The 72,089-nt window shown below is 34.5% G+C and overlaps 1 protein-coding gene, 1 long non-coding RNA gene and 1 other non-coding gene across 3 annotated transcripts; all 3 read right to left on the bottom strand.

Annotated features, from left to right (window-relative positions):
- Window positions 1-22,295: 22,295 nt before the first annotated feature.
- On the bottom strand, window positions 22,296-22,367 carry TRNAK-UUU (transfer RNA lysine (anticodon UUU)). The gene has a single exon. It is a non-coding gene; the product is annotated as a tRNA-Lys (tRNA).
- A 1,228-nt stretch (window positions 22,368-23,595) lies between these two features.
- Window positions 23,596-38,076, bottom strand: LOC145608414 (putative ATP-dependent DNA helicase CHR12). Its single transcript, XM_081664028.1, has 12 exons — window positions 37,796-38,076; window positions 37,210-37,366; window positions 36,139-36,203; window positions 35,618-35,806; window positions 35,079-35,228; window positions 34,541-34,924; window positions 32,863-33,122; window positions 32,541-32,759; window positions 31,313-31,520; window positions 31,077-31,230; window positions 25,403-26,005; window positions 23,596-24,902 (listed from the first exon to the last, which is right to left on the bottom strand). Exons 1-12 carry the CDS (start codon window positions 38,036-38,038, stop codon window positions 24,151-24,153), a joined length of 3,384 nt encoding a protein of 1,127 aa, XP_081520154.1. The 5' UTR covers window positions 38,039-38,076; the 3' UTR covers window positions 23,596-24,150.
- A 6,008-nt stretch (window positions 38,077-44,084) lies between these two features.
- Window positions 44,085-45,795, bottom strand: LOC145609345 (uncharacterized). The gene is made up of 3 exons (XR_014106011.1): window positions 45,523-45,795; window positions 45,232-45,348; window positions 44,085-44,603 (listed from the first exon to the last, which is right to left on the bottom strand). It is a non-coding gene; the product is annotated as an uncharacterized LOC145609345 (long non-coding RNA).
- Between the last annotated feature and the right edge of the window lie 26,294 nt (window positions 45,796-72,089).

The following is a 72,089-nucleotide window of genomic DNA, read 5'->3' as shown; positions in this document are numbered from 1 at the left end:
GAAAGCTTCCTTACTAACTCTCCCCTTTTACCTGACCCTATGTCACGGCCCAGCTAGCCCCACCCCATGCGAGCCTGCTAGCTGCTGCCAGCTCAGCCCAGCACGCCCACGCACAAGAGTGCGGGCTGCTGCTGCCGAGTGGCGCTGCTAGCTAGCCACGCACTAGTGCGGGCTGCTAGCATCAGCGCACGCCAGCACGCCTCGCTTGCTTGCGGGCTGCTGGCTGTGCCTTGCTAGCACGCCTCGCACATGGTGCGGGCTACTAGCTCGGCTAATCCCCTAGCACTCGGGATTACAATGCTTGGGTTATTTTAGTCATTGTTGATTTATTACTAATTTGCCGTCTCGTCTTTTATTATTTTTGACTCGACTTCTGACACTCGATTTCGACGCTCTAAGCTCGAATTTCCGACGTCTAAATATTTAACACTCGGGCGATGAATTAATTTCTTCCGAATTAATTCGTCGAGTCGGTTCGTATATTTGCTTGGGTGTGACCCGAAGGGTTCAGTCAAGATTAAGCAGTAATATTAATTATATTAATATTACTGATCGAAAGCGGCCTCCACCCAGGCATTCCGATCACTTGACCTCACTGAATATATTAGCTTTCTAATAATTCTAAACCCGCTATCAGAATAATACACTTGTTTGAAGGACACCATTCCTTTCAGGGTGTTACTAGCCCCTCTCACAAAACTGTAATGGTAAGGACTGCCTTGTAGAAGACCATACAGAGGAGATGTAGGTGTTGCAATCATTACAATTAAGAAAATCATATATACATAGAAGCTCCGTATAAGACTCGGAGTAGAAATATGCATTTCCCTGTCAATAATTAATAGAAAACACTTACTGATGAGTAAATTACAAACATTAATAACTTGAAATTTTTAGATAAATAAATAAATAACAAACATAAAGTGGTTACATTACCTTAATCAAGTTTTATACTAGGGATGTGGCATATTTTGAGCCAGTCTTCCCCGTGGCAACTATCCTTGATTTTAAGGCTTGGGGTATATATTGTAAGTGTATTGAGGGAGGTGAGGTGTTGTATTGCTTCTGGCAGTGATTTCAGTTATTTGCAATAATCTATTTCAAGTTATTGAAGTATCTGATTATGAGCTCCTATATCCACCATGAAGCTCTGCCAGCTCATCACAGTTAGTTATAATTAACTTTTCTTCTGAAATCTTCTTTTAAAACAAACTCCTTTCCTCATAGCATGCTTTTGTCATGTAATAGTATATAAGATGTAATAGGCTTTATTTTTCCAAGTTGTAATTCATTTTCGGAATTTTCTCCCAAGTAATCAAAACAATCTCTCTCTTTTTTCTCTACTGTTTTCTGAGTTTTGGCAAATATCAACATGGTATCAGAGCAGACGATCGATTGTTTCTTCGCTGCATTTTTTATTTGATTTCTCCATTTTCAGGCATTGATTCTTCTTCTTCTTCTTTGTTTCAATTTTGTTTTTGATTATGCATTGTTGCTTGCTTTGGATTTCTATAATTGAAATTGATTTCTTCAATTATGGCTGCAAATCCTGGAAGTTCTCGAAATTCTCATTCTCTAAATTTAAATCCTGCTAGTATATATTTCTTACATCCTTCTGAAAATCCTTCGAATCCTCTTATTTATGTTAAACTCAATGGTGATGTTTATAATGAATGGCAAAGAGTTATGATAATTGCTTTTGCTGTTAAGAATAAGCTCGGTTTCATTGATGGAACCTTACCTAGGCCTTCTGATTTGCTTGAATCTCAAGCTTAGGATAGGTGTAATGCAATGATTCTTGCTTATATTTTGAATTCTCTTGATTATGATTTTCCTCAAAGTGTTTTTTTATTTCAACACAGCTAGAGAGATCTGGAAAGATCTTGAGGATCGATATTCACATAGTTCGGGTGCTCAATTATATTCACTTCAATAGACCTTGAGTGATTTGTCACAAGGTTCTAGTAGTGTAGCTGAGTTTTTCCCTGAGATTAAGGCTATTTGGGATCAGATTTCTGGTATCAATCTGTAGACACCCATTTGTGTCTCCCCAAAACCAAACCCAGTGATGAATACCTGTCACGTCAAACCATAATCGAATGAGGTGAAAGTGTGAAAAGTCAAGTGTTGCGGTTAGTTTTTATTAAAATCCTTCTTTCTGTTTTCGAAAACCCACTCTATTTTATGAAAACGTCCAATTCAGTTTATTTTGGTCCATGATAAGGGTCCAATAATGGTGTAGTTGGATGGGTCTTAAAAAAACCTTTCCAACGATATATTATAAGCCCAATTCCGATGAATAATGAGGAAGTTATGGCCAAAATACTAAACTGGACCCAAACCGGATTTTACCTACAACCCAATGATCATGAGGAGGGTCCAAAGGTTTAATCCTATTCCTAAACTAATTAGGATTGATTAGAATCTTCTATAAGTTTCTAAAATATCTTAATTATCCTTTTTTGAAAAGATAAGATTATGGAATTTGATTTGAATAAAACTTTCCTTCTTTAAAACTTTCCTAATTCTATTCAGATTTAAAGATGTTCAAAGACAGTCAGATATTATTTTCGTGCCTCATATTTTTTATCCAAATTTTATATGGCTGGATAGATCTTGAAATTATCTTTCCAATGATATATTATAATAATAAATCCGAGCTATAACGAAAAAGATATTAAAGATATACGAAACTCTATCCAAAACTGACACCATCCCACTATTTCCTTATCAAATTCTATGATTTTCCGGACTTTTTCCTTATAAATAGTGTCCCGAATCTCTGTTTTTCATTCATCAACTTTTATCATCTCTCATCATCAACTTTTATCAACTCTCATCTATTCTCCCAATCAATTCTCTCTATTCTCTCTCTTGAGCAATATAGCTTATTTTTTCTCTCTATTTCTAAACTACCTTTTTACAAAACACAATATTCCGCATTCACAAGACTTAGAGTCACTTAGCCAAGTTCGAAGTTGCCTTCGCCCTAGACGTGCAAGGTTTAATATTTTCTGAGGGTTTGGTCCAAAACTAGTCAAAACTTTATTTAATTTGATTTCAATTTAATTCTTTAATTATTCTTTATTATTTTCATTGAAGTTTACTAACTTGTGTATTTTGTTATTAGAAAGAGATACGAGGCTTCAAAGTATGTAATCTTATTACTCTCTTTCAATGTAGAAAGCATGTTTATTATTGATTAATTCCTAGTATCATGTTAGGATGTTATTTAATGCTTTCTAGTATCATGTTTAGGTTGCCTCTTATTATTTCTAATATTATGTTATCATGTTAGTACCATGTTAGGTTTAAAGCTTTGATCTTTATCGTTTAGTGACATGCTAGGATTTGTTATTAACCTTGTTAGTATCATGCCTAGGATCTTGCTATTATTTTCAAGCTTTATTATGCCTTATCATGCTATTATCATTATTGTTATTGCTTGATCACACCTTTTATGCTTGTTAAAGGGAATTTGTACTTGAAATCACGCTTAATAACATTATTATTAATTTGGTTTAGGCTAATGTGATTTTAATTCAAGTGATCGCCAATAATAGTTTTATTTGTGCATTAATATTCAACCAACGTAGATAAACAGGTTAGGTTTAATATAATGTTTGTATGTTATTCGAAAAGCGCGCATGAATACGAGCAGAACAAAGTAGAGGCCTATTTTATAGGGCGGGTCCTTTCTTTTGTAGATTGGATTCGTACCCTCATCCCCGGACCCTATTTGGTTCAAGACCTTATGGAGTAGTTGATGGTCCTTTTGGATTGTCTTTTGGGTTTACAAGTTCCTAAAACTTGTTGGCGACTCTTTTTGCTCTTTGTCTTTCCCTTTGGAACGCCACCGTACTTAAGTGTATGATCACAGTGGGGTTCAAGTTTGGGATCATAATGCTTGAAATATTCCCTACACAATCCAGTTCCTATCTGTTCATGTAACAATTACACCTACAATTTAACTCAGAAATTTCTGAAACAACAACAAGACGAGAGACTTATTTAGCTATTAATGAAGCTGAATGGCAAATAAACAAATGTCAGGACAAATATCTTGATGATGCATCCATTATCTAATGTTTCTCTAGCTTACATACTACTAATTCAGGAAGAGAAGCAAAGGCAAGTCAGTTTGTTATCAGACACTCAGAATTCTGCTAACATGGATTTTGCTGTGGATAACAAAAAACCTGATTCTTATTATAGCAATAACTCAACCTCTTTTAGACCTCAGGACTCTAACACATGGAATAGGTTTCCTCGGAGTTCTCAATCTGGTGTTCAAAGCTCTAGTTTTGGTAGAGGTGGTCCTATTAGAAAGTATTCTTTATTAATCTATGATTATTGCAAAATTCCTGGTCACACAGTAGAAAAATGCTTCAAAATTCATTGCTATCCATCCAACAATGCTAATTACAAAGGCAAAGGGGAGGAAGATTGCTACTATTGTTTACAGTGATAAGCATGATGATGATTCTGAGAAGCATATTGAGACAACTCATATTTATTCTAAGGAGTATAGTAGGATGATGCAAAAGGAGAAAGGGAGAGAAGGAGTAGAAGAAGAGAGAAGGAGAAGGGGAAGGAGGCCGCGCTTACCTCTGCCACAGCTCACCGGCCTCCTCCAGCCGTTGACTTGCGTCAGCCACCAGGTAAAGGTTTTTTTTTCAATTTTTTGTTTTTGTGTCACCCTAATCCTCAATTTCTGCCTCAGACCACCACCACCGGCCACCCAATTTCCCCTCCAGTTGTCCTTGTTGCGTTGGCCACCAGGTAATGGTTGTTATTTCTTTTTTTTTTTAATTTAGTTTTAATTAATTACCCATAAACCCTAGATTTTGTAATTTGAATTTTTTTTCATTCAAATCAATTGTAGGAATTTTAGATTTAGGTTTGTTTGATCCTCAAAAAATAGTTCAAATTGAAAGTTTAGTGGCTATTATTTTCAATGCACTTATAGTTTTATATATATGTTAGTAGTTAGTAGCAAAAATGGTACAAAATAATTTATTTTTGGTGTGTTTATTGCCACACAAGTGTGTTGATGGATTTGCTTCTTTGATGGTGTAGCAATTCCTAACAACAACCACATGGGCAAACATTCTATGAGGTGAAGAAGATTGTTAAGGGATTAGAGCTTCCTCATAAGAAGATTCATGCATGTCCGAAAAGGTTGTATGTTGTTTTGGAAGGAGGATGCAGAGTTGTCTAGTGCAAGGTCTATGGTAGCGATTGATATTAGATGACTTTTAAAGGGAGCTTAGTGCCTTTAAATGTCCTAATATATTTCCCGATCACACTGCACCAAGATTGCAAAGGATGTTTGCAACTAAAAACATTTCCGAGGAAATGACTTGGCACTTGAAGAATCCTCAAGTCCAGGGCACCATGGCACACCCTAATGACAGTGAAGCATGGAAACACCTAGATAATTCCTTTCCCGAGTTTGCCTCTAAACCTCAGAATGTTCGTCTTGGGATGTGTACAGACAGGTTCGCTCCCCATGGCAACTTTGGGGGTCAATATTCTTGTTGGTCGGTCATTTTGACCCCTTATAACTTGCCTCCATTTATGTGTATGAAAAGACAAATCATGTTCCTTTCCTTGCTCGTTCCCGGTCTCAAAAACCCGAAGGGGAATTTAGATGTGTATATGCAACCACTTGTTGAAGAGTTGAAACAATTATGGGAAGTGGGTGCAAATACTTAAGATATTTCAAGGAAAAAAAATTTCAATCTTCGAGCTGCCATTTTATGCATTTGCTGTTTGAGGGAAAGTTATGTGATCATGTTCAATATCAATGGATGTATCCATTCAAAAGGTAACATTATCTTATTTCAAAGTGCATCATTTTAAACATTATCAACTCATTTCTCTATATATTTATACTCATAATTAGTTTATACTTTTATAATTACAACCTTAGGTTCCTCAATCATATAAAAAGGAAGATCGGTAACAAGGCTCGGGGTTGAAGGTTCAATATGCAATGCCTATATTGCCGAAGAGATTGCAAACTTTTGTTCACATTACTTTCAAGAAACCATTGACACCAAAACAAGAGATCTAATAGTCAAAATGTCAATGCCGATGTTGACCCTATCTTAAATGAAGATGAAGTCCCTGAACTATTCTCGGTTGATAGCGGTCGGGGTGCCAAATGAGGGGAAAACTCGTTTTTTAGATGAAAATGAACTAGAGTATGAAAGGTGAATATGAAAGGTAACACCGTTATTAACTCAAGGGAAAACTCGAGTGTTATCAAACAACGGTATTTTAGGTGAATATGAAAGGTAACACCGTTATTAACTCAATAATTTACAAACATATGATTGACTTGAGTAACACCTAATAGTTGATCTCCACTTAATAGGAGGTTTGAGGACCACATTCTTAGTACTTGACCTTCTTTGCGTAGAGAAGAAGTAATGGAAAAATTCGAAGTTGATTTTCCGGATTGGTTTCATGAAAAGATGATTGATCCAATTCTGAACTACAATTATTACGATAAGTAGATTTTTCCACCATATTTTAGTAACACTTTGTTATGTTCAATCATCATACATTGATAGGTGGTTGAAAAAAAACAAGATCCGATGTCTTAAAAGCTTTGGCATTGCGTCCCCGCTCATACTTTTTTTCTGATATGAAATGACGCTTGTAGACACGGAAATTTTATAAGTGTCATACATCAAATTAAATAAATTAATTTGGGATAAATCATATTATTGATCCATTTTAATTATTTTTTGGCCCACCCAAACAAGTAATCCGAATTAATCAAATACAATTCGGGTTATAAAATAAATCAAATTGGACTTGGTTAAAAGACTTTTAAGTCATAAAATGGGCCAGGCCCAAACCTACTTAGTCCACTTAAGGGGTTTTCATCTTCTATAAATACATCATTCCTCCATCAGTTGAGGGGATCCAGAAATCATTATTCCAAGAGCTCATAAAACTCAAACGGAATTTTCTCTGAAGTGAGTCAATAAGCACATCAAATTCGTGCCGACTTGTTCAGATACACTCAAACACATTTAAACAGGATTAAGATTCATAAGCCCTCGTTCAGGTGTATTCAAACAAAACCCTTCGAATATAGGTTGACATCATCAAACATCACCCTGCATTCAAACTCAAGTCGACGTCATCAAACGTCACCCTACAGGTGTCACACACGTGTCATCGTCAAGCTGCGGAACAGAATCAGAGGATTTAGTTTATTTTATTATAAACTGTTATACAGAGATTGTACCCAAAAATTCACATATTAATATAAATTCATTTGTTACTTTATTTCCCGTCTTTATTTATTTAGACTCGAAATTTGTGTAAACAAATTTTGGCACGCCTAGTGGGACTATCTCTGCCTCTCATCTCTTTTTCCGTACGTTAAAAAAAAAAATTGAAATGGCCTCAAAGAACACTGTCGCCGAAAGGACCTTTGCTACAGCTCAACAAAGGGCTGCTGAGTTGGCTGAAATGCTCAACAGCCAAATTGATGAGGGCATCGTTACTAGAGGGATGAAGCAAGCTGTTGTTGACTCTGCCGCAAGAAGCTTGCGCGCCGCATCAGTCCCTACCAAGGCACGAAAAAGTCGCGCTCGTCGTGCTGCTTCTATGACATCTGTCACGTCCTCCACTCACGAACCACATGAGAGTCTTGTGTTTGGTTCGTTCGGGCCCGTCACCTACACAAACTCATCCTTTGATCACTCTGATGAAGGACATGATAATGAGTTTAGTGTGAGCTCACCTGAGCCTTATTTTGTTGCTGTTATGGTGACGAATACTAAGACGGTCGAACAACAACTGACTGAAATGAGCAGTATCCTTGAACAGCTGAAGAAGGATGGGGAGGAAAAAGATGCTCAAATCAAACAGCAAAATGGACAGATTGCTGCTTTGACAAAAAAGCTTGAAAAACGATCGATGGAGACTGAAAGCGATGACTGTTCGGATAGTAGTATTAAATCAAAGGAATTAAAGCCAAATGGATCAAACAATTTAATCACTGCCGAAAAAGTTCAAGCTATGATAGCCAATGCTGTCAAGAGCCAACTTGGAGGGGGAGGTTCGTACAATAGCCGATGTTATGTGAAGCCTTACACTAGGAGAATAGATGAGCTGAAAATGCCGTTTGGATACCAACCTCCAAAATTTCAACTCTTTGATGGAAAGGGTAATCCAAAACAACATGTTGCACACTTCATAGAGACGTGCAGCAATGGTGGTACCAGGGGTGACTTGCTTGTTAAGCAATTCGTTCGTTCTCTTAAGGGAACCGCTTTTGACTAGTACACCAACTTAGAGGCTGAGTCCATTGACAGTTGGGATCAAATGGAAATGGAATTTTTGGGGCGATTCTTCAGCACTGAGCGCGTTGTTAGCATGACTGAGCTAACTCAAACTGCACAATGGGATGAAGAGCCAGTCATTGATTACATCAACCGCTGGCGCGCTCTAAGTTTGGAATGTAAAGATCGGCTGACTGAAACCTCTGCCATAGAGATGTGCATCAACGGGATGAGTTGGGAACTACATTACATCCTAAAGGGGATCAAACCAGGATCTTTTCAAGAGTTGGCGACGAGAGCTCATGACATGGAACTTTCAATTGCCTACAACAAGAAGAAGAAGGGGCTTTCTTTGGAAGCCAAGAAAGAAAAGAAGGAGTATTACAAAAATGACAAGTCCTCCAAAAGTTCAACTAAGGAGACGTTGTCTGTGACTACCTCTTCTGCACCCATTAAGATTTCGAGTAAGAAGAAAGTAAGGGTTCATCTTCGAGATTTGTCAAGAAAGATAAACCCACTTTGAAAGAGCTTCAAGCTAAGAAGTACCCTTTCCCAGACTCTGACTTGTCTGGCATGCTAGACAAATTGCTTGAAAACAAAATCATTGAGTTGCCTGAGTCAAAGCGACCTGAGCAAATGAACAAGACATCCGATCCCAATTATTGTCCGTATCATAGGTTGATCATGTATAACACTTAAGGAGAAAATTATGCAATTGGCGAAGGATGGAACAATTGAGCTAGATGTCGACGAGCCAGTGACATCAAATCATGCCTCAGTAGCTACTGAACCATCATTTCAGGCTCAAACTTTGCAGTTTGGAAGTTTGGAGCCAGTAATTATACTTGTGGAGAGTCAACCCATTCGACATGAAGTCTCGTCCCAGGTTGAACACCAAACACATGTTAACGCCCAAGATGAAGATGATGACGAAGGGTGGACATTGGTGACAAGGAGAAGGCCAAGAAAGCATGTGCATGCTCCAAAACCACAACCTTCATATCGTAGAAAAAAGCAGCAGAAGAAGAGAAAGCCCAAGAATCCAAGGGTAAAAAGAAAGAAAAAGGGGTCAGCAAGCAAAAGGTCCTCCCTATAGATTTGCTTGAGCAAGAGCCGTTGTCTCCCATAACTTTGGAGGAATATTTCCCGGAAGACTACTTTACTGTGGTTACGGCGAATATGGTTTCCTTTGTGGAAAGTGAGGAGGAACAAGTTGATAATGAAACATCAACAAAATCAGTTGTTCAACAATCTGAGGTGGTAGTAAACCCAAAAATATCTACTGTCTTGGATGCTCTTCCTTCACGTATGGGATGGAGGCAAATTTTTCATTTGCTTAAAGCAATGTGTCAACAGTTATCGCTTGCACTTCAACACCCAGAGTTGTATGCCGATAAGGTGAAAAATGTTGGAGAACCTGCGGAGGACGCCACAAAATGTGTGTCATGTAACGCAGCCTTAGCTTTCACAGATGATGACTTGTTGATGGGGTCAAAACCCCATAATAGACCTTTGTTTGTGTCAGGGTATATCCGCAAAAAAAAAGTGAGTTGCATTTTAGTTGATGGTGGATCAGCTGTCAACATCATGCCAAAATCCACTATGACAGAGTTAGGAATCAAGATGGATGAACTATCTAACAGTCGCATAGTAATCCAAGAATTTAACCTTGACAGTCAGTGTGCAATAGGCATAATACGCCTAGAACTCACAATGGGAGAGTTAACTTCATCGACTCTCTTTCATGTGATTGACACCAAGACATCATACAAAATGTTGCTAGGACGCCCTTGGTTGCATGAGAATGGTGTTGTTGCATCGACCCTCCATCAATGTCTTAAGTACTATCGTGGGGGCGAAAAGAAGATAAATGGGGATGTCAAACCCTTTAGCAAAGCAGATTCTTACTTAGCTGACGCCAAGTTTTTTGAGGAAGAGGAGGCGTCAAGTGAGATACTACCTTCGCAAGTCCTTTCAACGGGAAAGAGAGAAGTTAAAGAGAACATTGCTTTAGCTACAAATGCCGAAAAGACATCTCATGTTGAAGAGAAGCCTCAACAAAAGGTAGAAGTGGAGGAAAAGAGTGACTCTCAGCTTGTCATAAAAGAAAAGCCAAAGTTGACAACTCCTATTTTGCGATACATCCCAAAATCACGTCGCAAGGAGGGAGAATCACCCTTTGAGTGTCGCGAAGTTAACCTCGATGCTAAGGTAGCAAAGCCCATTGATGACACTACTCTACAAAGTTTGAAGAGTAAAACAACTGTACCATTAGGTAAAGGCACACAAAGCCAAATTTCTAAGTTGCCAACAGAGTCATCCAAGGCAAAAGAGCTTAATAAAGCAAAGTTCGGCCAAAATGCATATAAGCTATTGGCAAAGTCGGGATATGACTTTGAAAACCCAACACCTATGGGTAAAGTCATTGACATTAAACCCAACGGACTCAATGATACTCAGAAGAAATTGCTTGACTATGGCTCTAGTTATCAAGAATCCAAGGCAGGTCTAGGGTTTCAGCGCCCCAAGCCAATTAAAATTGGTGTATGGCGTAAAGTAGACACCTCTTCTTCCAGTACATCACTGCTGAGGAACGCAAGGAAAATGAGGGTGAGAATGATGTTCCCTCTCCCAGAACTTCTGTATTTGATCGACTTCAACCATCTACCACGAGGAATCATATCTTAGTATCTGATAGGCTTGGAGAATGTGACCGTAGGGTGGAAGAAGCTTCAAACTCTCAACCCTTAAGGCGAAAAGTATCTGTCTTTAACCGCGTAGGCATGACAAATGCCTCTAGCAAAGAACAAAGACAGTCGGCTTTTAGTCGCATAAAGAAAAGGGAAGACAATGTCATGAAGAATGACAAGCCAAAAAGTGTTGTTCCCTCTCGTATGAAGAGAACGTAAGACATAGACATCACTGAGCAACAACCTTTAAAGGCAAGAGTTCGCACTGTGGTTTTCACCAACCAAAATGAGTCGTCAAACCATGCTATAGAGGAACACAAGGAGATTGTTTCCACGAACCATGTAACGGCTGAAGAGGTGTCAAATCTCGATGAGGAGATAGAAGCTGATGAAGCTCCCTAGACACTTGAAGACGGGGGGCAAGCAACAGTAGATGAGTTAAAAGAGTTAAACCTTGGTACTCTTGAAGACCCGCGCCCTGTATACATCAGTGCTCTTCTCACCCAAGCGGAAAAACAAGAGTACTTCAAATTACTCTCTGAGTATAAGGATGTCTTCGCATGGAGTTACAAAGAAATGTCAGGTCTCAACCCAAAAGTCGCCGTCCATCGATTGGCAATAAAAAAGGGTGTAAGTCCAAAGAAGCAATCACAAAGGCGATTCAGGCCAGAGTTGATCCCAGAAATTGAATCTGAGGTGAACAAAATCATTGATGCAGGCTTCATTCGTGAAGTCAAATACCCTACATGGATAGCAAACATTGTCCCTGTGAGGAAGAAAAATGGACAACTGCGAGTTTGTGTGGATTTTCGCGATTTGAATGAAGCATGTCCCAAGGATGACTTCCCACTTCCAGTCACAGAAATCATGATCGATGCCACTACTGGACATGAGGCATTGTCATTCATGGATTGTACAGCCGGATACAATCAAATTCACATGGCGCCTGAAGATCAAGAAGCCACAACATTTCGCACCCCAAAAGGGATATTTTGCTACAAAGTTATGCCATTCGGTTTAAAAAATGCTGGAGCTACGTATCAACGTGCAATGCAAAAGATCTTCGAAGACATGATACACAAAATTGTGGAGTGTTATGTGGACGATTTAGTGGTTAAGTCTAAAAAGAGGGAGGATCACCTAGGTGACCTTCGCAAAATCTTTGAAAGACTACGCAAATGTCAATTGAAAATGAATCCTCTCAAATGTGCGTTCGGTGTTAACTCAGGAAAATTTTTAGGTTTCATCGTAAAACATAGGGGAATTGAAATTGACCAGACCAAAATCAAGGCAATTCAAGAAATGCCTGTACCATGAAATCTCAAGGAACTTCGCGGTCTCCAAGGGCGCCTTGCATGTATTCGAAGATTCATCTCCAATCTTGCAGGCAGATGTCAACCATTTAGCCATCTCATGAAGGAGGATGCTCCATTCAAATGGGATGAGTCATGTCAAAAAGCGTTTGACAATATAAAGAAGTATTTGTCCTCTCCGCCGGTTTTGGGGGCACCAGTTAAAGGAAAACCTCTAATCCTTTACATTGCTGCTCAAGAAAGATCACTGGGGGCAATGTGTGCTCAAGAAATTGAAGAACGTAAGGAAACAGCTCTTTATTACTTGAGTCGAACATTGGTGGGTGCCGAGCTGAATTATTCACCAATTGAAAAAATTTATCTTGCGTTAATTTTTGCCGTCCAAAAGTTAAAGCATTACATGCAAGCTCATACCGTCCATGTCGTCTCAAAAGCCGACCCAATCAAGTACATCCTCTCAAGACCAATGTTGTCAGGAAGACTAGCTAAATGGGCTGTACTCATCAAACAGTACGATATAGTTTTCGTACCACAAAAGTCTGTCAAAGGACAAGACATCACTGACTTCTTTGCCGACCACCCAGTGCCACCTGAATGGGAGATTTCCGTTGACTTGCCTGGAGAAGACGTATTTAACATTAAAATACTCCCACCATGGGAAATATATTTTGATGGGGCTGCTCGTCACGACGGCGCAGGAGTAGGGGTAGTCTTTGTATCGCCAGAAAAGCATGTCTTACCTTACTCATTTGTGTTAACTCAGTTGTGCTCAAACAATATGGCTGAGTACCAAGCCCTCATTTTAGGCCATCGAATGGCGGTTGAAATGGGAATTCAAGATCTTGATGTTTATGGAGATTCGCAACTCGTTATAAGTCAACTCTTAGGCGAATATGAAGTCAAGAAAGAGGATTTAATTCCTTATCACAAACATGCATCAAGATTGCTTGACAAATTTGACATCGTCAAGCTAAGCCATGTTCCAAGGAGTGCCAATAAGACGGCTGACGCGCTTGTTGGCCTTGCAGCCAAAACAATATGGGTAGTTGCTCCTGAAGAATATGAAATTGAAGATAAAGAGGTCGAGGAAGTTGACATGATCACTGTCTGCCAAATTGACAAAGAAGACCGGCGTCAACCATTTATTGATTATTTGGATCACCAAAAGCTGCCTAATGATCCACGACATCGAATAGAAATTCGCCGCCGAGCCCCTCGTTTTATTCTCTTCAAAGGGACTCTTTATAGACGATCTTTTGACAAGCTATGGTCGAGATGTCTAGAAGATGAGGAGGCATCCAAAACAATAGAGGAATTTCATTCAAGGATTTGTGGAGCTCATCAATCTGGTCCTAAGCTTCATGATCGTATCAAAAGGGCGGGGTACTACTGGCCTTCAATGGTTCAAGATTGCATGGAGTTTGTTAAAAAATGTGAAGCATGTCAGTTTCATGCAAATTTCATTCACCAACCTCCAGAACCACTACATCCAACTGTGACATCATGGCCATTCGAAGGATGGGGTCTTGACGTTGTCGGTCCGATCACACCAAAGTCATCTGGTGGTCATGCTTACATACTGGCTGCCACTGATTACTTCTCTAAGTGGGCTGAAGCTATTCCCCTTCGTGAGGTAAAAAAAAGAAAATGTTGTCGATTTCATTCGCACCCATATCATTTACAGGTATGGACTACCTCAAAGAATCGTCACTGACAATGGAAAGCCATTCGTCAACAACTTGATGGATAGCCTTTGCCAAAAGTTCAAGTTCACGCAACATAAGTCATCCATGTACAATGCTCCTGCAAACGGTCTAGCTGAAGCATTTAACAAAACACTTTGTAATTTGCTAAGCAAGGTCGTTGCAAAGTCTAAGCGTGACTGGCATGAAAAGATAAGGGAAGCACTTTGGGCATATCGGACGACATACAAGAATGCAACACAATCGACCCCATACGCGTTGGTGTATGGTGTTGAGGCTGTCCTACCCTTAGAAGTTCAAATTCCATCACTAAGAATTGCCATTCAACAGGGTTTAACTAGTGATGAAAATGATAAGCTTCGATTGGCTGAGCTTGAAGCGCTTGATGAGAAAAGATTGCAAGCTCAACAAAAATTGCAATGCTATCAAGCTCGCATGTCACGCGCATTCAGCAAGAAGGTTCGACCTCGTTCTTTTCAAGTGGGAGATATGGTCCTAGCAGTGAGAAGGCATATCATTACTTCGCGCAAAACTGGAAATAAGTTCACATCAAAATGGGATGGTCCTTATGTGGTACGAGAAGTCTACACTAATGGAGCATACAAAATTGTTGATGTCGAAGGAGTCCGAGTAGGTCCAATTAATGGCAAGTTTTTAAAGCGCTACTATACATGAAGTGAAAGCCTTGTACACTCCTAAGTAAGAGAATAAACTGCTTACCAAAAAAAAAAAAAAAAAAAAAATGATGCATTGTTTGAACTACGTTGGCTTGATCTTGCAAGATAACCTGTTTATTTAGCAAGTACGTAGACAGCTTGAAAGAAAAATATCAAGTGCAGCCACATAAAAAAAAATCATCATCATTGTACTACTCCTGGCCCGCAAGAGTATAAACTGTGTACGGCAAAACAAAATAAAAAAAAATTTACTCCTGACTCACAAGAGTATAAACTGTGAACAACAAAGCAAAGCAAGCAACAAAAAAAAATACAAAAAAGGTGTAGTGTTTGACATGGCACATGTATGCTGAATATGTCATAAAGTCAATCTCTTATTGGAATCTTGAGTAGGCCAGTCTTAAGATGTCAAGTTCATAACGATTGACATACATGACTTGACATCTCTGATGGGTTCATAACAAAGAGTCCTGACCCATCGCGACATGGGCGACTCAAGTCTTCAAGTTATCAGACTTGTCTTAAGACGCCAACTTCATAACGCTTGGCATACATGACTTGACGTCTCCGATGAGTTCATAACAAAGGGTCCTGACTCATCGCGACAAGGGCGACTTCAAGTCTTCAAGTTATCCGGCCAGTCTCAAGATGTCAAGTTCATAACGGCTAGCATACATGCCTTGACATCTCCGATGGGTTCATAACAAAGGGTCCTGACCCATCGCGACATGGACGGTAACGTATGGCTACCTTGTGAATCTGTCATATGCACAACATTACAAAGAACAAACATACAAAAATACGCAAAAAAAAAAGGTGTATTTATGTATGCTATATACGTGCACATCACAGATGCAGGTAGTATCACAAATCACAATATAATTGTGGTTGACCTTGGTGAAGAACCCGCAAACAAAAAATTACTCTCATACTGTATTAAACAAGGAGTAATCATGATTGATTGTGATTATATTGACATGAATATTAGTGGTAAAGAGGCCTAAATTTGGTACAATTACCTTTGGTTAATTGTATAACTTTGCCAAGCTTGGGAATCTGACAAATACTAAAAATCGACTCAAATTAAGGTCTGCAAATTTAACAAGTAATTGATTAGTTTTTTAATTAATTACTTGTGCGAATAATAATAAAAAAAAAAAGGGAATAGTTCAGAGTCTTCAGACTACTTATTGTTTGGACGTAGAGGACTATGTAGTCTCTTGGAGATTTCAATTCGGTTGCGGACGAAATCCAAAGTCACCCAAACTCTTGTAGTTTTGGTAATTGGTGGTTTGGTACTGCACATCAATCAATAAAGAAAAGAGCAAGGTTGATAAATTCATCAAATTCGTGACAAGACAAGTCAATATGATGAATTCATGTTTGTCAGATCAAGGAATTGCAATTAGGCGGCAATACAAAGTCAACATGCAACTCATGCAAACATGTGTAACCTAATTAATTAACTGCTGGGTAATTAAGTTAAGGGTGGAAGATAAATTACCTTGATTTGACTACGTGAATAGGTAATACCCAAACGGCCAGCGTTAATGATCAAAGTTGGGATGTTATCTCGGCAAGAAGAGGGTTGTTGACAAGCAATAAGGTATGCGTCTACCGTTAAAAAAAAAAAAAAAAAAAAAAAAAAAAAAAAAAAAAAGGGCTAAATTCCTTATTTATAAGTTACGGTGGACAATAATCTTGTGGAAGATTAAAACCTAGTGCAACTAGGAGTCTAATCTTGGGGATCAAGAATTCCCATAAACTAAAAAAAAAAGAAGTACTAATAACTCCCAAGTCAAGCAAAAGAGTCAAGACCTTGTCACGCCAAACACTTCAAATCGTGTATGTGACACGGTCTCGAGGGGGCAATTTGTAGACACGGAAATTTTATAAGTGTCATACATTAAATTAAATAAATTAATTTGGGATAAATCATATTATTGATCCATTTTAATTATTTTTTGGCCCACCCAAACAAGTAATCCGAATTAATCAAATATAATTCGGGTTATAAAATAAATCAAATTAGACTAGGTTAAAAGACTTTTAAGTCATAAAATGGGCCAGGCCCAAACCTACTAAGTCCACTTAAGGGGTTTTCATCTTCTATAAATACATCATTCCTCCATCAGTTGAGGGGATCCAGAAATCATTATTCCAACAGCTCATAAAACTCAAACGGAATTCTCTCTGAAGTGAGTCAATAAGCACATCAAATTCGTGCCGACTTGTTCAGATACACTCAAACACATTTGAACGGGATTAAGCTTCATAAGCCCTCGTTCAGGTGTATTCAAACAAAACCCTTCAAATACAGGTTGACATCATCAAACATCACCCTGCATTCAAACTCAAGTCGACGTCATCAAACGTCACCCTACAGGTGTCACACACGTGTCATCGTCAAGCTGCGGAACAGAATCAGAGGATTTAGTTTATTTTATTATAAACTGTTATACAGAGATTGTACCCAAAAATTCACATATTAATATAAATTCATTTGTTACTTTATTTCCCGTCTTTATTTATTTAGACTCGAAATTTGTGTAAACAAATTTTAAAATTTGTAAACCATAAAAATTCAAACCTGCAATATATAATTAAAGAGGTAGAAAAATATTTGGGAACAATTATTTCATTGATAATTTGTGGGGTTACAATTCTCGTAGATCTCTTGATTCCTCTCTCCAAAGGGCTAGGGTTTTGATATTTGTTTTTAGTACGGGGCCTTGTCGGCTTATTCCATACTATGTACCTACAATGTTTGGTAGTAGGGAGGAGATGGGGTCTTTGTGACTTATTCCATCTGAGCCTTATTAAACCCTAGATACGACCCTCTTTATATAGAGTGTCGTAGATTAAAAGATAATAATCTATGAGATTCTGAAGATAAATATCTTACATTTTTTTGATATTATCTCCTTATTTACATATATCTAACACCTAATAATTACAAAATTTCGGTGTCAACAAATGCCCCCTCGAGACCTGTTGTGAAGATTTGATAGCGGATGCAACTTGGTCTCGAATTTTTCTTGTAGAATTTGAAAGCAAATTTGGTATGCCCCCATTAAATCTACGAGTTTTGAGACTTGAAGATTGGAGATGAAGAGCGAAAATTGTCCCACCGAGCGTGCCAAAATTTGTAAACCATAAAAATTCAAACCTACAATATATAATTAAAGAGGTAGAAAAATATTTGGGAACAATTATTTCATTGATAATTTGTGGGGTTACAATTCTCGTAGATCTCTTGATTCCTCTCTCCAAAGGGCTAGGGTTTTGATATTTGTTTTTAGTACGGGGCCTTGTCGGCTTATTCCATACTATGTACCTACAATGTTTGGTAGTAGGGAGGAGATGGGGTCTTTGTGACTTATTCCATCTGAGCCTTATTAAACCCTAGATACGACCCTCTTTATATAGAGTGTCGTAGATTAAAAGATAATAATCTATGAGATTCTGAAGATAAATATCTTACATTTTTTTGATATTATCTCCTTATTTACATATATCTAACACCTAATAATTACAAAATTTCGGTGTCAACAATGCTGTGTTAGATAATTTATCAACAAATGTTTTTGGAAGTTTGAGCATCAATACAAAATGAGAAAATATTGGACAATAGAGATATAATCATATAAAGTAGAATCTTATCACATTAATCCCAAATACACACAAAGTTGAGCAAAGATTAAGATAGTAATCACAAAGAAAAAAATAAAAACACATAAATACTTATGAGTATAGAGAGAAATAAATTAATCAAATTCGAAAATAGGAAATATTCAAGCTTCATCCAACCTAACCCTATTTATAGGGAATAATACAAAACTAAAGCTCTTTTTTACATCATAGCCATAGGTTTACAAAAGAAAGCTCAACATTAAAACAAATTAAACAAACTTAGAGAGAATAGGAAATTGATTGTTGTCCATTAAACAAAGGAAAAGCTCTTGTTTGTATCATAGCCATATAATTACAAAAGAAAACTCAATATTAAAAAAAATTAAAGAAACTTAGAGGGAAAAGGAAAGAGATAGTTGTCCATCAAACAAAGGAGTATGAGAGCGCGCTATCGTCAATTCGTCATAGTCTTCTACCAATAAATTCACATCAAATAAATATGTTAGTTTGAGCTGCTATGGTAAATGCAATAATGCATTGAGGTTTTTTTCTTCCGCAGCTTCTTTTCTCACACATTGTCTCAAACGATGTATTTGAATTATATCAACAAAGTGACCGTAATATATCATACTTTATACGGCTGGCGACAGGTTACGGAAAAGCAACAAACTTAATGGCACTGTCGATATTGGGATTGACTTTGGCAGTTAACTTTTCAGAAAGATTTAAGATCGGAATTGGAGGTTATGAATAGGTGAGTTTTAATTTCTTATGCTCCAAAGAAATGTCAAATAGTAGATTGGCTAAACTCCTCATAAAAGGATTGCTTGTTGTGCTATACCCTAGATTCTTTCTGCTTTGTTGTGTTTTACTTGCTTCAAAGCAAAAGTAGTATTGTCAATAATTCAGTATTCAGTATACAACCCAACTTAATTTTTTGTCTACTCACAATCTCTAATGTCTAACTTTCTAATAATAATGTTTATCCTTACGTAACTTTATAAAACAAAATAGGGATATAGTGGGATTTGGTATTGGCGCTAGAGCGGAAACTCCTAAGTAAAAAGTGAGCGCTCCAAATTACATCTGGTCCATTTAATTCGATCTATTTATTCGATACATACTAGTTTTTTAACACTTCTAACTGATTATATAAGCTCAGTGGTATAGCACACGACTTTTGATGTACAAAATATTTTATTGATATTGTGTATATTAAAATTACAAAATATTGAAAACAGGCATACTTTTAAGATTATTAAATAATTGTATCATAATATACATCAAAGTGTGAAGTATATAATATTGTAATTAATTGATTTTATATTTTATATAGTTTTTTGTTAGCATTCATATTTCGCATGTTATTTTTTTATATTTTGTGTGAAAATTGACACCACATACAAATTATTATATTTACACCCTTAACTTTGTTAATCAATAATTAATAGTGCAAATAAACATTTATTCTTCAATGTGATGGGTTCTAGTCTCATTTTAACTATCATTTATAAAGAATAATTGTAGTGAAAAATTACAATCACTCTTATGAATTCAATTTTAAAAACCCCAAAACTATATCCTAAAATCAATTAGTGGGACGTGGAATAACTGCTAATCTTAAATGTTGTTCCTCTATATTTCTTCAACTTGGAACATGCTAGTATTCCCAACTCATTTCACTTGGTACTTAATTAAAGTGGAATTGATGGTAAGCTATCACTAATATATATAGCTGAGTTTTAACATTTGACATTCTAAATTTTCACAAGTGTTATATATTAGATGACAACAACTAAGCACAAGTATGTGTGTGTATTTATATATATGTGTATATATATATGTATATATATGTGTATATATGTGTATATATGTGTGTGTGTATATATATATATTTATGTGTGTGTGTGTGTGTGTGTGTGTGTGTGTGAATATAGAGGAAGGCTCATATAAGAACCCAATCTTATATAAGAATCAATCTCAGGCCTTTATTAGTTTTGATCTAACCATCTAAAATGATTCTTTAGTAATGGTATTTCTGTAATTTTGAGAATTTTGTATTTAGAACATAGAAAAAAAATTTAGAACATAGAAAAAAAATTTAGAACATAAGCAGAAAAAATTTAGAACATAAGCAGAAAATTTTAGAACATAAGAAAAATAATTTAAAAGATAGCAAAATTTTAGAACATAAGCAACCAAAAAAGTTAGAACATAAGAAAAATAATTTAGAACATAAGTTGAAAAAAATAATCATAGCATTGGTAAAAATTAATAACATAATCTGAAAAAAAAAATTTAGATCATAGGAAATATTTAGAACCTAAGCTGAAAAAATAATTTAGAACATAGGAACAAATTTAGAACATAATCTAACAAAAAACTCAGAACATTAAAAATAATTTGGAACATAAGTAGAAAAAATTTAGAATATAGGAAAAACTTTAGAACATAAGCTAAAAAAATAATTTAGAACATAAGCTGAAAAAAATAATTTAGAACATAGGAACAAATTTAGAACATAATCTAAAAAACAATTTAGAACATTGGAAAAAATTTTGGAACATAAGTAAGAAAATTTTTAGAATATAGGAAAAACTTTAGAACACATAAGTTGAAAAAAATTTAGAACATAGGACAAAGTTTAGAACATAATTAGTGTTCATACATAAGAAAGGGTTCTTATATAAGGTGGGGTTCTTACATAATAGGGGAGGGATCCGGTGAGAATAGGTCAATATGTGAGAATTCACACTTATATGAGAACTAATCTAAAATTTAGAACATGTGAGTAAAAATTTTAAACATACGAGTTAAAATTTAGAACATGTGACTCAAATTAAAATTTGAACATATGAGTAATAATTTATAACATTTGTGTGAGTAATATGTTTAGAACATCTGATTTAAAAATTAGAACAAGTGATTAAAAATTCATAAAATTTGCTTTATGGAATTTTAAACATATGAGGAACATTTAGAACATCTGATTTAATATTATGAACATGTGAGTAAAAATTTAGAAAAAACTGATATATAATATAGAAAGTGTGAGTAAAAAATTTAGAACATAAGAGTAAAAAAATAGAGCAGACGCTTTAAAATCTAGAACATATAACTAAAAATCTTAGAACACACGTTTTAAAATTTAGAACATATAAGTTAAAATTTTGGGACAAGTTATCTAAAATTTATGACATCAAACTTAACTAATTATTTAATATATATGGTTTAGAACATGTGAGTACTAAATTAGAACATTTGATTTAATTTAGAACACCTAAGGAAAAGTTTTGAACATCATATTTAAAATTTAGAACATACGAGTAAAAATTTAGAATATAAAGAGTGTTCTCACATAAGAAAAATTCTCACACATAAGAAAAATTTAGAACATACAAGTTATCACATATAGAAGGAGTTCTCATGAGAGCAGCCTATATATATATATATATATATATATATATATATATATATATATATATATATATATTCATGGTTTTTTTTTTAAACAAAAAATGTTATTTTTGATAATCTCCTAATATTTCATATGCATATAATAGGCACTATTCTGTTCAACTTAAATCCACTTATTTTAAGATTAATAAGTTCAGACAAGGGTTAATAAGTTCAGATAAGATAAGTTCAGGAAAACTAAGTTCAGATAAGTTGTGATAATGGTTAATCAGGGCTACCCAAATTTGATTTATAACTAAAATAAGTTCTAATAAGCACTAATAAGTTCAGATAAAATCTGATAAGTTCATATAAGTAAAAATTTAATTTGGTGAATAGAACGCACCCTAAATTACTTAACTTCCAATAAAAGTCTTAAAAGCTTATTTAAATATTTACCTTATAAAATTATATGACTTTTAACACAAATCTCATAAAAAAATTTGCATTAGCTTAAGAACATCGGCCTCACTGAATTTTGTAAAAGTCCAAAATATACAACTCAAATAAATATCGCCGTCTGTGGGGATCGAACCCACGACCACGTGGTTAAAAGCCACGCGCTCTACCACTGAGCTAAGAAGGCAATTTTATAACATTAACTGTAAGATTCAGTAATTAATATAATCGACTTATTACTTCGTATGTTTAATGAAACATGCATATGGTTGATGATGATTTGTCAATTAATTTTAAATCATGGGACGCAATATATGGAGTAATTAATCTTCAATTTGCAAATTCAAGCTCAATTGTCAACCTTAGAACTACCGTATTCAAAATTTTCGGTAACCATTTGGTATCTGATTTTTATTTTTTTTTTTTAATGGTAAATAATGATTTGATTTGATTCAGAAAAGTGCTTAAATATTTGCTTCAACTAAAAAAAATGTGCTTAAATATGCTGCCACAAGTTTTAATTAAAGTCCACAGATATCACCAATAAAAAGGTGTTAAAATAATGTTGAACATCTCAAATATATATCAGTAGTACACTAAATTGTCCCGTTTTCAGTGCGTCTTGTGTGCGGCTGACCACACCATGTGGCCACTTGTAAAAGAACAAAGTAATCCCTATAAAATTAAACTGGTAACCCATGTAATATTGACCAAGTAACCCCTAAGTAACCTTTATAACACTAAGTAACCCCTGTAAAACTGAGCAAGTAACCCTAAACGAGTAACCTCTATAATACTAACGAAGTAACTTTCATGATGAAAGGCTTTGTGTACATGTAAGACTTTGTGTGCGAGTTAAAACTACTCCGTAATTGGTAATAATGAAAGACAAAGAGAAAAAATATTAGGTGAATAATTGAAAAGTTTAATGAAGAGGAATTTTGATCGAATTACTCAATTACAATATGTCGAGTATGTTCAAGTAAAAGTTACCCTATTAATTCACCATGGTTGGATCAGGTCGATATCCAAAATTTCTAAATTAAGCAGAGTAATAAAGTTTTCAAAAGAGCAACCGTTATCAATAATAGAACTCTAGTATAGTTACCCATTTTTCATCTAAGGACACAAAGTAGTTGGAAATTTTGAAGATTCTATTCCAAATCCAAGAGTCTATGTTGTAACATAAACTGTAATTAATTACCTCAATTTTATGATGTACTTTTTCACAGGAAAAAAAAAACTAAATTTTTGAGATTTTTTTTTTGTACAAATTTTCTACTCCTTACTTCTTAGTTGGATCTTGGTAACAGTGTTTTCACATATCACACATTGGAAATGGTGTAGCTGATTTTTGTTCTTGTTCTGTTTTTATGCTAAACAACAAAGTAACTGTAGTTCCGAACAAACAAGCAAGCTCAATTCTACTTTGTTGAGATAATTAATGTTTATAAACATTTATTAGTTTGTTAATTGACATATTATCCAAGTTTACCTATGCATAAGAAAGGAGCACCATGCTATAGCATTGTACCACATTTTGGCAATGTCTAACTTAAAACTCGATATCACCCTAAGCTGAAGTTTAGAGATAATAAGATCTACCACCAAAACTAACGACAACTCTCTTACTTTTTACATGTAGCATTTTATAGTGCTACTTAGATTTAGAATGATAGGGAGCTTCACAATTAATCGCTAAATAGAACCTAATGACAACTAATCACAGCAAATATAAGCCGATCATCCAACCCCAGACCAGAAAAAAGTCCCCAGGTGCAACATCTTAGATACACTTCTCAACCTTCAGTCTTCAGGGGTTGATAGAAGGCCATAGTATCGATCCTCTCCTTTGAGCTTTTTCAATGCCATCAAATATCTCAACCCATCTTATAGAAATCCCAAGGTGAAAACCATTCAACTATTAAACTGCCTCCAAGGGGATGATGGAAGGGCAGAAACTAAATAAATCAACTCCATCGGTTTCCTCGACCACTGGAATTCTGACCCCTGGAAGATTCAGACATAGAAGTTGAAGATCCCAAAACATTAATACTTGATCTCTTTTTTTTATGGGTCTTCCATGTCAAATTCCAAGCTTCACTTCCACTTCCACTTCCACTTCCATTTCCATATCCACCATCATCTTCATGTTCGGGTGTTCCAAAGTTCAGCCCATTCATCCTCATCTTCCGAGGGGAAGGATGAGGAAATTCTTCACTCTTTCCATCACTGAAACTATTGATATCATCATCCCCAAGATCATAAACCTTTTCCATTCCTCCATGATTATTGTTCGGCGAGTTGAAGTTCTCAGAGGAAGCAGCTTCCTTCCTCTTCTTCTTGTTAATAGCTGAGGACAAGTCTTCTCCATTCTCTACAGCTTTTACCCATCGTAGGTCGCTGATGGTGTCAGCATATATCACCTCTTTTCTCTTCCGCTTGCCTGTTATTTTGCCCACTTCATGATCAAAACCTTTGCTTCGCTCAGAGGCATCAGTGTTAACAGTGTACACCCATTCAGGCACCTCATGGTCTTCCATAAGACGAGGTTTGTAGTTTTCCTTTTGCCTTCTCTCTTCATCCATTTTCTCAAATAGCCAGTACTCTTCATCTGTTCGAGCTGCCAACCGGTTGATCTCTCTCTCACTCGGAATATCTGTTCCAAGCGCGCTTGTTCCCCTACGCATAATCACTTCCAACATCTCCTTCCTGTCCTGAGCTGCATAAACCAAATAAAATTTTCACATGGCATGTACTTGACTACAAAAAGTACAATACAATAGATAAAGAGCCATGAAAAGATCAAGAGTCTCAAGACTCAAGTCCTAAACATAAACTGCAATCAGTCAATCCCTTGACAACCACAGATATAGGGGCAGGGGATAGATAGCACATGTGCAAAAGAAGAGAGAGGTAAAAGAAAAAGAAAGATGCTTCAAGAATTGCTGGTTTCTATCACAGAAATATTATCCACTTCTCATACTTCCACCCTTGAACATAAAGAAAGGGGAGGATTCCATTATCTTCATAAGTTCAATATATGTATAAAATGTATTGAAATTCCATGAAAACGCTATAATACAAATTACTCAGATGGTAGACAAGAATGCAGGACAACGACAGCAATGCCAGTTTTTTATTAAAAAATCAAATTTATGGAAATATGCTTGAGGCTCCAATAAGAACGGGAAAAAAAATTAGAGAGAGATGGCAGCATACCTGTTGAAGTTGTATTGAAGAGCCCGGCCTGAATTACCTTGGCATCTATGCCCATTTTCTGTTTTGCACGTTCCAAAATTACCTCTTCTATAGATCCAACACTAACCAACACGAAAACTCTCACCTCCTTCTTCTGACCAATACGATGGGCCCGATCCTCAGCCTGTTGGTCCATCTGGGGGTTCCAATCACTGTCAAATATAATCACAGTATCTGCAGTCTGTAAGTTCAAACCCAGACCTCCTGCGCGAGTACTGAGAAGAAAGATGAAATACGGAGAATCTGGAGCATTGAATTCTTTAAGTAAAGTCCCTCTTTCATCAGTTTTTGATGAACCATCAAGTCGAAGGAACCTGTGCTCACGCATTCTAAGATAAACTTCAAGAATATCCAAGAGACGAGTCATTTGTGAAAACAAGAGAACTCTATGTCCAGATTTAGCCAGTTTAGGAAGCAGTCTATCAAGTAGCTCAAATTTCCCTGATGCTCTCACTATCTCATCGCTGCGCCATATATTATACTCTGGCAAGAACAAGTAAGGGTGGTTGCAGCACTTTCTTAACTGCATTGACAGATTTTGTAGGCTCTTTGATTTCCCTCGCTCTGCAACATTCAATCATAGATTTAATGATCATCCAAAAGGCACTACGACAATGATAAAGACGACAACAACAATAACACCAATAACAACAAAGTAAATCACAAATACAAATCTTGAACTCATACTTAACAGCAAATCTTAATCTCCATACCAAATTGCCAAAGGCAAGCATACATGTATTTGTTGTACAGATGGCGTATTTTGCACCGATCATTACGTTTTGGACAATTGGGTTCCCTTTCCTCAATACCCTAATACCTAGTGAAACGAAACTTGAGGCATATATATATATGCACTCATTTCTACTTACGTTGTATAGCAGGGCAGTTTCAACCTTTGGGATTATTATCAACAATATTAAAGGTCTGAATGCATTCACTTTTACCCTTATTTATCGGTACTAAATTTCCTTCTTAGGCCATAAAATATCCTGTTTGCAAATATAGAAGTTCGGTACATCCAACATCCTCCCAGACCGCTATAAGTAGATGCCTTACCTTTAAGTATGGAGATAATGTTAAAGTATTACATAAGAGGACACAGGAACATTTGCAAGTTATCAGACTATCAGTTGAAGACAGATTGAGTCCAGAGAGTCAAACTGTCTTCAAACACGCACCACCAAAAATATATAAGCAAAGTAATAAAGAACAAAGAAACCAACACAAGAGCAGTGGGATAAATTATACTAACATGGTTTAGCAGTTAAACAGCACAAATTAAGTGCCCACTAAATCAAGAGACATCCACATGAGTTTGGTGCTCTCCATTAACCGCTCAAATCTTGTGCTCAAAGAGGTCTCGATCCTCAGTTTTCATAACCCTTTTTTCCAACTCTTACATATGCTGTAAGTTCATTTCTTTATCCCTCACGCTGCATATACACCTAGCATAAGAATTCTAACAAAGCTAAGCTATACAAATTCCCACCTCCACTTCCACAGTTCCACCATCACTAGAAGAAGAGAAAAAATGAGAAATGACCAATACCCATGAGCACAAGCAGAACAATGTCTGGGAGCAATTAAGGAAATACTTCAATTTTAAACCCAGATACAATGATATACTAATCTGGTCCTAATACAACATAACTAATTCAGTCAAGTAACAATTAACCTCTTTCTTGAGCAATTAATACTTCCAGGTCTGGCACCAATCTCTACTGATCCTTTCTTTTTTATACTAATGAGAATATTGGGTATCTTAAGTAAAAAGAAATAAAATAAATAAATAATCTAATTTTTAAGGTGGCAAACAAAGTTGTCAGCTTTATTATTAATCTTGCACACAGCTTGCTTTTCTCAAAAAGGATGTTATAAGTTGGCTCACAACAAGGGGACAGGCGATTACATACCTTGCTGAGAGCCAAGGAGAAAACAAATCCAAGCAAACATATAAGGATCACATTAAATGCATATCTAAACCACACGGATTGTTGTTAATCTGCCTTCAAGTCATTGAAAATTTTCCTAGATTATTCAGTTTCAATAATGCATTCTTTCCGTTTCGTGTCCTTATCATTGTTCAAAGAACACCCCCACTCAGCAGCTAAAAGGGTATGAGGGCAACTTCTTTCTCCTTGTGGCTGTTAACATATAATCCAAGCCCAATCTCTTGAAAGCCCTCATAAAGGTATGGGTTCTTTTGGTTAAAACGAAATAGCTACAAAGGCAAATATAAAAAAGATCTGAACTAGGGTAGAGACTATATCACAAAGCTTTCCCGAAAAGCTATGTTACTTGGACTTTGAAAACGGGCAAGTGTCAAAGTGTCATATGTGGCCATTAATAAAAATTATGCACGCTTTTGGTCCAATATGAAGTGTAACACCCAAATACGAGAGATGAGGCAACAAGAGCAGCCAAGTTGATATTAGCAGAAAAGTATAAACTCATTCATTTAGTGGTGGGGAAAACTCATGCGATTTTTTAATCTTCATAGGGGGGGGGGGGGGGGGAAGACGTTGATGGTGACAGTCTAAGTCATCATGGCAAATATTATGCTACCCAAGCAACAAAGCAATCTCTACCTCTAGTGCACCCACTCGCTTTAGAGACATTTACAAAAAAATTTAAAGAAGTTAAGAGTTGGTAGCAGATTTGTGTTTATAGGAGAAGATCCCACTTCTTCCTCACACATACTATTAACAGCAAAATTCCATCCTAGATGCTGTTGCCCTCTTAATTATAATCAACTACTTTTGTGTGATGCGGAGATTGCCTTTTGATATGCTACTAAACCTTTATTCCAATCAATTTGTCTATTTAATCTAAACTGTATGGTTGACATAATTTTCATCTAAATGTCCAAAGTGTAGCTAACTATGATTCAAATGAGCAAAAGTAAATCAATTGCATTTGGACTAAGGCTTTATTCTTTTCAACTTATAAAAATGAAGGACAAAGCTAGGATTGGAAACAATTTTCATTTTCTTGTTATAAATACAATCACAATTATGTTTTAAAAAATTTGCATTTCCGGTTATAACTCGCCATTGTTGTGTGTCATTGATATAATGACAATAATTGCTATTGTTGTTGTTGTTGCCATAATAAGTTCAACAATAATAGTAATAAGTACTCCCTCCGACTCATTTAATATAGATAAAAGAAAATGCTAGAGAAGAAGGTGAGTGGGAATAAGATCAAGTAGGATAAAAAAAAGATAGTGTGTAAAAAGGTAGGTGAATACAAGAAAAAGATGAACAAATTAAAAAGATAGTGTGGAAATGTGTACATGTGTAATTAATATGGGGTTAAAGGGTAAGATGGTAAATAAGGTAAGCTTAAAATAGAACACAGCAAAGTCAGTGCAACAAAATAGAGGGAATAATGTGGAAAGTAAGTAGAGCAAAAAAAACCGGAGGAGTATTACCATTATTAATTTAAATAGTAGAATATTAATACCTACGTGCTACAACTAAGAGGAACAAAATGAAAAGAAACCTATATTTTTTTTTTAAATATTCGTTAAAGCAAATGCAGAAGCAAAATTCCTATTTCTCGATTCTGCTATAATAGGTTCTAATCAAATATCAATGAATATTAGCTGATAACGATCATCGTTTTACACAATTTTTCTTATTATATCTTTATAAATTTCAAAGGTACTGTATTTCTCTTACATACGTGCCATGAAGCAATAATATTATTGTGGTGATCGTTAAATCGGGTAATCCTGAATCCTAATATCATTCAAAAAATTTCTGCTTATGTCATTATTATGTTCACTTGTGACTTCTGTAATAGTTCTAATGCATACATACTTACAAATCATAATAAAATACATTATCAGAGATCCGATTAATATTGTGGTACATATATATGATATTGATTCTTGCTTAATCAAATCTATGTTTTACTTATCACATATCCTAAGTCAGATTTTATTTGGTTTTGGGATTAGTTTCAATAGTTTTTTGTTATACAATAGTACCTCATCTATCCCAAATTTTTTTGCAAGTTTTTAAGTTGTGATTTACAATATTATAAAGAATTCCAAAACTTGTGAGTAATGTGTAATAAAGGAAGCAAACACTTTGTATTTTTAAACTATCGGAATTTTTTTTTTTTTAAGTGTTTAGAGAGCCACAAAGGGGGGGTGATGGGAAGCTCTAACCAACTATGTATCCCTCACTCTCAACCTATCAGAATTGTAATTAGACAATATAGATAATTATCCTAAAACCAATAATGAGGGAATTGTCAATTAAGTTATATGTATGTTTGATTGATTGGTTTCATTATACTCTCTTGAATTCAAGATATGAATCCACAATCTGCCTCATAATTACTATTGTTGGTCATATACTCCCTTTGTTCCTTAATGACTATCCTACCACGGGTTGTTGTGCGGTGTGTTACACAAGTTTTCCTAACAAGGGACAAGAACTGAGACAAGTAATTATAGGGAATTCGAAAAATCTCTCGCCATAAATATAACTAAATAAAATAAATCTTGTTAGTTTTTAGATGAAATAAAATAACTGAATCTGATAAGACATCTGTAGTAATTAAGGTATAATAAGAACTGTTATACGAAGACTAGTGCATGGCTGTTACAGTGATCCGAGTCATTAAGGCAATAAGGCTGCATTATTTTTACATTCTAGGTGTTGCACTATCTTTGGTGGATAAAGGCTTCATTGTTTTGACATTATAAGTGTTGCACTGGTTTGGTGGATTCAAAAACCTACTGGGTTGACATGGAGACTGGAGAGGGGCCAGTGTGTGCGTGTGTGTGTTCTCTGTTGTGTGTCATGTGTTGTGTGTGTCTGTGTAGATACCTATTCAGTTTTTATATAATAGAAGACAAAGTGTGGAGGTAAAGGAACCATCATACTCCCTTGCTATGGCTCTTCCTAGATCAGTGAAAACACCTAATGGGTGGAAGTAAAGGAAGCAAAAACCGCTGGGAATGACATGGAGATGGGGGCTTGGCTTTGTTCTATACTCCCAAGTTATGGTTCTTCCATCCCCAGCCCAACAGTACTGGAGCAGCTTATAATTCATGCAAAAATGCATAACTAATAAGTTACTTCTTTGTCCAAAGTTCAGCATTACACATCTGAAAAAGGTACATGTTCAGAGAGAGAGTGCATAATGTATTATCAAAGGAAAGCCGATATTCAAGGAACCATTAAACATGTACAGGCAAAAGAAAATGTAACCATACCGCTATAATACAAAAACAAAGCCTTAGTCCCAAAATGATTTGGGGTCAGCTAATAAGAATTGTCATAAGGAAACGTCCGCAAAATTTGGAACAAAGACAGGAATCTGATGAGATGAAAGCGGACAAAAAGTATGTAACCATATTGCTATATAGTTCTAAAATCTTTGACATAAAACTATTAACAATTAAGTCTCCAATGTAAGTTCCCTCCGTAGACTATATCCCAGCCCATCTTATCCTGCATTAATTTCTACAGGAGAGAAGCATCTGAAAAAATTCTATCAAACCAAAAAATATTAACGCACACCATACTAGCAACTATGTACAAAAATTTCATTGGATCAAATACAGCAAGCTCACTGCTAAGAAATGCTAGAATTTAAGGAATCAATAGAATACCTGAATCCATGCCCACTCTACCCATGTCTGTAACTTGTTGATAATAAATTTTCTGCCATGCAGACAAGTCACATTTCAATATGACCTGTGTCTTCCCAGGTAAATATTTCTCCACTTCATCTTTCTTCCTTCTGAGAATAAATGGCCTTATAACCTAACCACAGAAAATTTAATGAGCAAAACATGTCATGGTGTTATGAAATAGGATATAGACTAGAAGGATAATGGGCACTCACATGATGCAACCGTCGAATGACCAATAGCTGTTCTTCATCTGTAAGTGCAACTTCAGATCGATCAGTAAATGGCGCATTAAACCAATCTGCAAAATTTTCAACAGAATTAAAAATGTGTGGAAGAAGGAAATTGAGCAGGGCCCACAACTCCTGGAGGCTGTTCTGTATTGGAGTCCCAGTCAGCAAAAGTCTGCGCCGAATCCTATATCTGGATATATATAAAAATTGTATTAAGTGTGGAAAATTCAATAATGAATACCAATTAGCAAAACTTTTAGGAAAAAGGTAAGTAGCACTCTGAATCATCACATTCACCAAGAGAGATCACAGATTCATGATAACAGAACATCACTGCAAGCTCAAGTCCAAAATACAAGCACGATTTCATAAAGCCACATGACTTACAAAAAGGGCAAGTTTAACAAAAAGCAGACAAACATAATAGAGGAGAATAAATTGATAACAAGGTTACTCTGACTCTTCATCTTGTCTCAAACACTCATGTCAGACATTTGACACTCTGACAAGGGTATGTAATCCTTACTCAACACTTCAACTTTCAACCAGACCAAAGATATTAAATCACATGTTTGAATAAAAAAAAAGCTTTCAGAGGGAAAGAGGAGGAAATGATGTGATAAATCAAATGTGTTTACAAAAGGGCTTGAGAAAGTTTGAACAAGAACTAGCAAACAAGTGAGCTTGAAATGTCTGTATGTATTTGTAATGTCACGTGCAGAAATTCTTCTAAAATCAAGAATATTTTTCATGAATATCGAGTCCCCACATCCATGTCCAATTATAGGACATTGTTACCCACACTCAAATTCATAAGTGATTACCATAGGTCAAGGACAATAAGAATGTTAAATAGTTGCAGACATAAACACTAATGTACAGCATCCTACCATGATTGAGCACTCATTCTTCCATACGAGGTCATGGTAACTCACTAGCTCCTACGTCAACAAAAATTCAAGTTCTATCATTTACTACTGAACAATTTTTCTCTAGAGCAAAATAAAAAAATAATAAAAAAAAAATAGAATTTCAATGGTAACATGCAGACTATCACTTGTCATCAATATTTAAAAAAAAAAATTAAAAAAAAAATTAAAAAAAAAAAAAAAGCAATAAGTTCATCCAGCACTTTATTTGTTATATTTTATTGATGCATATTGAAATTTTGCAAGAACAAGGCAGTGAGAAGAATAAATACAGAACATACTCTGAGACAAGAATCCGCGCAAGAGCACACTCATGATTTTTTAATCGATGCCCTTCATCAATGATCATGTAATACCAGTGAATTTTCTTGAGGTATTGCTTATCTCTCATGATAAGGTCATAATGAGTAATCATCACACAGAATTTTTCCTCAGCGAAATATTCTTCCCTGATTGCTTTCCTTGTCTCTTGTCGCCCATCATAGAGGACAGCAACAATACTAAATCAAAAAGAAATTATATTTAAAAATCAATTGACTATAAGTACTGTAAAATGTGAAATTTAGGAAATGACATGGCAGAAACTAAGAAGAAATTATATACCCGGGAACCCATGTTTGGAATTCATGAACCCAATTAGGTAAAACAGCCTTCGGTGCTACAATTAAATGAGGCCCACCCACGCCTTTTACCTCCAATAGGTATGCAATTAAAGCAATGGTTTGAATAGTTTTCCCTAATCCCATCTCATCTGCTAATATTCCATTCAGATTATTGTTGAACAATGAAAGCATCCACTGGAGACCCTCTAACTGATATGGTCTAAGCTCTCCACCTTGAAGCATTGATGGTTGCTCTGTTACCTGTAGAAAAATGCACAAGCTTTATTATAAAATTTGTTTTTCAAGTATTAGCAAAGAATTTCCATACTGCATTGGTCATGCTCAGGGTACAACATAACCTTTAAAACTTCTATGCAATCATCTTTAAAATAAATAAAGCATTAATGTAGGGAGCAACAGTTTAACGGTCAGCTACAGTGTGCTGTGTGCATACTTTCAAGTCATAAACCACACATATATTACTTCATATATGCAGATGGAATCTGGCTAACCTGCCTCAAATTCTAATATCAGTGTAAGTGATTCAAGTATTCAACAGCCTCTAGTCACAGAAGACAGACTGCAGTTCATAGAGTTTTGCAAATGATTGTGCAATCTAAACACTTTTACTTGTGACCAAACAAGGCTAATTCTTTTTTCGAGAAAACAGCTATAGTTGCCCGGAAAAAGGTGTGCACTTTGGTGTAAGCATCGAAGTGCCTGTAAGCACCAGGTAATAAATTCGATGGTAAATTCCATGGCTCAGGTGTTTGCCTCAAAGGTAGATCTGATTTCAGGTACTACTGTAGAGTTCTAGAAGAAAATATGAACTACTAAATATCAAATCATTTTGTTTGATCCAGCCAGCTGCTCAAGCTTCCTTTCAATAATTTAAGGAAAAGGTAGTCAGCTTGCTCAGCTTGTGCCTTGTGGACAAGAATGCCAAGATAAAAGCTAATACGATTACAGAGAATTCTGCAAGGGAAGCTCAGGCAGCAATGAGTTTGCAGCGATACTGTCAAAGGGAGGAATATCAACTAAGGTCTAAAGTTTTGGTCAAGTATATGATTCTAGACTTGTGCTGCTTCATATCAGTGGCCAAGAAAAAAAGAATGGCAAAGTGCAGAGTATCTAGAGCCAAATGGGTGTTTTCTAAAGCAGGGATTTAAAATTGCATACTGATCAAAACTGCTTCTGCTATGTTCGTGGCATTCTTGTTGTAATACTTGTAAGCAGAGCTCGGTGTTCAGCTTGCTTTTAGGCCTTTTTAATTACAAGAATAGTTATTAAAATTTAACATAAGTGCTCCATATAATTGATGATAAGCTGCCCTATTGAAAATTAAAATAAAAAAAAATGATAAAAATTAATAAATAAATAAAAGAAAATTTTACAAAAGGGAGAAATATCCCCCTACCACATAATTGGCACAAGCCAAAGCAATGCCAAGAAAGTGGTCCAAAAGTTTGTTAATAGATTTTGGGCTTGGAACAGTTAAAAGTGCCATTTTCCACCTCCAAGCATAGACACCAAACAACTATGATCATATCAGTGACAGCATGACTTCTTAGATTTTCGCTCATTAATTTCATTTTTGATATAATTAAATTAGCAATAGCACATTAAGTAAATATTATTATGATCCCAAAGATCCATCTTTAAATTCCAAACTTGTTTACCTTTTCCTGAATGGAATGGACAGCTGAATTATACTTCTTCTGACCATCAAGTAAACTGCCTGTCTTGTCAAAATCTTCTTCGCTTGCATCAATATCTTCATCAGGGATAGGAGTTCGATCTTTCGAGACATCTAATTCTTGAATATCAACATCAGACTCATCTAATGGCTCAATGCCATCAAAATGTTCTGCATCTTTTTGTCGTTGAACTGCAGCTCCAAGAGAAACAAGGAGATCATTTGTTTTCCCTAGAAGCATAGTTAATCTCTCATTTTTGCTCTCCTCAACCATTTTCATGTATGCTTCCTGGTCATCTTTTTTGAGAGCATCCATCCTCATTTTCTCTTGCCTTGTAGCGCGTTGCCTTTGCCTTCCATGCCACGCCTAGAAAATCAATGTTTCAGAAAATACCTTATACTAAATAATGCCTCCACATTCTCTATTTCCCTGGTCCTTCCCCTTTCCCTCACTTTTTCAAAGATTTTTACAGCTATCAAAGTCACAGAAAACTGAGAGCAAATGGAAAAACATTAAGTACCATGACCCCGTCGTTCCTCTGTTTCCGGCGTTTTGAAATAGAACCAACTTGTAACTGGAACTCACGAGCTGCATTGAGCAAATCTGCAAAAAATTTCCTTTTTCTAGTCTCCACAAAGTTCTTCTCCTCTTCTTCAAATCTGGATAATCTCTGCAATTACATATTTCACCAAATCAATATTATACACCAACTATTAGCTTACTTCTGAACATAACAATGACACTAAATTTGAAATAGAAAGTTCTGACTCAAATTTGAATCATCCTTTAAGAAAACTTAAATATGCATAACAACCCTTAACCTATTCCCTTTTGGAGATAGTGTGCTTTCATTAGACCTTCACTAAATCCTTTGGCCTCTGATTTCAAATGTTAGTCAGCTAATCATCATCACATGCACAACTTTTTTGAAGCAGCAGATGGAAACTCTACTAAGCGCAAAACATATAGAAGGGAAGGGATTGAAGAATGTACTCAAGTAAGAGAGGAGGGGATGGAAGAGAGTAAGACAGAGGGAGACAAAAATAGTAATCACATCACCTCTGCATCTCTTTTTTTCCTCAATTGATCATCAGCATCTCTAGCAAAAGGGTGTCCTACACCATAATAAGGACGGGGCAATCGTGCCATCCCCCAATCAAATAATTGCTTTTCAGGATGAACACATTTGAGGCGCAGCCAATACTCTGAACTTACTTCAGAACGGACCTTACTTTGCAGATCTGCAAGCTGATTGAATAAACAAAACAGAGCATGTTATCCATCCAGTTCTAACAAAATATTGGATAGACTACACATTCAAATGCTTATAAATACAAAAAACAAAAACAAAAACAAAAATGAAAGAACCCTGGAGAATTCAGTGACATCTGAGATCTTAACAGTCCTGGCTCTTGATTCAAAAGCTAGTCATAACTCTCATAAAGTAGGCAAGATTTGATACAGTAAGCTCAGGAGGTAGGTACTTCCCCAATTTTGTATTGGCTTAAACACTTTAAAAAAAAAAAAAAAAAAAAAAAAAACAAACAAACAGCTCACAAAAGAAATAGCATAGCATTTACCTTGAGACCATAAAGCTCAAGCAAGCACTTTGATTGCAAATCCTCGCCTCTACTTGAAGGTAGCTCTGGTTTTATTATAAAGAATTAGTAAAATAGAGAACATCTTAAACTCTCTCATAGGCTATGAAATGGATAGTGCAACATATCAGCAAACTTTAAGGGAAACTTTACTTGATTTTTAATAAAAATATACAATTTTAATAGCGAAATTAACCTAATAAAGCTCATCAAGTTCAACCATGCAAGTTAAGTAAACAATAAACGCATCACTGCAGTCCATATCACACAAAAATCTGGTTTACTGTGCATCAGCACTAATTTTACCAAAAAAAAAAAACAGTATAAATACCTTGTTAACAGAGTTATACCCCACACAAAAGAAATTCCTTCCAACTAAAGATAACCCATTTCACCAGAAAATAAAGTTAAAAGTACCATTTCACATTCACGGAGCTGCAGTAAATAAAGTCAATAATACATCAGTTCATTGTTCTAAATCATCAATGCCCAAGACATTGTGACCTTTCCACAAAAGAGGACACAATCGGCTACTGTTGCTTGAAAAGCGGACAGCTGAAAACTAAAGGACCACAAGCCCTAAATGTATACTTTCAAAGATAATAACATACAAATGCGTGAGAGCACCACAATGTGGTCAAACTAAATCCTTTAGAATGCTCTTTATTACTTCATCAGCAATCAAACACCAGCTCAACAAGCAAAGCTGAGTTTACGATCCAAATATTCAACACACTGAAAATTATAATTAATGGTCTCTTCATACACAAGAGGGTCTTGACAGGCACAAAGAACAGCCATTGGGAACAGTAAATTACGTTATAGGCCCATAAATTAAATCAATCATGTGAGATGTGACCGATTTTGAAGCTCAATATCTTCCAAGAATCTTGAGAGTAAGCATTCTCCCAATGAAGGCAGACTCACAAATTGAAGATCACAAAATACTATTTATGAATAAAAACTCAATAACAAGTCAAAAGCTAACAGAAAAGAACTCAAATAACAGGTCATAACCTAACACTGATACAAAGTTTGATAAAATACACCAACCTTCAAGTTCAGTCAAACGATGCTCAACCCGGCTCTGAAAACGGCTCTCATTCAATTCTGTCAGAGCGCTACTAGACATGCATTTCGGCCGTTGCTTAACCACAGCATCCTCAAATTCCATTATTAAATCCCCATAACTAGAGATACAAGATGCATCCTACAACCCAATTTCATCAATCAAATCAAATACAACATCAAGCACACAACAAGCTTAGATAACTTATGAGAGCAATGTCCTACAAAATATTAATACCCAAAAATCCAATTAAATACTCATAAATAAAGAATTATCAGAAATTAAAAAATCCCAAAACATATCAACTAAACAATTCAATCAAGCAAAAAACAATAATTCCAATACAAGCAAAGAAACCAAATTCTGAAAAATTCAAACACAGCCCAAATTCAACTCAAAATCACAAATTGAACAAAACCCATCAAAGAGACCCCGGAAAAATCAAAAGAACAATCACCTAAACAATCAAATCAGCAAGAATAAAACAAAAACACCCCAAATTCACCCCAAAATCAAAATTCAAACAAAACCCATCAAAAATCCAAAACAATAAACCAAAAAAATCCTCACTTTATTCGATTTAGGGGAAGAGTCACCCAATTGAGCATCACCAGAAGGCGAAATACCCTCATGAGCATCACCATCATCGCCGCGATAGATAGAAGAAACCGAGGCGAAAACTTCAGGAGGAAGAGGAATGTCACGAGAGAGAAGATTAAGAGCACAAATCAAAGTCTTGGTTTTCTGAACATGATCAAGAGAAGATGAAGGAGGTGGGGTTGAGGAATTGGCCTCAACCACCTGAGTAACCATGGCGGGAATGAATGAACAAAAGGGTTTCTTGTTCAACGGCTAATTTGATGAATTATATCTGGAATTTGCGCCAATTTAAAGGGGTTTAAATCAGTCTCTCTCTTAGTATAATCTCAGTTTTGCTCTGATTAACTGAGAGAGGGAGGAGAGAGAGAGACCAGAGTCTGGGGTTTTGGTTTTGCCGTTTTGATGTGTTTCGTTGTTTTTTGTTTTTCCCCTTTTTTTTTAGGTATTTTTTTGGGTTTTGTTTATGTGAGGTGCGTATAATTGTTGAGTTTGCATCGTGGCAACGGACGAGGGTTAGCTTTTATACTCCTTGTATCCTCTCTAGTCCGGTAGTCCCGACCCAAGGTTAGACGTTACAAAATACGGAGTAATTTTTTTAATGTTTTAAGGGAAAATCAAACCCTAATCTGAAAATCAAAAAGATTTGAAGCAAAATTGAGGGTTACAAATCAAGTTTTTTAGATTTAGAGTTGGATCATTTGATAAATTTTGAAGTCTAAATTGAAATTTTACTTTGTTAAGAGTTAACTTAATTAGTTAATAAAATGTGAGATAGGGGGTACAAATAATGTGAGATAGGTTATGACTTAATTAGCTGCTGGTTATTATAAAGGAAAATTTGACTACAATAATCCAACCTTTGCCCGGTTCTATTTTAATAAAGTTCAATCCTCATCTGCCCAAGTTCCATCTTCATCTCTTGCAATTCTTCTTCTGCATTTTCTTTCTTAATTTGCAACTTCTTTATTTTTTCTTCCATCAAACTCTTCTCCAGCTCAAGCTCAGCAATTGTTGTTTCTTTTTCAAATAATTGAAACCGTAGGTCATCAACAACAGTATCCCCTAAGTTCCACTTGAAAAAATTGCAAGTGGTGTCCTACCATAACACACACAAGGTACTTCAATTGCAATTACCCTAAATCAATTGAAAACCCTAAATCAATTCAATACCAAAATTGAAAACAGTTAAACTTACAGGCCACAATGGACACCCATAAAATTTCATTCCCATGTTAGGTCCGTTCTTGACTGTTCGCAAAATTGCATCCCTTCCACACTTGCACTTCACCTTTCTTCCATCTCTTGATGAAGAAGACGCACCAAAGCAACCAGAAACTTGCCTAATTGCAGACATTATATTGGCTGAATTTTTAAATTTTTAATTGAAAATATATTCAATTTTTGGTGAGGGAGGAAGATCGCAAAATTAGGGATGAATTGATAAAACAAGGAAGAAAAGGGAGTGAATAGATTTATACAGGGAGAAAGAAGGAGAAAGATCCGTTGAAAACAATAGAAAAAAAAAGGGAAAAAAAATAAAAAGGGAGGAAATACAACAGTCATTGCCACGTAAGACAGCAACCTACTGTTGCAGGTTTGGTTACCTGCTAGTTCGGATAAAATAGAAGGGGGGCCAAAGCTTGGATTATTGTACAATTAACGAAAGGTGGGATTATTAAAATAGAACCGGGCAAAGGTTGGATTATTGTAGTCAAATTTTCCTATTATAAATAACTACAAATAATGCTTTGTAGTATCACACTTGTTGCTGGTTATTATAATAACTACAAATAACCGTCGGTCTATGATCTCTTAGATGCTAGCAGTATCACTCCCGTTCTCCGTTATATCTAACAATTGGTCTCTAAGGTCATTTTACTTTTTGATTCTACTACTACCTCCGATTCTTATTACTTGCAACTTTTGCCATTTTTGGATGGTTCATGTAACACCCTAGAAATTCCTTTCCTTTAAAATGTACCCTTTACTCTTTGAAAATACGTTTAGGAATATCTAAGACATTACCGCCACCGTGAAAACGGCTAAGGCAACTATCAAAGATACACGACGGAAGACTTAAAAACTAAAACTATTTAAATAACACAATTCAAAAGCCAAACCAACGAAAGAAAAGTTGAAAATCAACAAAACCAAAGTCAAATAAAAATCCACTACAACTTGGAACCATTTAAGGCCCTTATTCAAAACCGAATCAACCAAACTTTTGTATTAGTCAACAAAATAAACATCATAAAATATTCAATGCATAAAACACATCATATCCTAATGGAAGCTAGCATGATTCTCTCTTCACTCATGCCCCGTCATGAACATGCTTCAATACCTGAAAAGTGTATCCCCACTTGCCCCCACTACTCTCCATTAAAATGGATCATCGTAGGGCCAAGATAAAGACATAGCCAGACACAAATACACACACACAATCAGCAAAGCTGAGTACATAAGCGTAATGAAGCAAACTAACATGCTTTCTCCTATCATCACACACTTACCTCATTGCACCTGTTTACAAGCACACACAACATTCAACAAAACACTTTAACTAGACACTGAATAATTCATTTAGCGTTGATTACGCATCGAACGGGTTTCCTCCTATACCTCCCCCAAATAAATTGAGGTTAACTGACACGGGAGCTAACCGTGCCAGCGACAAAACCACTTAAAGGTGGCGGAATTCCTGCGCATAATAATAAATAAAAAGGAATGTACAGCGTCCTGTACTCCATTAGAAGTTATGGTTAAATATAAAACCCCATAACTCCCCCCATTGTTCATACTCAAGGTATATATGTTCCAAGAGTTTTGGTACGTAATCTCTTTCACTTTACGTTATTTACATGTTATTGGACTTGGTGGTGACTCTCAAAGCATAATAAATCAATCAACAATAATAATTTAATCAATCAAACATACCAATTTAATTCTTGAATATTTAGTGACCACATAATATTTAATGTTGAACCCTTTTTAATTCTACCTCAGTGTCAAAGACACCTTAAACGCATAAAGCGCCAAAAATCCTATCCCTCGGTGTTAAAAACACCTTAAGTGCACAAAGGCACCAACATACTATTTATTCCTTGTGTACATAGACACTTATATAGTTCCTTCCTTCCTCATGCTTAAAGCATCAATAAAAAATTATATGAACCTTAATAAAAATTCCTTTTTAATATTCCAAACATAATTAAACAATTAGTTTAATCAAACATGCTCTCTATCATGCCATAAATGAATATGTAGTCCATATAATCATGCCAAAATATAATTTTCCAATCCATAAACCATCACAAATAATTCATGCTTCACAATTCAATCACCAACACCAATAATTCACAATTCAATACATAAACCTTAGCATGATACTACTTGCAATTGATTGAAATTAAGCCTAGCATGATTCTACATCATCAAAATATGCTAAGTACGCAAACGTACCTTGAATACGATCTTAAAATCGCCACGACTAGTAAAAATTGCTCACTTCGAAGTCTCCTACACATTAAAATTATAATAGAGCATTAAAACCCACTCTAAACAAATTTCCAGCAATATATATTATTTTAAAACCCCTCATAAATTAATTAGAATAAGCTGAAATTATATTTAAAACATCATAATTAAGTCCCACTTAATGGGTAATTTAAATTTCCTTCAAAAACATAATATTTAGGGTTCTACATAAAATTCCAGCACTTTATTTCTAATTAAAACTTGCTGTAATTTGGTCTTAAAGCACTTAAATTGAAGATCTAAACATTAATACATCATATACTTTCATAATTTCATAAATCAAGAACCTAGGGTTTCAAAAATTGGGGCTTTTTAATTAAAAACCAAATCTGAAAATTAATTAACATAATTACAACATTCAAACATCAAAATTTAATTCCAAAACTCATAATTTATAATTAGATCTAGGCATAGATTAAATTAAAATAAGAAAGATTAATTTTTTTTATGGTTTGAAAAGGGGGAAAGAGAACCGGCTGCCGGCTGCTGGTGGCGGTGGCTGCCTGCTGCCAGCGGCTTGCTCTGCTGGCAGCGGCGGCCACCAGCTGCCGATGGCTGGCAGTGGTGGTGAGGGGGAAGGTAGCCGAAAAAAAAATAAGGGGAAGGGGAAAAAGAAACAGAAAGAAAAATAAGGAGGAGAGAGAGAGAAGTTTACCTTGGGTTTTCTCCACTCTGGGCAAAGTTTGATTTGCCTCATAAGTGGGATATTTATACCCCTTCTCTACTAACCCTCTTCCCTAAACTTTCCTCTTTTAAGTTTTCCTAATTCATTCCCTAATAAAACTTGTTAAAATTAAACTTTCTTAAAATAAAATCCCCAACTTTTAAATAAAATAATTAAATAAACTTTCCTTTTATAATAATATTAATTAAAATGCTTTAATTAAAATAATTACAACTATTTAAATACTTTATAAAATACATACTTTAAATAAAATACGTATAAAAATACGGGGTATTACAGTTCACATTACTTGAAACCTTTTTTTTCTTTTCTTTATTAGTAAGTTTTTAGGGTTATATTTACCATTTTACCCTTACTTTTTTTTAAAATCAACTTACTTAAACTACTAACCTTATCTAATAAAACTAACATATTCATTAATTAAAATAACCATTCCCACCAAAATTACCCCATCTCTTTAAATTCCCCATCACCCCAACCAACAGAATTGAATGCTTTCATTCATCAGATCAATTTAGTTGAGTTCATTTATTTTGGAGATTTCTCCAGAATAAATCCCTCCCCCCCCAAACCCTAGTTCATCATTTCTTACTCCTCCCTCTCTGCTAAATCACCCACCCCCCCCCTCTCTCTCTCTCTCTCTCTCTCTCTCTCTCTCTCTCTCTCTCTCTCTCTCTCTCTCTCCAATTTTTAGGTTCTCACCTTTCTCCCTTCTTCATTTCTCTATTTTCTCTGGTAAGAGTACCACCATGACAGCCCCAAATGACAAAGAAGCATACCTTTTTTTGCTATGAATCATTTGGTTCTACCAGATCTAAGAGGAAATCTGAAATCACTACCTACAAGCCACAGCCAGGAACGAGAAACATGAAACCTGTTCGTCGGGCTTCTGTCATAGCTCAGAGGAGGATTTGCGGTGCTAAGATTGCTGAATACATCAGCGACGGGGAAGAAAAGCCTAAGGAAGTGGTCCTTGAGGCTAAGGCTGCTGATGAACCACCAAAAGACCAGGTTGTGGTGGTTTCTGCTGCGGTGGCCAACCTTGCGACTAATGGTGGGGCTCCTGACGCTGTCGTTGCTGTTTCTGTAATACCCCGTATTTTTAAGCTACTCACTTATTATTAACTATAGATTTTTATGATATATTTTATTATCATACAAAAATATTTATATGATTTTACGAAGATGATTTTATTTTTATGATTTATAAAGGTTTTAATTATACGAGTCAAGTCAAAGTTTGTCGTATCCAAATCAAATTTTCACACTACAAGAAAAAGGGTAATTAGCGACGGCCAAAGTAGTCGCAAATCCGTCGCAAAAATGGATTTGCGACGGATTTGCAACTACTTTGGTTAGTTGCCAAAGACCTCGTCGCAAATCCATTTTTGTGACTAATTTTTGAACAGTCGCAAATTTAGCGACAGATTTGCATCGCCTTTGCAACTACCATTTAGCGACTAACTTTCAAATTTTAGCAACTAAATTATTGTCCGTCGTAATATATTTGCAACGGATTAGCAACTACAGAGATCAATATTTTAAGACTACTTTTGCGACGAATTAGCGACTGCAAGACCAAATTTTTGCGACTACGAGACTAAACTTTTGCGACAACGGAGACTAGTTTTATTGTGACGGATTTGCGACTATTGAGACTAATGTTTTGCGACGGATTAGCAACTACATACGAGACCAAATTTTTGCGACTACAAAACTAATTATTTGTGACAGATTAGCGACTACTGAGACTAATGATTTTGCAACTAACCAATTAGTTTCTAAACCAAATTTGCAGTCGCTAAATATTTGCAACTAACTATCAATATTTGAGACCATAATTAAGCGACAACCAATATTAATCACAAAGCAAAAAAGGTACCCCACGCATAAATTCAAATAACCAAAATGTTAATTTTATTCAAATATCCAAAATATCAATCAATTTTGTATCAATGTATTAAAAAACAATATTTAACTTATAAGACTAATTGTTCCAAAAGTCACCTCCCATATAAAAAAAAGCTACTTCAAACAAGAATTAATGACAATGTAAAAGACCAATTCATAAAATTACCACCAAGAAAATAAAAATCACTTAGTTGTATCACGAGAGCGGGTGACTGCAGGCGTAGGAGGCTTATAAGGACGGTAAACTTGTTTTACAAGTGATGCCATTTCCTGCAATGTTTTTTGCATAGCTAATTTTTCCTTCTTCCATATAGCTTTTTCGATCTCATTATTTTCGACGAATTCCTTAGCAGATTTTAAGCTCTCTGCCGCTATTTTTTGGCTTTCTTCTACCTTGTTATGGTTTTCTTCCGCCATCTTCTTTAGTTCTTCAACTTGAGAACTTAATTGAGAAATCATGGAAGGAGTGGAAGATGATGCAGTAGATTGAGAAGTAGGATCACTCTTGTAATACATTTGTGAAGCACTCCCTAAACCGTAGACTTTTCCTTTCTTTTACCCACCTACAACCTCCAAGTAGACTTTGTCGGGGTTTATCTCAATTCCTTTGTTCTTATATTCCTCAAGTTTTTCCATATATTCTCCCTGCATTAAGATATGTATTAGTAACTATGATCTCAAATGTTAAAACTTAAATAAACTAAATACATTTTAAAAAAAAAACAACTATAATAAAAATACAAGCAATGACTCGGGACATCGTCCGGGATAAAAACTTGTTTGGACTTCTAAAACACAATTTAATTTAATTGCTTTAGAGCAACTAATAGAGTATTACCCATCAATGATGCAAGAACATGAATACAAGTACAGTCAGAGTTACCTCTTAATAGATGTTCCAGATTACAAAGGTACAACTATTGGGAACAGAGGATCATGGGTATTTTTATTATAGTTGTTTTTTTTTAAATAAAAAAGGTAACACTTATAGCAAAATAATTTATGTAAGCAGTTATTAGTAAAAATTTCGGCAGAGTCTCCTTTGTAAATTGAAGAATCCCCTCCTATAGGGTATGGCTTCAAAATAAACCTGTCTCAATTCACATTGTGCCATACCACATTAATCATATGATTAATGCCGACAAATCATTCTCATCCTCCAACTCAATCACACAAACAAATAAACAATCTATAATATCTCCAAACATTAACTACCACATATTTTTTTTTTTTTTTTTTGTAATCTTAGCAAAATATAGAAGTATACTCATACCATGACTTTTTGAGACTTGTCACCCATCAATTCAACTTCATCATTGCCCACACAAACAGAATGAGTGCTCTCATAAACTTCAGCAGCAGTTGGTAAAATTCCATCCTTTTTCTTTGCCTTGTATTAGAAGAAGTTGTTAGCACAAAAAAAATACAACAAAAAATAGGGGACATAAACTACAGAGCAATTGTAATAAAGATTAGTTATTGTCATGTCTTAGTGGCTAAAAATTTTCTACTTGCTTCAATCTTATATAAAATTACAAGTTAGCTGTTAAAATCATACACTTACCATTTTTTTTAACCACTTGAGGAGTAGATACGCTACCTTGGCGATGGCCAGGGTCAAACTTCTCTAATGTTTAGCCAGATAACCGATTATCTCTTGCTTGGTTAGAACGTTTCAGAAAATCAGGATGCTTACGCTTATTTATGAATTCAGCTCGAACAATGACAGTCATGAAACTAACTTCCTTATGGAGAGGCATTTTGTAAACTTGGTTCAATGTGCCCCTAAGTCGGTCCCCAGCTTTTTTGTCAAATTCTCTCCTAGCCTTAGCATCGAACTCAGTTCTCCAAGTATATGTACGCTGCACATAATTAACATGTAAAGCTTATAATTTTAACTCAAAATAGCATATTATACATAAATAATTTTATTTCTAATTTACAACCTGATATGGCTGCAGGAGTGCAGGATATTACACAACAGCACATTATAGTAAGCCAAAGCTCAATTAACTACCAAAGTTTAACGATCTATCTCATTAAGATACACTAAAATATTGGCATGACGAAAACCATGGGCAACTCGTGAATCAATACTCCAATAAGCTGTAACCTAAGTTTATACTCACAAATGAAAGATTACTACACATTTTTCCAGCTGTCCCTCTTCTCTAAGTATTTTCCGAATTCCTCATTAGTCTCATTCATATGAAAAGATAGGCCTTGGATTTTCAAGAATTAAACACTGGATAAAAAATCAAAGATACCAACTTTAGTGGAGTGTAAATTGATCACTTTCCCAGGTTATTATTTTTCTAAAAGTTTTCGTTTTTAGCTCAGTTTTAAGTTAAATTTGTGTTTTTTTTTCTGTATGTTTGAGTATGTCAATCGAACTTTTTATTTTAGTTCAAGCATAGGTGGTTGATTCTTGACATTCTGATATGGGTATGAACACTTTGACATTTTATAATCTAGCCAAGTATGAACACTTTGACATTTTATAATCTAGCCAAATCAACCAATAGGTCCTATTTATTCTGGTGGCATTTTGTTTGTATCATTAATCAGTCTAAACCTATCTTTCAAGTAATTTATCAACCTTTTTCGACTGCTCATAAGAGTCATGAGCTATTAAGATTGCTTTTGGAAATCGAAATTACAAGGAGCTATATGCTTATAGTCAAATTTTGCAGATTGTGGTTGGCGGCAGGAACAAGTATCTGATTAATGGGCACCTTGCCCAACCTAGTAGGGTACAAAACCTCTTCCATTCAGTGCAGCTCAATGTGAATAATCCAAATTTTCTTATTATGCAAGGGCGTATTACAAAATTTTTAAACATGAAGCTTCCTGAAATATTGTCTATGCTTGAAGAGGCTGCTGGGACAAGGATGTATGAAATTAAGAAAGATTCTGCTTTGAAAACACTTGAAAAAAAGCAAAGTAAAGTTGACGATATTGATAAGCTTCTTGATCAGGAAATCTTACCTGCTTTGGAAAAGTTGAGGAAGGAAAGAATGCAGTACATGCAGTGGGCTAATGGGAATGCAGAGTTAGATAGGCTTAAAAGGTTTTGCATTGCTTATGAGTATATGCAAGCAGAGAAGATTAAAGATGGTGTAGTGTTTAATTCTTTGATTTTATTTCTCATTCATGTGATCTTAGATCAATAATGCAAGAATGAAATAGAAAAGCAATAAAGAACAGAAAATAAACGAAACACACATTAGTGAGCATATGAGTGAGAAACGTACTCGTGTTTGCATCAGAGTGAGATTGAACCAGTTACCACCAGTAAGAATGGAAATGTAGAGCAATTATTTGCGAGGATCGGCATCATAGAATTAAACGAAAGATGTATCGTACCAACTGCAGACAAATGAATGCTACTTGCCCCCTCCGAATCCCCAAACAAACTGATTCAGGCAGGCCTAGATCATCATCATCAACAACATTGCGTCCTAGATCTCTAGATTTCGTATCAACATGAGGTTGAAAGTAATAAGAACAAAAGTTAGAAATATCTTCTGCAAGATAAGCCTTGCAAATCGAGCCTTCCACTCGTGCCTTATTACCAATTTTCTTCTTCAGATGATTAAGAAATCTACAAAATAAGTTAAATTAACTCATTCACATGTAAAATTATAAATCATATAGCAGAAACTTGAAAATAATGGAGTGGATTAGGAAAATGTATATTACCTCTCAAATGGATACATCCATCTGTATTGCACAAGACCACCCACCTTTACTTCATGTGGCAAATGAACGGGTAAATGCTCCATTGAATTGAAAAATGCAGGCAGGAATATTTTCTCCAACTTGCATAAGATTTCTGGAATGTTTTTTTCTAAACGAGTCACATCATCAACTTTAATAGTGTAAGAGCATAGATCGCGAAAAAATTGGCTGATTTCAGTGACTGCTTTCCAAACATTATCAGGAAGAAGTTCTCTCATTGCAACGGGCAACAACCTTTCCATGAACACATGACAATCATGACTTTTCATTCTATGTATCTTACAGGCTTGCAAATCCACACATCTACCAAAATCAGAAGCATATCCATCTGGAAACTTAAGATCTTTTATCCATTCACACAACACTCTACGTTGTGCTTTATCAAGAGTGTATGGTGCTTTTGGGAAGATCAAGCTCCCATCATCAGATTCAATAGGCTCTAAGCTACTCCGCTTACAACATCGTTGAACATCTAGGCGAGCCTTATCTGTATCAACTGCGGTATCTTTCACATTCATTATTGTGTGGATGAGTTGATCAAAAAAATTCTTTTCAATGTTCATAACATCTAAATTATGTCGAATCAACAAATCTTTCCAATAAGGAAGCTCCCAAAAGATGCTTTGCTTATGCCACCCTATCTTAACCTTTTTTTATTTTGTCGAACGGATTTTTGGATCAATGGACTTTGGAATCTCCTTAACCTGCTCCCATAGTTGATAGCCCATCAATATTGGAGGAGGCAATCGAGTTTCTGCTCTTTTTTTGAAAAAAGCAGTGCGGTTTTTTCTATAAGGATGTGTAGGTGGGAGAAATTGACGGTGACTATCAAACCATGATACTTTAGAGCCGTTGTCTAGCCAAAAAGATCTATGCGTGTCCATGCAGTATGGACAAGCCATCTTTCCCGATGTAGTCCAACCAGATAACATCCCAAACGCAGGAAAGTCAATAACCGTCTATAAAAGGGCAGCTCATAACTTGAAATTTTGCTTTGTGGATACATCATATGTCATTGTACCTACTTCCCATAAAGATATCAGTTCGTCAATCAAGGGTTGCATGTACACATCCAAGTTTCCTTTTGGGTTTTTAGGACCCGGAATGAGCAAGGATAAAAACATAAACGACTTCTTCATACATAACCATGGAGGCAAGTTATATGGGGTAACAATTACTGGCCAACAAGAATATTGCCTTCCAAATTTTCCATGTGCTGAGAAACCATCTATGCATAGACCCAATCTAACATTACGGGGCTCACTTGCAAAATCCTTGTATGTGTTATCAAGATGTTTCCATGCTTCACTATCACTTGGATGGGCGAGTGTTCCACTTACCCTAGGATTTTGTGAATGCCACTGCATTTCATGTGCAAGGTCTTTAGTCGCATAGAGCCTTTGCAACCTTGGCGCGATCGGGAAGTAGAATAACACTTTGGCCGGCACACATTTTCCACGAGAAGTCTTCTTATAACGCCCCCCCCCCCCCCCCCCCGCATTTCGAACACTTTTCAAGGTGAGCTTTATCCTTCCAAAATAACATGCATCCTTTAGGGCATGCATGTATCTTCTCATGAGGAAGTTCAAGGCCCTTTACCACCTTTTTAGTGTCATAGTACGTCTTGGACATTGAATTCTCATCAGGAATTACTTCACTAATGAGCGATGAAATACTATCGACACATCTATGGGGCAAGTTGTATTCACACTTCAAGCTCGTAATCCTTGAAGCCATCTCTAAAACAGATAATCGACTTCCTTCATACAATGGTTTTTGTGCGGCCGCTAACATCTCAAAAAACTTCTTAACTTGAGGATTAGGTTCTTCTTCAACATTCCGAATATCTTCATGCATTGGATCACCATCAACTTGACCAAATGCATCAATAATCATGTCAACATACGGATCCGATGGCTCATCAGATGCTTTTAAAGAATCAAAATCCTCTCCATGATAAACCCATTCATAGTAGTCATTAAGAAATCCTTTTTTATACAAATGCTCTCTTACACTTTCAACATCTAAAAAAGGAACATTTTTACACTTTGCACAAGGGCATCTGATCTTTGAAGATTCTTGAAAATCACGGTGTTGTTTAGCAAACTCAATAAACCCTCGCACGCCAATTGTGAACTCTTTTTTTAGTAGTCGACCTTCTAATCTCTCGTACATCCATTTTCGATTCAATTTCTCCATGATCCTAATTGCTAAACGACATTGTTAATCATACACACATATTCATTGGGTGGGACAACATAAATATAGAGAAACCAAAAAAAGAAACTTAATAGGAACAAAAAAAAAAAAAAAAAACTTAATGCATCAGTGTATGATATCCACGATTTGCATATGCTTATAGTGAAACAAGCAGAACAAAACTATGATAGGTACAACTCAATATATTTTACCAACTCAAGGAACAAAATTTCAGAACAGCGGAAACTACATACATCAAAATATGAAGCAGCGTAAATATGAGAATAGGATATCTAGTGTTAAGGAAAAATATTAGAAAAATAATCTAAAAATATTATATAAGGTTTTAAGTCAGTTTTTGTCAAGTGGTACAGCTGGAAAATCTGAAAAACATGGTATGCTAGTAAGGAGTTGACAATGTCTTTTCTAATTACATTTTTGAGTTTCAACATGTTTCTATACAGGTCTACTCTTTTAAATAAAAATCATGAGAAATATATATATTTCTATAACTATTATACTACGTACTTACACCTCATTTTTTGTCGATCTTTCTCTCTCACTCTCAAAAAAAAAAAAAACATGGGCACGCTAAAATCACTTGATATGATAAATTATTATCTGAGAAACACATATTTAAACTGATGCCCCGTCTGTTTTGCTGATGATATAATTTGACTATGTGAAGCACTACAATCAAAGGTGGACATTTCATTTTCAATCTCACACTCAAATCTATGGTGTAGGACCATTAATTATGAGTAAATTCAAGTCAGATTCATATACAATTACATAGAAAACTAAAGCAAAGGACCATGAACACAAATTACAAATTGTATGATTTATAGCCTTGCATACAAAGATTGTCAACATGACTTATCACTTATCAGTCACACACAACAGATTTAGCAATGAAATACCCACCATAATTCGCAGACCAATTACAAAATTTCATCCAACAAATTCATATTTACAAAAGAATTAGCAGCAGGGCCAATATTCAGATTGTTAAGGGTTTGGTTATTGTTGACAAAAATCAAAATATATACCCAAATTCCCAAATAAAATTGGGAAAATTGCAGAAAAACAGTTTCTATTTCACTTTATTTTATTCCTAATTTATTCATTTTGTTATTTATTTGATTTTATTTACTTGTATAGTTTTATTTAATTTTTATTAGTTTAGTGTTATTTCTCCTTTTCTATTTCACTTTATTTTATTCCTAATTTATTTATTTCATTTTTATTTGTCTTGATTTCTCCTCGGTTTTGTGTTTAGGGTCCCAGGTTTCATGTCAAGTGAGTTCGGAGATCGGGGACGAGTGAAAGTGTGTGCAATTCTTTACTTTGATGGCTGCTGCCCACCTCTTATCCATCACCCCACCTTCTTAACCTCCACCACACAATTCCCCTGCTCCCTCTCGCACACAGCAGCCCACCAAAACCTTGCTGCAACTACCAACCACATCAGCCCACCAAAACCAATCAACATCCCCTGCTCCCTCTCCTTCACTCACGCATCAAGCCATCAACCACCACGCATTCCAGCCTTACCACCAACAACACCACACACACCAGCACCAACCACCGCCAAAACCGCCAGCATCTCCTAAAACTAATTAGCCACGCACTTCTCAGCCCACCAATTTCATCCATCATCCACCAGAGCAACCCCAATTGCTACAGCAACAGCAGCCGCACCACCACAGCCCAAACCAGCAACGCAATCACACCTCAATTCTACCACCATCACCCAATTGCAGCCGCACCACCACCTTCACGCGCAGCCGCAACAACAACCCAATTATCCCCTGCTCCAATTCACCTCGCAACAGCCCCTGCTCACTCTCACCAGCACCAGCAGCCACCCAAACCAAACCAAAATCACCACAGCAGCCCCTCACCAACACCACCGTCAACAACCAGCAACAATTAAGCAATTCGGCCCCTCAATTAAGCAAAATTTACTCACAATTTGCATAATCATTAACCAAATTTCACGAAATAAGGTTAGTCCAATTGCGCAAAAAACCAGCCACACATGATTCAATTATTCGTTACCAAGAAAAACTAAAGTAGCTCGGTTGAAATTTCAGAAAAGGATCCAAATAAGCCTTAATTAAGCACACATAATTGAACCCAATCTCGACAAAATGGAATTCTAGCACCACGATTTCACTAATCAAAAGCATGAGTAAAAATCTAATATATCAAAAGCAAAATTAAGCTTATGAATTAGAAAACAAACCTTAAATTGATGATCAGTGGAGAACGTAAACTGCACTACAATAGAGATTCAGCGCACGAAAATAGCGATAAATTTGATATTTTTTTATAAAGAGCAGTAAAGAGAAGAGTATGTAAAGAGAAATAGCGATAAACTGCACTACAATAAGGAGTTATAGTTCTTTTTTTTTTGGCGGCAACAACTTTATTATACTAAGGGTTTTCTTTAATTCTTTCTTAATAAATTTAAAAAAAAAAAAGTAGCGACAACCGTGTTAATTGCAATAGTAGTGCAATTTTTAGAAAAAAAATGATTTCAAAATTATTAACACTGGCAACTACAATTTAGTCGCAAATTATTTTAAGAGTGTCGTAAATTAGCGACTGCATAGCAACTATTATAAAATCGGTTGCAATTTTTTGCGACTACTCGTCTATTTCAGTTGCAAAAATACTTTTAGCGACTGATTATTATGGTAGTCGCAAAAATCAGTCGCTAATTAGTGACCGCATAGCAATTACTGCAAAATCGGTTGCAAAATTTGCAACTACTCGTCTTTTTCAGTCGCAAAAATATTTTTTGCGACTAATTATTATGGTAGTCGCAAAAATAAGTTGCTAATTTCCCTTTTTCTTGTAGTGTCAACCGTTAATACTTTGCACCCGATTTAGACGACAGAGTACCAAATTCGCTTTTATAAGCAAGTTTGTGTGTGTGTGTGTGTGTGTGTATTATATTAATTGATGGAGCTATGTCGGCAAGAGGGAGAAACTACCCATCCACTTGCCTCCTTCATTGATGAAGGTTGAAAAAGTACCAACACCACTAGTATAAATAGCCATGAAGTAAGGTAAATCTTACTCCATCTTCTTCGTCCAAACTATATCCTCCTTCTTTCTTCTTCATCCCCTTCTTTCTTTCATTTTTTCCTTGATCGTGAGTTGGTCGGAGCTCCTCCTTACCGCCGCCCAACCACCACGACACTGCCACCGTTTCCGCCACCTGTTGCCGTCGGCCACCGACCACCAAAAGCAGCCCCTCCTTCCTTATTGTTGTTGAACGTAAGTCCCAAACAATATATATATTTCCTTAAAAATTTCTACTAGTACTACTATATACCACAACCTTACTACGTTCTGCTACTACTTACTATTGTCACAATTATTACTAATAATTGTAGGGAATATTTCAAGCACTATAACCCCAAGCTTGAACCCCACTGTGATCATACACTAAAGTATGGTGGCGTTCCAAAGGGAAAGAAAAGAGAGCAAAAGAGTCGCCAACAAGTTTTAGGAACTTGTAAACCCAAAACGATCCAGGAGATCGTCAACTCCTTAAGGTCAGGAACCAAATAGGGTTCGGGGATGAAGGTACGAATCCAATCTACAAAAGAAAGGACCCGTCCTATAAAATAGGCCTCTACTTTGTTCTATTCGTATTCATGTACGCTTTCTGACTAACATGCAAACATTAGATTAACCCTAAACCTGTTTATCTATGTTGGTTGAATATTAATGCACAAATAAAACTATTATTGGCGATCACTTGAATTAAAATCACATTAGCCTAAACCAAATTATTAATTATCTTATTAGGCGTGATTTCAAGTACGAATTCCCTTTAAACATGCATAAAAGGCGTGATCAAGCAATAACAATAAAATAAATAATAAATAATATCAAGCAACATAATATAAATCATAAATAATAATAATCATAATCATGATCATGGTAAGGCATAATAAAGCTTAATAATAATAGTAAGATCCTAGGCATGATACTAACAAGATTAATAACAAACCCTAGCATGTCACTAAGCAATAAAAATCAAAGCTTTAAAGCTAACATGGTACTAACATGATATTAGAAAAGATAAAAAAGCATCCTAAACATGATTCTAGAAAGCATTAAGAACATCCTAACATGATACTAGGAATTAATAAATGATAAACATGCTTTCTACAAGAATAGAGCAATAAGATTACATACTTTGATGCCTCGTACCTCTTTCTAATAACAAAATATACAAGTTAGTAAACTTCAATGAAAATAATAAAGATTAAAGAATTAAATTAAATAATTAAAAGAAAGAGTTAAAAAGTATAGACTGGATTTAGGACCAAACCCTCAGAAATTATCAACCTTTCACGTTTAGGGCGAAGGCAACTTCGAATTTGGCTAGGTGTTTCTAAATCATGTGTATGCGGAATTGTGTTTGCAAAAGGCTAGTTTAGAAAGAGAGAGAAAGAAAGAAAGCATATATTGCTCAAGAGAGAATAGAGAGAATTGAGTAATTCTTGATGAGAGTTGATGATAGTTAATTGATTGTTGATGAATAAAAACGGAGGTCGAGGACCCTATTTATAAGAAAACAGTCCGAAAAATCATAGAATTTGATCAAGAATAAAACTCCACGCTGTCGCCGGCAAACCGACCTTGTCGCCAGAAATTCATCTTGTCGCCAGGCGACAGAACCTGTCGCGAGGCGACAAACCTGTCGCTTGGCGACAGAGACAGTTTTTTTGGATTTTGTTTTTATCATATCTTTTGATCCAGAAGTCCAAATAAGTCATATAATATGTCGTTGGAAAGCTCTTGAAGTCTACTTTCCAATGCAATTAGAATCGGATTAAAATATTTTGTAGATTAAAAGATATGGTCGAAATAGTAGGACAGTGTTAGTTTTGGATAGAGTTTCGTATTCCTTTCATATCTTTTTCGTTATAGCTCGGAATTAATATTATAATATATCATTAGAAAGATAATTTCAAAATCTATCCAACCATATAAAATTTGGATAAAAAATATGAGGCACGAAAATAATATCTGATTGTCTTTGAACATCTTTAAATTCGAATAGAACTAGGACTTTAAAAAAGGAAAGTTTTTAAAGAAGTAAAGTTTATATTTAAATCAAATTCCTTAATCTTATCTTTTCAAAAAAGGATAATTAAGATATTTTAGAATCTTATAGAAGATTCTAATCAATCCTAATTAGTTTAGGAATAGGATTAAACCTTTGAACCCTCCTCATGATCATTGGGTCGTAGGCAAAATCCGGTTTGGGCCCATTTTAGTATTTTGGCCATAACTTCCTCATTATTCATCGGAATTGGGCTTATAATATATCGTTGGAAAGGTATTTTCAAGTCCCATCCAATTACACTATTATTGGACCCTTATCATGGACCAAATTAAACTGGATTGGACATTTTCATAAAGTAGAGTGGGTTTTCGAAAACAGAAAGAAGGATTTTAATAAAAACTAACCGCAACACTTGACTTTTCACACTTTCACCTTATTCGATTATGGTTCGACGCGAAAGGTATTCATCATTGGGTTTGGTTTTGGGGAGACACAAATGGGTGTCTACAATAATGATTACCAATATTTCTATACTAACTAATTTACTACTACTACTACTATATACTACTCCCTCCGTCCCAAAAAGAATGACCCATTTGGCCAAAACTTTGTCCCAAAAAGAATGACCCATTTGCATTAAAACACCCACCAATTTGCTACAATATTTGTGCAAACTTAGCTTCCCCATATAAAAATTTGATTTTTCATGATATTTTATTACTTTCTCTCTCTATTTTTTTACAAACCCCATGTAAATATATCTTTCCAATATACTTTTACTTCTTTTTACTTAACTTCCTTTATACCCGCGTAATCAACCCAAATGGGTCGTTCTTTTTGGGACGGAGGGAGTAATGATACTACTACTACGTACTGTTTCTACTTCTTCCTATCTTATTATTATATATTATTATCATCATCATCATCATCATCTTTAATGAATTATTAAAGATTGATTTATGACAGTAATTATTAAATTTATAAAGGGGTTAAAATAATCAATTATTCATGCACTACTAGTTAAAGTCGGTATTTTAAGCCCTTGTGTCCATGGGTTGAAAAGTATTTGATTAGGATTATTTGCTTGTTGTAGGAAGAATTTGGAGTTCGTAAGTAGGAGTTCCGTACTTGTGTGCAATGATTAAGGTACGTACATGTGGCTAGATCTTTTATAAAGTGATTTACATGTTAAGCGATTTTGAACCATGTTTAAATGATTGTGAAATATATATTTCGGTGAACATGTTTTAATTGTTTAATTTGATCTTAAATGTTTAAATATTTTATATGGTTGATTATAGACTTGTATTGGTATTTAAGATGTTTAAAAAGGAAGTTTTATTGTTTAAATTATCCTAAGTATGGGATATTGGAAGGTTAATATCAGATTTATTTATTGGATTTTGGAATTATGGCTCCCACTATGCGGAGATAAAATTGAAGACTATGGGCTATGTATGACCTAGTCTTTCCCCTTGATAGCACTATGTAAGGACTTACTAGCTTGGGGGGTGTGCACACTTAGGTGGAAAAATGATTTACGAAAATGAGGATTGAACCCATATTCTATTATATTTGGAACTATCTTTGAAAGATGACGATTGTGGATAGCATGTTTAATAACTAAATTGATTTTACATGTCTATCATTTGTATGTACTTAGCATTTTGGCTAATACGTATTTCTCTTTTTGTTTTAGCTTGGCCCTACTTATTATTAATGATGAGTCAATAAGTGATGACGACTAGACGATGTGAATTATATGCTGCATTAGAACGATGGACGGTGATCACCTAGTTTAATTTAGTAAACATAGTATCAGTGTTTTAGTTGATCCAGAAGTGTTTCAAAACTATTACTATTATTATTAATAAAGGATAATTACTTTTCTTCCGCTGCAAGTCTCTGTTAAGCCTTACGCAATCACGTGGCGGTAATACTCCCAAGTTACTCCCTAAAGTTGGATTATTATTGTTAATATTAGAGAGTAATTTGGGGGTGTTACAGTTTCTGATGGTGGATTTGGAACTAGGGACTCTAACCCAGTAGATCTGGAGGTCGGCGAAGTGGGTCAACCTTCTGAGTCCCCCAATAGCGGACATGTGCTTCTTTAAAGTGAATAGGGGATCACAACAGTTCCCCCCAATTTATCTCTCCTAATTACATACTCATATATACAATTCATTAACAACCCTTAAAAACTTTTGCCTAGAAGTCCGCAATACCTCCCCAAGTTGCAAGTAACAAGAACCGGAGGTAGTATTAAGAGTAATGGATATGTACAATTTATTTGTTACATGTTATTGGCTGTAGTGTGGATTTTTGTGTCCATTGAAATCAATTTGGTTGTAATATAATTTTTTATATATATAATTTTAGATTGGAATCAATTATGAACTAGACCTGAAAAAAACAAAAACAAAAAAAAAATCACATGTGATCAATAATTGATGTGAGCCACCATCTCTGAAATCATGGATCCGCCACAGCTTACAATGTAATAGTAAATAGCACTACTATAAATATCCATGCAAATTCACTTTGTATGATGTACAATAATCACAAGGAGTAATAACTTATAAGTTGTATTCTTACATCTTCTCTAATATTAATTTTACTTCTTCTCTATATATTTCACATTATCAGCACCATATATATATTCACTAGCTCAAGTACATATATACCAATTATCCAAATTAAAAAGTGTTTTATTTCTCTTACAAAACATATTTGAGGAGTATATTCTATAATATAATTGCCCATATATGGGATCCTCTATGTCAAAAACTCAATGCATTTCTCAAAAAACTTAATTAGCTTGGTAAAATTGAGAAGATTCATATGAACTACATTTATGACATATAACTTGTTGCATTGTAATAAAAGTAACTAGTTATTGGCCCGAGCGATGCCCCGAATCACTAAAAATTTGAAAGCTTGATAATAACTAAAATTTAATAGGTCAGTGTTCAACAATCTTTATAAGTGAATATATATATATATATATAATTTTTTGTCAAAATTAAAATAAAATAATAACTTATGTAAATATTATGGAGTACTAAATATAATTGATTTATTGATATTGAATTTAGAAAATTAGCATCCAAGGAATCAACAACAATTAGTGTGTGATTAATGTCTTAATGTGCAATTATTTAGGAGTTACATCTTACATTAGGTAGGAAAATGAAGTACAAAGGTTACACATATAAAGGATGGGGGTGATGAATGATGACACATAAGATAGACACCTAATGCTCATGTGATGCCAACTGCCAACTCGTATGGAAGGAACGGTGACACGGCGGTAGCATGTAGTCCCTTTGAGTTTTAATAATATTATAGATTTATAATTACGTTTACGTATGAAAGTTGTTGTTGCATGCATGATATATAGAATATTTTTATGAAGTAAAGATTCTTACGCTCGCGATTTGTGCAAGATGGCTAGCCCTCGAAGAAAAATTATTATTGGTGACCTTATACACATTTGAATGGTATTTTATTATATCAATTTGCTTGGTAATTTATAAATGAAAATTGCATAGTACATAGGGTGTACCATGCTCATGGTACACCTAAATTATGCCTTTTTAACATTTCATTTGCAAGCCTTCAGTTTGTTAATTAAAAAAGTAATAAAAATAAAAATAAAAGTTCAATCTCTTCCACAATTTATGGGATTCAACGTGATATTCTCCATTTTTACATAATTTTCAAAATTAAATTTCACCATATTTCAATTTCGAATTAAGAGAAAACAAAGTTTATAATAAAATTTAGTAGCGAGAAAAATATAGAGCAAATTATGATGACATTGTAATCGGTGGAACGGAAAAGGTAGTTTGATTTTATTTGTTATGATTTTAATTTCAGGATTTTGCTTATTAGGTTGATTATGTTTCGTTATTATTTTGCACAATTATTGTAAAATATCATATTTTTTTCAATTTTGATATTTATGAATTTGAGATCCATACGACAAAGGTTGAAGATGATGTTCTTTTATTTTGTAAAAGGTTGTAGATGATGTTCTTTATATTTTGTCAAATGTTGAAGATGGTGTTCTTTATAAATTGTACTTATGTTTGTTATTATATATAATTATTGAACAATTAAATGAATGTTCTTTATTTTTATCCTTTATGTTGTTTGCTTTGATGTTCTTTGATTTATTCTGTATGTTCTTTGAATTATTATAATGTTTTTCAAAATAATATATAATTTATTAATTCTATATATTTTATATTAATATTAATTATCACTAACTACGTGTATATATATGTAGACACCAAATTTTGATCCCCTATTTTCCATATTTTATTATTTTTTTTTTACTTTCAATTCACTAATAAATTTTGAGTAATTTCATAATTATAATAATAAGATCTGATTTTGCTAACGACAACCGCAATAATTAGACATAAGAGACAAATTCAAGTAGTGTTTATTTATAATTTTGGAGTATACAAAACTCTTACAATTTGTACTCCTAATTTACGAACAAAATACGAGATTAATTCGAAGCATAACTCGAACCTTGTACACTCCGTGCCGGGAACTTCAAGTCGTCATTTATTCATGATTATGAAAATCATTAACGCCATTAGTAGCACCACTAACGCCATGATCAAAGCTAAATATAAATTTAGCACTCGAAAATGCTCGTCGAACGGAGATGGAGCTTGACGATTTTGGTTGCCGGGAGCCATGGAAACCGAAGAGGAAAAGGCAAGGGGTGTGTTTTTTCGGGTAAAGGATGATTTCGGATAAGGGAAATCTCCCTTTTATAAGGGATAAATCTTATCCGTATTTTTGTCGTATCCCAATTGTATAATCGTTTAGTCTAATAATAGTAGTAAGTGTATCTTTTAGAAATAACATAAAATAAAAACAATGTTGTTACCAGTGACATATGTAATAATCATGTCGTTTGACATATCCTGGTCAATAGTATCAAATTTTGACCCTTTAATGTGTACAATTTTAAAACCATGACCGTTTCTACAGTATCACTTTCTAACCCCGGATAAAAGTTTAGTACTAACTGATTTTATGTATCCTATTGCTATTGTTCTAATATTTTCAATCATCTTTTTTTTAAAAAAAAAATAAAAGAAAAAGAAAAAAAGAAAATACAAAGCACAAAAGACGATTTACTGATTTAGCATATTTTGGTAAGTGGAAAAGCATGCATTCATGCATACAAACCAATTCCAATGCATTGCATGCATTATAATACGGCTACTCCCCCAACTTGCATTATTTTGTTTTTTTTTCTTTGTTTAACTCCTTAATTCAACTTGTTAATTTCCACCTTTTTTTTGTTAAGACCGTACTACTATTTCGTTTATTTGATCTCCTTCCTTCCTTTCAACTTCCCACCAAAAACCATTACCACTATACCTTCATAAGTCATCTTTTCTCTGTTTCATACACTCAGAAATAACGAGTGTAAGTATGCATGTTATTTCTCTTTCGGGTTGTTACAATGACGACAATATTTGACAGTGAAAGAGTGGCTTTAAGCAAAGATACCTCTGCCATTACCACTCATTTGATATGTCAAATCTCTACAGAAAAAGAAAATGGTAAGCCATGGTTGTAATTTAGCAACGAGAATCAGAAAATGGTGTGATATGACAATACGTTATATCACTGAGTCATGTTCTTCCCAAACGGTATGGTGGTATGACTATCCACAATCAATGGCAAACAACTTTTTTCCTTGTTATTTTATGATAAGTGGGTTGTGTAATAGTCGTATTTTGCTATGGTAAGTTTAATGTACGAAGAGTTAATACACTCTTCAAAGGAAAGTAGTACCAATTAACCATTGTATTCAAATTATATTAGTACTTTTAATTATTTTTAGTCATTAATAATATTGTCTTTTGTTCAGTCAATAGTAATTAAGTTTTACATAAAGTAGTAGGCTATTCTATTTGTCCTTTACCTCATTTAGACGAATTTTGGTTATAATTTCTACCTAACTCTTGTATTTGTATGTATTCATTTTGTATAACAGTATATTCTTTGTATTTTGTATTTTAGCTCCCATTTGCTCCCATATATATACCACCCACTCTTCATGAAACAAAAGAAAAAAAAGAAAGAGATTGAAGAGAATAGTAAAAAAAAAAAAAACCATAAAAGAAGTATAAATTATTTCAGCATTATTATTAGACTAAAAAAAAAAGAGCAATCAAATTTTTTATTTTCCATAAAAAAAAATTATAAAAAAAATAAATATTGTAGAAAGACTTGGCCTAATTTTAATTCGATCGTTTGACACTATCTACTCTTACTAACTCCTCAAGATAGCTACTCAAAGTCAAAGGTAATATTTTCTTTCTTTTCATTTGTGATTTCATATTATTTTTACATACATTTACTAACTTTTCTACTTTTGTGTGTTCCATAACTTCCTAGGGCACTATACATGCCGGTTTCCTAATTTGGAAACCAAGTAAAATTTGAACGACCGCAAGCGAGTTTGAGAGTGAGTATACATGGTTTGTGTGATTTTTCTTTTCTTGTATGTATCATCATTATGTAGAGTATGAAATGGAAGCAATGATAATTGTACAAAATGCATAAGGAAGCTCCAAAGAATGAATGATGGAATTCTAGCAAGATAGCATTTTCGACCACTTTATTTTATTATGTAAAAAATCGTTTTTTATTATAAAATTAAGAAATAAATTTTTTACAGTAAGCTTATGTATTTAGGAGTGTATGAGACTTGGAATTTCATAAAAATAAATTTTAACCAATCCACAAAAAATCAGACATGAAGGAAATTTTTTTAAACCCTTAAGTTCTTTTATTAAGAAAGAATGAACTTTATTATATAATTTGTGTCACCCTATTATATACACCTCTGGTATTTTTTTTTTAAAGATTTAAATTTAAGTTATTTGAGGAAGCTATAAATTACTCATGCCTCAAGTTGATATTAATCCAAAAAAGAGACACATATGTATCACTTTAAGACTAACACTCTTTTTTCTAAAAAAAAAAAAAGTCTTCTTCCTCCTTTGGCTATATGAAAGGAGCGATATAAATAATTCATTTATTTCGGAATAGAATGTCTTACTTTTTTTTTATATATATAAATCTTGTTTAAGTTTTAATTCCATCACCGTTCGGAGGAGCGAAATTTCCTTATGCATTTCTTAATAAAGAGACAACTAATTTTTAATTAAGTGAAATATGGCTTTGCATGCTTGTATCATTTTATTAATAAAATAAACCTTTCGAGTTGTGGTTTATGGCCTATATTTAAATAAAAGGGTAAAATTGAATATTCAATCATGATAGGTTATGAGATGATCTTTTGCCACAGAGAACTATACTTTTAAAGTTTTATTATCTCTGATAGATCGTTTACGTAATCTGACATGATCAAGGTTTTCAATTCACTACCTATCATTTAGATTTAAGCCATATGGAATGTCCATTTTGCATAAGTCAATTTCCTACAATCCAAATACATTTCCTTTGTATTCTTCTCGATTCATACCAAGTAAAATACCCTTTTTTATCAGACTCCAATAAAGCCCATACAATCTCTTTTCAGAAGTTGGTCAACCCTAAGTAAAGCCGTTGATTTGAAACGCATTTTCCAAATAAAAAAGCATTCTCCTCAAAGAAACTCCTATGATGTCGCTAATTCTAGTGACTTCCTCAACCTTGATAAATTGACCTCCATCTTGAAAGCAAGATTGCTCAGCCTCATTCAAATAACCCCATACGGATCGACCACCCTTCCCAAAAAAAAAATATAAACCTTCTTGAAACCTCGTATGGAATCTTTGACCATGTGCAAATGGACGTTCGTAAGAACTACGTAGGGTTTTGATCCGGGAGTGGATTCAAATCCCACAATGAACGGTACGTAGGGCAACTTTAATGCTCAAACCCACCATATATCGTAAGGTTTAATTCACTTTTATTTTACATTTGAGTGTGATTGACAATGTGGAAATTTTCGTGTTTTTATGCATTAGTTTAAGGCAAAGTATGTGAATAACCATAACCAATTAGCAACGTACTAGTAAGAGCCTGTTCATTAGAACAGAGGAAGAGACGAGTTCCAAACGTTCGATCTTCCTAACTTATACCCCGTACTTAGATCTCTAATTTTCCTAAGACCATACTTATATAGTGCCTCACCTAATGGAGTCAATGTCGTTTTCTATTTGAAAACGATCATAAACAAAAAGACCGTCTCTATTCGGGCAAAAATAGAGTGGCGACTCTAATTTCTTTTTTTAGTCATATTATCGATTAACGTGGGATTTTGACTTCTAATTCTAATTAGTCAAAAATGGGGTACCACAATATATATATAAAAAAAAAAATCAGGGTCGTGAAGGTTAATGGCGATATTCTTTTGAGATCTCCTCCATTGATGATTGTTTGTCAGATCTAAAGAACATCCGTAATATTATTAAAGAACATGATAATATTATGTAATGAACATAGTGTATATGTGCGTGTATATATATATATATATATATATATATATATATATATATATATATATATATATATATATATATATATATATATGACGATAAGAGTACATTGCAATTACAATCAAAAAACATGGATATTTACAATATCTATCAAAAAAATCTAATAAAAAACATTACATGATATAATTATGGACATAAGGGTAAAGATATAGTTTTAAAAAATAATTGTACATTACAAACAACTATAAAGTACATCATGTTTTCTAATAGAGAACATTATTCAATCACATATAGAGCGAACATCACAAAAAATTTATATATACCAACCCTAAAATGAATATTGTAACTATATATAGTAATGGTGAAAAATTGAACGAAATTAAAAAAAAAAATTGAAAACTAAAATTTTGAAAATGAAATTTATAAAATTAAATCTTGAAATTTAAAAATGAAATCTTAAGTAATTTTCAGGTGAAATAATTTTAGAGAATAAAAATAAACTTTTTTTATAAAGAACACTATATAGTCATATAAAGAACCTCATAAAAAGTACACACAACAATTATTAAAATAAATATTATAATTAAATATTTTTAAATATTGGTGAAAAAATATGAAAAGAATATTTTATTAAAGAAAGGGAGCGAAATATAGTATTTTGGATAATAAGATTTAATGGAATTAAAATTTAAAAATTTGAAATTCAAAACAACTACGTTTTAATTCAGGTGTACTAGGTATACCATGCATGGTACATTGGTACACCTGGGTGTAGGAACCACGCATTGTTTATAAATACTTATCGAGACGAATTGATCAAATTAACAAATTATAAATAATATACTTCATAATTTTTGTATTTCGTATATATTAAATTTAATTTATACTTTGTATTAAGGAAAATTTTCAAATTACCACCCAAAAATGATACGTTTTCTAACTAACCACCCAAAACTTTTTTTATTTTTAATTACCACCCCTTAATTTAGTTAAATACTCAGATTACCACCCAAATTGAAAATCAAGTGGAAATCTGTGATGTGGGCCCCAGCCAACGGCTAGTTTTTGCCTCCTAATTGTTTTCATTACATCTGCATATATTCTGCTTATAGTGCATCTGTGAACACCATGCTTGGCTGCTAATTTGGTTTGTGCCCCTCTTGGTAAAGAATCTTTTTGTAAAGTTGATAAAATGTCATCAACAATCTTCCTTTTAGCATCCAATGTAAGCTATTTTTTGCTACTGATTTCTGCCTCTTGTTGTGCTTCTGTTCTGTTGTTGTTATACTGCAAATCCCCTTCTTCCAACAATATTTGATCCAAACCAAAAAACTGATTAGAATTTCATCTTCCGTTTTTTTAGACACCTTTTTTTTGCGGTTGATGAAGAAAAAACGGAGAGAACGTGGTGAAGCTTCGCCTCGCCAAATGATGATGCTACAACTACCCTAACTCATGATTATTAAGCTAATTTTGTAATTTGTGAAATCTGATTGTATTAAATGCTAATTTGGTAGACTATTAATGGTGGTTGTAATTTATGAAGAGAGAGAGAGAGAGAGAGAGAGAGAGAGAGAGTATCTCCTTTAATGTATTGTTGAATATATATGCTGACTTTTGTAACTTAATTGCCTGCTGGAGCCAAAATTTTAAATTTGGATGAAAAATTTAAAATTTCCCCAAATTTAAAGTTCCCTCCTTTTTTTTCAAAAATGTTCAGTTTTTTTGCTCCAAATTCAACGATCCCACTACCTTTTGTTACAAACTAAGAGCATGAATATCAAACAGGATATATGTCCTCTTGTATGGTATTTTTGTTGATTTGGAGTAATTCTCATTGGTGTTAGAGCATGAATATTGGAGAGGATATCTATCCTCTTGAAAGTGGTTTTTGCTTACGTGGACAAATCCTCTTTGATGCTAGGAATTATTGAGGATCCTTGAGGAGAGGAGGATGCTCATGAATCCTCTTCTGTTGAAGGAAAGTGAACCTCGTCTACCGCGCCAAGAGGATGACTAAATACAGCGTTTTAAGAAAAAAACAATGCAAACGGCGACGTTTTGTTAAATTAAAAAAAAAGGAAAACGTTAATCTCCTGACAGAACTACAAAGTGGCGAAGACATGCAACGGCAAAATATTTAAACCAACCTTCCATTGCTTGACAAGTGGCAGCCACTGATTTGTTATATTTGTTACATGATTTTACTAGCACAAAAATCTTATAACGGTAATTAATAACAAACGGTAACTTATTTTAAAAAACTGATTTCACCAACAGCTTTATTTTTTTTTCTCTATAAAATGAACCTAATTTTGGCCATTTTTTATGCACTTCAATTTTTCATATTTTTCCTCTCTTTCCTCTAATTTTAAAATTTTCTTCTATAATGGATCCAAATAATCCTAATTATGGAAGAAATATGAATTTTCCAAATTAATACAATACAAATACTCCCCCTTTTGATCCAAATATATTCAATAATCCACAATTTCAAGCTGCTTTGCAATGGTTTGGTAGCCACCAAAGACCTATAAACCCGAATTATACATCCCAAATTCCTCACCAATTTCATGGGGTTCATCTTCACAAAATGTCTCATTATTTCCCATGTCCAAACATTTTACCCAACCCATGAATCAATTTCCAGGAGTAAATGTTGTAGGGATTTATAGGTACTACGCAGCGGAAATAACATGAATCATATTCATACAGTACCTAATCCAAGGATCTAATGCATAACACATAAAGCACAAATAATCGTACCTTTGAAGCGTGATTCCACGTGCAATCGAGCAAGAACAAAGGGAGATAAAGAACCCCAAGCGTGATTCCTCTATTCAGTCCACGGGCACAAGTTAAGACCTCCACTAATGCTAGTTAGTTGCAATTGAACACTTCAATTGACCTTCTATGGAGAAGAGCGACATGCTAACCAAGAACCACCACGATAACCACCACGAACCACCACCTAAGGGGTGTCCGTACAAACGTGAGGGGAGGAGAGAGATAGCCGTGAGTTAGAGAGAGGATTAGGGTTTTGGGATTGGTTGCATTGATGTCAAAATTCACAGTGTGTGAATTATGACTGGTTCCAACAAACCCTAGGCATGGTTCTTATTTATAGATCTCATCTCTAAATAAGAGCCCATGTCAAAAGCCCAAAACCTAGTTCCAATCTAACTATGCTAGCCCAATCCAATTCATGATTAGTTAATTGCTCATGAGGCCCATTAATGGGCCTCTTACTTGCTTAACCCAATACCCTTGTGTGTGACCAACATAGGATCCATTCTAAAGGGCTTTGGGCTATTTGACTAGCCCAAAGATCATCTCTCATAGTCTAGCAACAGAGGATGACGCCCCAATAGAATGAACTTATTATCTCCATAATAGTGATCCTTGATATATCTAGTAATTGCACTTATCGAAGACATAATTCCTTCAATCTCCCACTTGTCTGAGACAAGTGCGCAATATTCAAATTCCTTAAGTCATTTTGTGTCGATTTGATAATATGATTACATCTTATGTAATCTATATTAATCTACAAATCATTTCTTGAAATCTGAGTTAGAATTACAAAACAAATGGTTACAATGTAATCCATTTGAGCACGGCCATGCATTTTCTGAATTCTCCCTCTTCAAGAGGCCAAAACATGACACATTCCTAATTTAATAGGTAGACTCTATCCAATCTTGTGGCAACCAAAGCTCCCACTCAACTTCTGAAATAACCAGGAAACACCCTTTATAATCTCCAGTTACGGGCAGACGTTTGAATGTACCACAGTTACATCATCCATTGAATGAAATCAATGTTCCACTCATGTCAAAGGAATCCACTAATATATCCGGAAGTCTTATACTTGAACTTCAAAGTTTGGTCTATAGTTCGATCCTGCATCATTCATGCATATCCATGTGATTGACCGAGCCTTATCACTATGCTCCTATAGCCCATGAAACCGAGCTATCCAATCAATCTTACATGCTAGTCCATTCATTGAAATCATTTATGTCCACTTTAATGATTTCGAACTAGGAACTTAAATAATATATGGATCTGTTCACCTGTGGGGTTTCATACACCAGGTCTGCATCGAATGCACAACCTGATGAGCCCATCAATCCACAATTATTTTTTTTTTTGGACATTTCATTTAATTTTGAAACCACAATTAAATAAGATTGAAACTTTGTTTCAATTGATAAACATAATTCTGCAAGTTAATGTATTTACTTTTGTAATATGCTTTCTCAAACATACACAACTAAAATTACATAACTTGCTTCAATCCAAAAACCTTAGTATGACTTTCATACTTTGGTCATGGAAGGGGTTTAGAAGGTAGAGTTCATGAGACATTCTCATAAACATGAACTTTGCAATTTCTAAATTTTATAATCATTTTCATCTCCATACACTAAGAATTTTCCTTTGCCCTTTCGCAAGGAACTTTGGAATTTCTAATTTGTATTCCAACGTTACATTGGATTTCGATTGAAATCTATCATCACTTGTTCTTTAAAACACGTGAATCAAATGGATAAGTATAGTCCATGACATGCATGATGCGTCCTTTGCAAATTGCATAAGGATCATCACTCAAAGTCTTAATTTCATCAACCTTTCTTAAAGTATTGAATCATTAAGCAATGTGCCATGTTACATGGGATTGAAACTCTTTTCAATATAATGTTGAACCCTATAAGAATCTTATCAATATAAGCTTCTTAACCAAACTCAAACATCCTTCGAGACCTATCTATATAGATCTTGAATCCCAAATGTACTCATCTTCTTCTTCAAGGTTTTCATACAAAATGCAATAGCCATTACTTGATCCTTCATTAATTGCTCTTTGTACTGGGCCAAGAAGACTTCATAGCTCCCACTAAACATCTTGTACATACAAGACCTTTTCTTCATTTTACAAGAACATCAAACGATTTGATTAACTCATAAAATTAAGAACATTAACTCCCTGATGCTAACTTCAATCCATTATGGATCTTTTAGGCATCCCTAGGATTATTGGATCTCCAAACTTTTGATTGTATCATATACAAATCTTATTTCATGAACAATTTCAAGAAGGTGTTTTGAAATCCATCTACCAAATCTCATAAGGTAGAAATCACTAAAGTATCTTTAATAGATCTTTGCAACATGTAAAGGTTTCATCGTAATCATAGTCATACTATGATTTAGTTGAATCCTATAACAAGTCTTTGCTTTAGTTAGAAAACGTTTTTCTTTCTTGTCTGCTCTGCTTATATGGGTTTCACCCAACTTAGGCAAATTATTCAAGTGTCATACGCTTGCTTACAGACTTAGAATCTATTTCAGATTTCATGGTTTTAAAACACTTGGAGTTATAACTTGTCAAATCATCTTTATTACTTGCATAATCATAATGCTCCAAAATAAATATTTTAGAACTCTTAGTCAATATGAAATCATATTTCTTTGGCTAAGTTTTACATATGCTAGTCATCATTGTGGGTTTTTATGCAACAATTGAAACTCATACAACAACTTTGTTTAGTTTTCAATGAGAAATGACAATAGAGGATGTGCACTTGGAATGTACTACCTTCGACACATGGTTATTAATCCCATTATACTTAATGAGACCACGCGTTGTCATTTGTATCATGAGGTGAATCATGCTCATATTGTTGCTATTATTCGATTGCTTCTCGAATTTCTTTAAGAATTTCGAAATCACTTTTCTTGAACTCTTTCAAGGCTTTCGAACTTTTCGAGATTCTTATACTCCCACTTGCCTTTTGAGGAGGCATATTTTGCATAGGGTGAACCAATCATGGTTTGAACCATGTTTAATTTGTTTGTTGCTTTTCTCAAACTCTTTTGAGATTTACACTACTCCCACTTGACCTTTTGGAACAATTTCCATAAGGGCATCTACTTGAGCAACAAACATTTTGTGCTAAGCATGGTTGTGTAGTAGTACCCCGTGCTTTATTTAGGAATCGAATGTGCATTAAACGTTTCAATACAACTTTTATTCCTTGCTTTGTAGAAAGTCTTTATAAGAACTTTTCTTATCCATATCACATATGAAGCCTTTGTTACAATCTGATTTGACCTATGTAATTTTTGTTTAGTTTTGTAGCTTATTTTAAAAGTATATCCCTTGAACAATGGTTGGAAGATAGGTAACTTACATCCATTATCAAAATGTATCTCATATAGATTGATAACTCCCTTCATAAACACTTCACAAGGTTTTCTTTCGGAGTTTGTTGTAAAACGATTTCACAACTCTTGGATGTTTATCAAGGTCTTGGCTTAAATTCTCATTATTACGATCATATCGCAATACTTTGAATGTGTAGCCAAGTACATGTCTTGACTTAAATTTTCACAATTACAATCATATTGTAATGTAATCATTTTCTTGTCAAGTTGATACTGAACTTCATACTGAACATTTTTGAACTTTTCAAAATCTTCACTCTTGTGTTTCAACTAAGCACAAGTGATCATATCACAAATGAAGTTTCACTGTCCGTCTCTAGCCTTGAACCTTTGGTCTTCTTACATCGATATGTATTCGACCTTGAGTTCTCATCATCATTTCTCTAAATGGTGACTTAGTCAAAATTTCAAATTAGAATGATAATTACATATATCAATAGATTCATAATCTAATGATATTGAAAGTCCATCCCTTTGGATCTTCCGCATGCAATTTTCATTCTCATTCGAATTAATTGACATGTTAGAGACAACTTATATATATAGAAATGGTTTAACTATTTCTATCATATAGAACTTTAAACCTATTTAGCAATTCAAAACACATTATGACTCAATGAAGCATAGAATAACATTTATTCCACGTTTTTGAATCTTCGATGCTTAGTCATTACTAACATTGAATGGTGTTTTGATAATGACAAGAGTAGATAACCTTTATTTAACTCTAGCCATTATTGGTGAAATACTGGTTCTATTTGTAAAGTTGCAACTTTTGCTTCCAGACTTGTAGATTCTACTTGTGAAGTTGCAACATTTGCTTCTAAACTTGTAGATTTATCTCTCCTTTAGCAATAACTTCTTCCTTTAGTTCAATCACATTGTGCAATGAGTGATCTAAACAAGACATCATATGTCCAAGGAGTAGCAATATGCTAAATCAATTTCTATAATATAATTCTTAAATTGGAACATTTCCATTCTTTTACCTTCCAACTATATGAGGTAGTATCTAATCAATTGGAATTGATCCATTTAATTTGAAACATTTGTTGTTCACAACAACTTTTAGCATGTAAGTAGTTTTAGGTTTGAGAAGTAGCAACTTGTTTGCATTTCTTGGCCTATAACTTCTTAATGCAATCCTCATATATTTCTAAACCCTTCCATTTGAGCCACTTAGAACATTTCTCTTAGGTTCAAAATGATACCTTGCTCAACTACTTTAAGCATTTTTCATGATTTTGCTAAGTCTATTCTATCATTATTTATATTTGAGTTTAATCAAGTATTAAAATCTATATAAAGTAGATGAAGAATACTGTCATTTGATCAACTTTTGATCATAGAGATTTCCAATCATTTTCTCATATTCAATCATATTGAAGATAAGAGATTTTATTGGATTTCTATAATTGTCTTTTGGAGGATTTGTACCTCTCATCTCATTATGTCCCTTGAAACATTTTTCAAAATGAAGATGTGTAGGTATTTTACTCAAATATTTTGAATAAAACCAACCTTAGACATGTGACATGAATTTCTAAAACTTGCCTTTTAGAACAATCTTAGCAAAATTGGAATATAGGTTTATGGATTATCTTTTAAACTTTTGAGAACGATTCTCAACTTTATTTTCAATCGAGGAGATTATATATAATAATAAAATTAGAACGACATGTTACTAATAAGTAAACGCAAAATTCAATTATGTTTATTAAATTTAAAGTACCATAAGTAATTTTAGAATTTATTGGTGACTTTAAAGCATTTTATTCAATTTTAAATTGACCCCTATTGAATAAAATGATTCCAAGATCCTTTATTTGTGCAATAATTAACCAGAGTGAAGCTCCGCATCAACCATTACATTTTCAAGGTGAGTAAACTCTTTACTGATTACAACTCTTGTAATTCTTGGTTGAATAATTAACCATCGCATGTTTAATTATTACTCTTAGCTTCAAGGTTCTAAACGATTTAGGTAACCTTGTTGAATATAACCAATTAAAAGTGTAGATATGCGGTTCTACCCCCACTTCCCCAAGATATATTATGATGCTCTGCTGAGTGCTGACCCATCACAAACGATCAAGGTTTTCATCGGGTTTTTAATTGGAAAAGCTGCATCAATATTTCTGGGATCTAGATTTATTATGTTGTGATTTTATAGTGAACTCTAACGCATCATCAAGCAACATAAATAAACCTAAACATGCATGATCTACTAATGCAATAAAACATGACATAGTATGGCCCCTTAATCCTAAGAAAACTAATTAAGCAAAATGCTCCCACTTGAAACATCATGGATCTCATCCATGTTGCTCCATTGGGCCTTCACTTCATTGGTTTTGGATCAACTGCAACCTGTAATTT

The sequence above is a fragment of the Chenopodium album genome, chromosome 23 (genome assembly GCF_948465745.1).
Source record: "Chenopodium album chromosome 23, dcCheAlbu1.1, whole genome shotgun sequence".
Taxonomy (NCBI): domain Eukaryota; kingdom Viridiplantae; phylum Streptophyta; class Magnoliopsida; order Caryophyllales; family Amaranthaceae; genus Chenopodium; species Chenopodium album.
Note: the sequence above shows the minus strand (reverse complement) of the source record. Positions and strands in the feature narration are given on the sequence as shown.

Excerpts from the sequence above, each read along its gene's own strand:
- LOC145608414 (XM_081664028.1), bottom strand. The coding sequence starts at position 38,038 with ATGGTTACTCAGGTGGTTGAGGCCAATTCCTCAACCCCACCTCCTTCA. Across the intron at positions 35,807-36,138 it reads TTGAGCTTTATGGTCTCAAG|CTTGCAGATCTGCAAAGTAA; the intron begins GTAAATGCTATG and ends TTATTCAATCAG. Across the intron at positions 34,925-35,078 it reads AGAGGAACGACGGGGTCATG|GCGTGGCATGGAAGGCAAAG; the intron begins GTACTTAATGTT and ends TTGATTTTCTAG.